Raw genomic sequence first — 70,479 nt, 5'->3', positions numbered from 1 at the left:
GGATTTGGAGTCAGGAGTCTTGGGTTTGAAACCTAATTCTGCTGCCTGCTGAGCTATGTGTTTCTAGGTGAGGGGCACCACTTATCTGGGCTTCCATTTCCTCGTGTGGGACCTTCTTCTAAGGTCCCATCCAGATCCTAGTCCAAGCTCCTCATTCATACAGGATGAAACTCAAGGCCAGAGGGAAGCAACTTGATTAAAGCTGTGTAGCGTAAAAGGCAATGCTGGCAGTAGACTCCAGCACTTCTGACTGAGAAACCGATACCAAGAATGGGAAATTAGACTGGGTCAAGGAGGTAAAGACAGGGCCCGAGGGCTGCCCTCAAAGGTAGCCAAGCTAAGGGAAGGGTAATCTAGCTGCAGTATAACCAGGCACTCTGGGGGAAAAATGTTTCTCCTTTGCACTCTTAGTCACTGTGGATTGTGGGTTTTAGAGCCTCAGTGGATGCTCAGAAGGATGAAAGTGGTGGTGGGAGCAGCTGATTCTCAGCTTTGCCAAACTTGCTCAGAGCAGGATGGGAGCCGGTGACTGCTACCAGCGGGCAACTTTTCTATTTGGGACAGGCTTCTCTCAGTCCTGTGGGAAGGGCTTCACCTAAGAGGTCATCAGTCCACTCTATATCTGAGCAGCAGTGGCCACTAACAGGCAATTCACCACCTCCTGAGGCAGGCCATTCTGCTTTGCACAGGTCTGCTCATTAGAAAGTTTTTCCTTATATTGGTCAGAATTCCCTGTGGCTTTCCTCTCACCGTTGCCCTTGGGGGCCAGGCTGGGCAAATCGAGTCCCTCTTCCACAAGGGAGCCCTTGTGATGTTTGAAGATGGTGATTGCACCTCCACTATCACCCTTGGGTTCTCTGATTAGTAGTCTTACAGAATATGGCTTTTAGTTGTCTCACCAGCCCTGTTGCCTTCTAATTTGTTTTTCCTAAGATGTGGTGCCCAGGACTGAACAGTACAGATGTAGGGTCTAATAATAATAGTAATAGCTAGCATTTACATAGCACCCACTTAACTATGTTCCAGGTACTGTGTTAAGTGCTTTATAGATATTCCATTTTATCCTCACAACCACCATAGGAAGCAGGTGCTATCCCCATTTTACAGGTAAGGAAACTGAGGTTAAGTGACTTGCTCAGCATTACAGTTAAATGTTTGAGGCTGGATCTGAATGCAGGACTAGCTCCCAATCTACTGCACTGCCAACTCAGACCCTATCAGCTTTTCTGGTTGTCCTGTCGCTTCTGACTTACTGAGCTTGTAGTCTCCAGACCCCTACTCTATACCTGTGCAATTTTTTGAAACCCAGTAAAGTGCAAAACTGCTCATTTTTGCAGTTAAATTTCACTTGGTTCCTCTCATTGTTAAACCCCAGCCACTCCAGAGGCCCTTCTCTCCCCATCCACCCAACATGCTTGATAATCTGCCAACCCTCCATACCTTTCGTATGAGATGTTCATAATGCTTTAGAATCCCCTCTTCCTTTCCCTTTTCACCTTTTTTTAAAAAGTCCAACTGAGACGTTCCCTCCAGGAATAAGCCCTACTTGACAGCCCTGCTTCTCCCCACAAAATCACAAAGACCCTTATTTTGTAACTAGTCTTCCATGTATTAGCTTGGTATCTGTGTTGGCAGCATGTCCCACGGTGGGCCATAAGCTCCCAGAGGCAGGTGGGGAGGGTCTTATTTAGATGGTCTCTCTCCCACTGTCCAGGAGAGTGCTCCACACACAGAAGACACTTAACAAACGTATAACGTTAGACCTTACTAGGCTCACTGCTCTAGTACAAGATGTTTTAGTCCGTAGACTTAAATGTCACCCATGCTAGCTTCCTGTCATTCAGATTCACAAATACTCCATCTACGAGAAAAAAAGAAATGCAGCCCAGAGCTGAGTACAGATGTCTGTCTGGGGACTGACCTTCCCTGCTTCTGGCTGGTATTGCTTCATTAAATCTGTCATTCACATTGTTGTGAGTCTACCTAGATTCACTTCGCTCACATCTCTTCCGCTGCCACCCCCCCACTTCCAGCACTTCGCTAGAAACTTGGCTTGAGGGGAAGCCATCATCTGACCCTACTCCTGCCCACCTCTTCCTCCAGGTTGGCCACAATTCCAGGTGTGCAGGGACCCCAAAAAAGAGGCAGGCTGGGGAGCTGAAATCAGTTTGTGCTCTTATCATATTCACGTTTGCATGAAGGAAACAACAGAGACACTGGGTATCGTACAATGAATAAAAGGCATAAAAATCAGTCTTTACATATTGGAACATCAGTGCAAGCAAATGCTACCACAGATATGGTGCCATATTGGGTAAGTCACAGTCCCGAGAAGCCTGGCTCAGTGGGATGACAGGGCCCAGGCTGAGGGCAGGCACGCCACACGCTCAGAAACATGAGGAAGGGGTAGATTATTGCTAGGAACTCACACAGGGACAAGTGGATACTGTGCAATGTGGCTGGAATGTTTTAAAAACTGTCCTCCCCTCCAAAACCACTGGAGGTGGGTGGTGCTGTACTGGGGATGGAGAAGAGCCCGGACCCCACTTCTCTAGCCCCTGGGAAGGCACATGAGCTGGAGGCCACCAGGGGAGAGAAGAGAGAGGCCTATCTGCTCAGACCTGGCAGGGGCTTTATGGAAGAGATGCCTTCTGGGAAGACTAAGGGTGGTATTCAGACAACCCTCCCCACCCCCCACCCCCACAATGCACTCCTTTCCAGAGGATGCGGTCCACGTGGCCCAAATCCCTGGGCAGTTGGCACTGTTCCTGTGGGGGTATACTGGGGTGGTAGCCACAGGCCAGGCCTTGGCTTCCTGTCTGTGCTACCTCTGTCCCCAAGTGGAGGCTTACTTTGGGGCCCCACACTTTCCTATCTGAAAGCAGGCAGGGAGGGAGATTCCAGCAGTCACAAGGCTATGCCAGGCCACTGGAAACAAGGCAGTGGGATATGTAGGCACAACTGTCACTAGTTCACGGTGGGTGACACAGTGTGATGGGGGAGGGCCTGGGACCCAAACTAGCTGCCCAGCAGCCCCTATGGGCCAGGTGGGGCCCTTTGGTTTGGCAATAAATCTTGCCCCTCTCTGCTCTGGCCCAGGGAAGGGCCACAGTGAGTATTGTGGGCAGTGGTGGGGAGGGAGATGGCTCCTCTGCCCAGTGATTTAAAAATCTACACTTGATATATACATACATACAGATATATAAATATATAAAATTCCAATGACTCCTAGGGGGCAGGTTTGGGAACCAGGATCTGCCACCTCTAGAAAGGTGCCCTAGGGCACCCCGTCCAGGCCGAGTAGGAAGGAAGAATGGAGCAGATTTCTCCTCCCTGCTCCATCCCTAAGGGTGCAGGAAAACTACCCTGGCAAGCCAAAGATTTAGAACAATCCTGGCATGTGCAGGGGTTGTCCAGCTCTGAGGCGCCTCCAAAGGCCCTTACGGACATCTTTAAGGACAACTGTGCAAAACTGTAAACAGGGCAGGTGGGCAGCTGCTACCGCCATCCAGGTGTGGGTGTCAGGCCCTCTGGGCTAGAGGCGGGTGGGGGACTCTTCCTCACTGTCGCTGCAGTTCCCACAACAGTCCTAGAAAAGGGAAGGGTGGAAGGAGAAGAGACAGGGAAGATAGAGAGGGGAGCAGAGCAGGCAGGGTTGAACAATGTTACTAGATTCAAGAAGTCTGGTGCTGCCCAAAGGTGCTGCAGGGGTGCCACTGGTCCTCTCCCTCCCCCAGGCAATGAGCAGAGTGGCTACCCCCAGGGGATTCTGGAAGGGGGAAAGTGCCAAGGCCAGCTGTGGAACATGGGGTTAGGGAGGCAATGGGGCCCGGAGTGGGGAAGACCTTATAAGATGTGGCGAGGAGCAGGGGGATCTAGCTGAGCCCACCCAGGCTTCCCATGTGGTCTGAGCACCAGAAGCTGGCCACGGACCTGAAGGAAAGAGGGCTACAGCCATGGGGGACTGAGTTACAGAGCAGCAACAATGGTTTTCAGGCTACTGGCCCTATTTGAGGAAGGAAGACTCTACCATATCTCCTAGAAGCTAGGAGATGCGGGCCTGAGGAGCCAGGGCTGCAATCCAGGATGTGTTCACATTTAGAAAGGGAGCCCCCTTCCCCCACCAAGCCACTGTCTTTGAGGATGAACTTGGTGGCTTCTAGGGAGGCATGGCAGACTAGGATGGGGAAGGGGCAACTGAACCCCTTCTCCAGAGCCTCTCCAACTAAGCCGGCGAAGGCAGGGCCCGGGCAGGCAGGGCAGCCAAGCAAGGATTAGTGGCTCTGGGGCATTTAGAACGAAGCAGTGGGCAGGAAGAAAGGGGGGAGGGAGGGCACCAGGCACCGGACTCCTCTTGCCCACATCGCTTGGCCACTGCTGCCGAAGGGATTAGGCCCCGCCGGGAGCCACACACTGCTCACCTCTGGAAAGAGAAAACACAGCATGAATGAGGCCCCGGCAGGGAAGGAGGGAGGCCTGAGGCAGAGAGAATCGAGTGCTTTCCCAGCCTCAACTTCTCCACAAGTGCATGTAGGGGAGCTTTGGGGGGAACTGTAATCAGGGCACAGTCCCAGAGCAGGACTGGGGGTACAGCCTGACTCAGGTTCAAGTTGCGGCTCAAGTGGTACCTGGCAAGCCCTGGGAGTGCCCAGAATGTCCAGCTCTATAGGGAAGGTTGCTTCCTGGGGTCCCAACACATGCTTGCTTTTTACCTGTCTGCTGAAAAGTCGCTGGAGCAAGCCCTTTTTGGGCTGTGGAGAGGGCAAGCCCTTCCAGTCGAGGTCGGGGGGTACTGTTCCATCCATGTTGAATATGTTCAACTCCTTAAAGCATTCTGTCTCAATCATCTGTGGCCACGAGGCAAGAAGGTGGTCAGGGTGCAGTGCAGTGCTGGGATACCCACCTCAGGGAGCCTCGCTAGGGAGGGAATGACTCATTCCCCATCTTCTTTCTGTCCTTCGCCACCCCACAATGCGTCAGGCAGGCCAACGTACCTCATTCTGCCAAGGGATGGGCACACTCCCCGTGGCAAACTTTTGGTAGAAGTCATTGTCTGTAGACTCCAGTTCGACGCCCTTGACTGTGGAGAACTGCTCGATATCCAGCACATCTTTGCAGTAAATAGCTTGGGGCTAGGAGGGGGAAGAGATAAGGGGCTCTCTGGGTGAGCCAGCAAGGCCAGGGGATGGAAATGCCAACAGGTCCAGGGCCGTGTGCACCCGGATCCCTCTGCCTGGTGGTGGTCATCTCCTTCCTGAGCCCTTCCCAAGGGCTCACTGGGCCCTCCTCATACCTGGGGAGGGCAGGAAGTAGGGACTCCGACTCTATGGTCAGCTGCTGACCTTTCAATCCCAGTGCTCCAGACCGTTTTCTCACCCGTCACCCACAGCCTCTGGGGATCTGTGGGGCTGGACTTCTGATTCCCTTCACTTGTACACCAGTAGCCAGGGATAGAAGGGGCCCCACTCTTCAGGCTCTTTGATGACCTCAGAGCAGGCTCCAGTCCTGCCCTGGGCAGTCCCCAAAGCTGACTGCCACTCTGGGCCACCCAAGTCAGGGGAGGGGGGAGGCACTCACATCGGGCTTGAAGGGAGGCTCAAGCATCCCAGCCTCCAACCGCTTAAAGTTGATCCGTTTGAAGATAGGATGCTCTTTGACTTCCTGTGCGCCGCCCCCTCGGCAGCCAAGCCTTTCCCGGGGGTCTTTGCACAGCAGCTGCAGAAAGGCAGGGAAGTCAGGACTCCCAGGCTGGGGAGGGGGGACGAGGAAGAACCTCCTCTGCCCCAGCCCTCGCGGCCCCACCACGTACCGAGGTGCACAGAGAGCGCGCTTTGGTCGAGAACTTGCCCGAGTATTCTTCCGCGACCTCCTTCACCAGCCGCTCCACCTCCTCTCGCTTTATCTTTTTCTTTCGCTGTTGGAAGGGGGACTGGCCCTCGATCATCTCATACAGGAGGCAGCCCAGGGCCCACCAGTCCGGACTGAATGTGTACCGCTCATTCTTCACCACCTCAGGGGCTGGGGGTGACAGACACAGTGCTACATCAGGGCCAGTGGGGTGGGGGGGCGTGGGAAGGGGAAGAGGAAGGATCACAGGACTGAGAGTTAGGCTCACATTCTGGAGAGGAGGAATGAGGCCCAGAGAAAGGGAGGGAGCCATGGAGCAGCAAGAGCCAGGGTTTAAGCTCAGGTCTTCTGGTTCCAAATTCAGGGCTCTTCCTACTTTTACTAAGCCGTGCTGTCTCTCCAGGGCAGGATAGCACAGGGCTTAGTCTGGGACCTCAAGTGGCTTCCAGTCCCTTTCCACAAATAGGCAGGTTGGGTGTTTTCAGCAGCCACAGGGCCAGGCTAGACCTCTTGGATCAAGGCAGTTGCCATAGGTAGACATGACTGGTGCTGGCCCACTGTTGGGCAGCACTGTGAGTGTGATGGGGGAGGGCCTGGGGCCCAAGCTAGCTGTCCACTAGCCCCTTTGGCACAGTGTCATAGAAAATGTTTCCCCTTAAAGTATAATAAAATGGCTGCTGGTGCCTGGACATTCTCAGTGCTAGAGGGTAAAGGCCCTGTGAGGGCCGACATCTTCATTCACCTAATAGCAATGAGTTTCTTTGACTAGTTTGTTACTACCTCTTGCCCTTCAGGGAGAGGAAGGCACAGCCTGGGCAGGTGTAGTGGTGGCGCACAGGCTGACAAAGAGGCCAAGGGCACAGGAGCCTGTCTAAACTAAGCAGTGATGGGTAGTAGCCCATGAAAAAAAACTAAACAGGAATATGGGGAATCAGAGTAGGAGGGCAAAAGGCAGTTTTGCTGAAGATGAACAGGCTGACCCAGCCACGGGTGTCTAGTAGAGGGGTAGGTGAAGCCCAGGCCAGGAAGGCAGCCTCGATCTGCAAGGGAGAAGACACTCACCCATGTAGCCCACAGTGCCTACTCGACCTTTCATGGTCTGACCTTCAGGCACGTACACAGCTAGTCCAAGATCAGAGATCCGAATGTGGCCTGAAAGGGAGGGATTGGTCACAGGGCATCTAGAAGAGCCAGCCCAACCCCCACAGGCACCTGCTCCCCCACTCACCATGGTCATCCAACAGGATATTTTCTGGTTTCAAGTCCCTGAAACAGAAGGGGCAAGATTAGTGCTACACCTGACACAGGCTGGAACGTTGGACATTCCCCAGTCAAGGCTAACCCTGCCCTTCTGTGGACCAGGCCTTGAACAGGTTTCCTGCTCAATTCTGGTCCCCAAAAACACACTGACTCTCAGGGCTGGAAAGGACCTCATGGAACTCACAGGCCACTAGAGCTAGAACCTGACATTTAGGCGAGCCCCCTCCTAGGGAGGAGGAAACAAGGGAGAGAGAGAGAGAGAGAGAGAGAGGGAGGGAGGGAGAGAGGGAGGGAGGGGGAGAGAGAGAGAGAGAGAGAGAGAGAGAGAGAGACAGAGACAGAGACAGAGAGAGACAGAGACAGAGACTTGTCTAAGTTCACTCAGCAAGTTTCTGACAGATACAGGACTCACACCCAGCTCTTCTCTGACTGCCCAGCCAGAATGTGAACCCTGCCTAGAACGTTCCTGCAAGGGGACATCCAGGCTCAGCTTCCAAGCTTTCAGTGACTGGGAACCCTGTCTCTAGAGGTTACTTGATCCATTTCTGGACAGCTTTAATTTTTAGGAAATTATTTATATCTTAAGTACAAATCTGCTACTTCCCTGCACAAGGTCTAATCTTGCCTCTCTTAACTTGAAGATAGAAGGCTCCGGAGGACAGGTAAGCGAGCCCTAGGGAGGGATGTGGTGGGTGGTTCTGATCAGCCAGTCTCCTCCTCTCTAGGCTAAGCATTCCTGCTTCCTTCAGCTGATTCTACTTGCATGGCTGTGAGACCCTTTCCTAGCCTGCCAATGCTATCCTTCGGTCCTACCTGTACACGATCCGCTCTCGGTGCAGATCTTCCAGGCCACAGCAGATCTCAGCTGCATAGAAGACAGCACGGGCTTCTTCAAAGCCTGCTTCACCCATGTGATAAATGTGGAATTTGAGGTCTCCTCCATTCATCAGGGTCAGCACAAGGCACAGGGCATCCTTCGTTTCATAGGCATATGCCAAGCTCACCTGCAATACCCAGCAGTGACATGGGTGTTGTAACAGTGGACTGCTAGCCCAGCGGCAGGTACTCTACTCAGTCACTACCAGGTCACCCACACCCTTCCCCTCATCCTGGGCTCTGCATCCAGAAGGCCACGTGAACAACACACTGGTGACTGACTGGTGGGATGAGAGGGTCATGTCATTCCGGGGTGGGGCCTGTCTATCCTTCAACCTCACTTCCCAGAGTAGAACCAGGGAGGGACCCATGTGGGCACCAAGTGGTCTGGAAGTTGTTGGCCCAAGGTGGTGGGCAGGGCCTAGGGGCCCCTCCTTGAAATCCCAGATTGGTGAGATAGCAGAGACTAGATTGACTCCAGCACTTTTCCCAGAAGAATGAGAGAGTGAGTGTGTGTGTGTGTGTGTGGGTGTGCGGGTGTGTGTGTGTGTATGTGAGCAAGCCTTCCTTGGAAAGCAGAGCCAGACACAGGCATGGCATGGCATGCACAGTGCTGGCCAGTTCCCTGTGGGCCAGATCATAATTGCCTCATTCACACACTTCCCAGGTGTGATTAAGAAACTACCTTGGGATGTGGGGAACTGCTGCAGCTTTCCCCAGGCATACAGCCATGCCTCCTGGGTAGCATTTGGAGATGCTGGCCCAGGGGGAGGCTGCTGTTTTCCTAGCAGTTGTCCCACATCAGCTCCCAGATAAAAAGGCAGCTGAGGTAGGGCAGAGAAGGGCCAGGGATATGGGGATGGGGGGTCATGCCAAGGGCAGGCTCAGAGGCCTCTCTGGGAGGTGACTGGGGTAAAGGAAAAGGCCTCCTCTGTACTTACTACAAACCTACTGTTCACTTTCTCCAGGATCTGCTTCTCATTCAGGGCCATGGCCTCTCCTTTCCTCTTCTTGATTCTCTTTTTCTCTAGCTTCTTGCAGGCATACATCTTGCCTGTTGCTCGCACCTGGCATGCACAGACCTAGGGGAGCGGGAAGGGGTGTCCAGTGAATACATGTGTTCCACTCACCCCCATCCCCGCCCAATGGTCTTTTTTTGATTCAAGGAGCAATCTTCTAGGCCCTGCTCTTAGCCCCCAATCCAAATCCCTATCCCCAAGCCCCAGAGGGAGGGGTAGTCTGCACCCTCTTACCCAGCCCCAGATCCACCTTCTATCAGTTTCCTAAGGCCCTTTGGTCTGTACTGTCTTTAGTGTCTGCTCAGTCCTGGGTTCCCCAGATTCTCCCAGCTCTCCTGGCCTGGGGAAGAGTAAGGCTCTTTTCCCTTTAAATCCCATTCTGGCACAATTGAGATAGAAGGAAACTACCAGGGAAGCAAAGTGAAACATTCCTCAGCAGATGTAATGACATGTCAATGGCCCTATGATCTCATCAGTGTGGATATTCTCTAGCACACTCCCTCTCTCCATCCCGTGTGATTTTTGTCCGTATTTGGCTCTGATCCTGCACGGAAGGGCTGTCCGACTCCCTGGAAGTCTTCTTACTCCTCCTGGATGCAGGCATTGTACTTGGCCTATTCAAATGTTCTCCATCATCTGGATGATGTTCCTTCTGCCATTTTCTGTGCAGAGGTCATTAAGGTAAGGATGCTTCATCTCTCCATGGACCTTGGTACACACACAACTTTGATTCTTTGGTGACTATAGTGTTTTAAAATCCACAACTGCAGAGCATAACCAGCAGAATCTTTGTCTTAAATAGCTGAGGCTACGTGTTAAGGAGAAGCTTGGGAATGATGAAAGACCTTAGTTATTAAGCAAATGCATTTTGGTCTTCTCTCATCTTCCTAATCTTCTGCAATTATGGACCCAGCCCCCTGTCCATCCCAGGACAGATGTATTAACTCTACTGTATGTTTAGACAATTGTCACTTGTCATCCATTTGGTTTTTCCTATATGAACAGGCAATGTGGTATAATGGATAGAACTGGCCACAGAGTCAGAAAGACAAGGCTCAAGTCTCTGATATATACTTGGCTGTGTGACCCTGGGCAAGTCATTTAACCTCCAGGTACTCCACAGATGACAAAGTTGCAGAGGTGCTGACTAGCAATAGTAGACAGAGTTTCCTCTTCTAAGAGTACATTATGCCAAGGACATCACAAGTTCAATCTCTTATCCCTATATGGATTGTGAGGGCTACTTTTTTTGAATAAGGAAGGAACTCATCAAGGAGTGCAGAAATGCATCAGGGCTGGATTAATTAGCATGCCATTTGCAAACATGAGCAACAAAGATGAGTATCTTTGGCAGGCACTCATCTCCCCATTTTCTGTGTTGCTTGATGTTAATATAACCATTTGTCAACCTTGAAGTAGCTCGGTTCTGTGAATAACAATGCAATTCACTAGTCACTGGACAAAGATAACAATTTGGGATACCTTTAGTTAATACTGATAGAAAATCTCAAAACTGTCTAGAGAGAATGCCTCCACCCTTTGAACCCTTTGTGAGACATCTCCACCACACTGGTGAAACCTTAGGCAGGCATCCACAGCCTTCCTATTTTATGGATGTTAATAATCTGTCATCTCTGCATATGCATGTAGATGCATGCCCTTTACATAGGGATGAGGCAACCCTTGTTAGAACCTTTAAGGCTGCATCTTACTCTACCGAATCGAATCAAATGAGTTTGGACTTTTCTTTTTGGTATCAACAAACAATAAATACAATGGGTATGACCTGGGGCAAGTGGCTTAACCTCCGTTTGCCCCAGTTTTCTCACCTGTAAAATGGGGATAATAATAGCACCTCCCTCCCAGGGTGGCCATGAGGATCAAATTAGATGACAATTATAAAGCCCTTAGCACAGTGCCTGGCATGTATTAAGTGCTATGTAAATGTTAGCTATCATTATTCATTATGTGACCTTGAGGATGGGATTTGCTGTGGGAAATGGCATCACCTTTTCTGAGAATACCACACATGATTTTTAAAGAACCGTTTTTGGCATCTTCTCCCCCTTGCCAGGTAGGTTGTAGTATGAACCCTTGAGGCTTCTCAGGATACCACTGCTTCCAGCACGGATACCCTGTGTGTGGATCTTGGTCTGGTCCACGCACTTTTTTCCAGCTTCATCCTCTTAATGCCATTTTTCACTTCGTCTTATAGAGACTGAGGTATTAGGATTTAAATGTGGTGGTTTTATTGTCATCGATGCAAATGGATGGTCCTAACACTCCCACTCTACTTATCTACTCTCTGTTGTCTCAGGCCAAATTTTCTACAGACTTCCTTTGGCCGGTACTGCTTTTCAATGATCTTTGAGGTGACGCTGCTGGTCATCTTCTACCATTCTCCTCTGCAGTGTCTTCGAAGGCAGTTGGTGCTTGTACTTTAAACCCGTTCTGTTCCTGGCTTCCGTGTCTCTCCCCTTGGCAAGGAGATCCAGTGTTTGCTCAGGAAGGTCATTTTGTCCTAGGCTCCTTTGGCCTCCCTATGGTGGTGACTGCTTAATATTGGTTAACACCTGCAGAAAATGGTGAAAAATCAAGGTCACTGGTTCCCCCTTCTTGACATCAGCAACTTGCTTGAAACAAGACAGGTTGAATCTGGTGGATATGTACCCAGTCCTTCCTGTCTCTGGCCTTTCTTCCACACTGATGCTGATTTTTGATCCTCCCTCCTAGGGGATGATCTGACAGCACAGAGATGGCTAACTTTGGTATGATTCCCATAGCTATAACCAGCTGTTCCCTGTCAGGGTGGTCAATTTCACTTTGTGTGATGTTGCTGGGTATCTGCTTCCTCCAACCCCTTCTAACTTACCGAATTTTCATAATATAGACATGAGGCTTCTGAGCAGTCTATAAGTCTTTGGCCTCTTTTGTTTCTTAAAACGGAATCATATTTTCCAACATACTTAGGATCATAGATTTACAGCAGGAAAGGACCTCAGTGACATCGAGATCAACTCCATTTTACAGAGGAGGAAACTGAGGACTGGAGAGATTAAGTGACTTGCCCAAAGCCAAAGAGGCAGTAAGTACCAGAGACAGGATATGAGCCCAGCTTCTCTGACTCCACAGCCAATGTTCGTGCACTTTTGGTTATCTTTCCATCTTGCTTGTAGTCACCAAATATAAAGGATTGGATTGACTTGGTCTGGAGGATCTTAACTAGTTTGTCATAGAATTTCTCTACTCATTATCTGCAACAAACGTAGGTATATAAGCTACAAGCATTCTCTTTGTGATGGTCTTTTTGCTTATTTCCATTAAGAGAGTTATTCCAATGAGAGATGACCAGGCGTGCCATTAAATGATGTTTCTTGTTGCCATTGAATGTGCAATTAAGCCAACTCTGCCAAGTCTTTATTTACTTCCCAAAGGAGAACCGGGGAGCCACCCTTCTAATTAGCTGTAATTTCCATTTGTATTCTACCTTCTTAAGAATGTCAATACTGATGTGGTTCAGTAATTTCAATAATATGTCAATTCACCGATGAGAGAGATCTCCTATTGAGAGTACCTACAAGTTAGTGCTTATTGATATTCTAACAATGGATCTTTACCTCCCCTTCCTCCTTTTCTGCCAGCAATGAAAGTGGACCTCACAGGTCCAAGAGCCATTTTACATTTTTATTTCTTTCATGAGTCACCCCGGCAAATAAATTCCAGACAACCTATTGGGTTAGTCCTCGGACAGCAGACTCACTGGGACTGTATTCAAAGCCTTTTTGGCTTGGTAGAAGAGCTTCTTCTTCTTCTTTTGGTGAGGCAATTGGGGTTAAGTGACTTGCCCAGAGTCACACAGCTAGGGTAGAAGAGCTTCTACTCAGTTGATATGGCCTTTGAGAACTCAAGGTCACCTTCATACCCTGCTGAGGCATCCTAATAGTAGTAATAGCAGCAGTCACCGCTGTTCACTTCTGCTGCTTTTACAAAACCTTTTTAGCAAAACCACCTTATAAGGGAGGTAGAGAAAGATCTATCATTCCATTCCCATTTTACAGAGGGGAAAAGTGAGGATCAGAGAGTGGCCTAAAGTCTTAATTAAGCTTTAGAGCTGGGATCTGGGCACAGGTCTTCCTGAGTCCATGGCCCACATCATAAATGGAACAAGGATCCTTCCACTTAGTTGCCATGGCCAAGTTTACAGTTACGCTTCCTTAAATGCTCTGAGCTCGTCTCAGTGGAAATAAGAGACTGGGGCAATGCAGACAAAGGAACAAGAATGGACCTTGTTTCAGGCCTATCAGAGAAGGAAACCAAAATAGGTGAGAATCTGGGGGCCTGCTGCCACCCTCTCTCACCTGGGTTATGTCTCTACAAGTGGTGGTGGCAGTGGGATATGACCCAAAGGACAATGCCATTCCAAAAGCTTTGTGGACTAGTGATTGAGAGAGTGCAGCAGCACGTACAAGAGGAAATGTCTCCCTGGCAGGGGCACTGAGCCCCCTTGCTTCCATCTAAAAGCTCAGTCTCCTCACAGATTCCATTGCATTCAAAGCCACTCACCTCCCCAAAGCCACCCTTGCCCAGCACCCGGTACTGGCGGAAGGTGTTTTTAGTCACTGGCTGCCTGCAGAGGGAAAGGTGAAAGGAGAAGAATTACCAGAGGCTCCCGAGGTGGGGATGGGGGGGTCTGCCTGGGCACAGTTGAAGTGGGAAGGTTATGTCTGGGTGGTGTTGGAGTATGAGGGAAGGGGAGAAGCAGGTCGTCAGGTAGAAATGAGAAGGAGGTGGATATTTAGTCTCTCCTCTTCTAGTTCAGGGCTGGTCTCATGAACCCCATGCAAGATCACAGGCTGCCCCAGCCAACTGCCCATCAAAATCCTTTCCCCCCAACTGCTCAGTATGTATACTCCTCCCCATGTACCCCAGCCCCCCATACTTTAAGGACAACAAAAGTAGTTACACTTACCTTTCCATCCATTTCCACTGTAGGAATCGATTGAAGTAGATGCTGTCGAGGTAATCTGCAAAGGGGGCCACGCTCAGGTATTCATGGGTCAACCTAAGGGTAGAGTGAAGGTTGAAGCCCCCCACCCCTCCCAGGACAGTAGATGATTGGGATGGCAGTTTTCCCAGCTCCTTGCCCCGCTGTGGTGAGCTCTCCCAGGCCAGAGCCCATCTCCGAGGGTGGCACTCTTGCCATCCCCTCCTTGCCAGGCTAGTAGGCTAGCCTCCTTCTGTTCCCACAGAATAGAAGGACAGGCTGATACTCACCTGGTAAGCTCTTTGAAGAGGTCTTTGCAGGGCCCCTGCTCAAGTCGCTCAGCACAGTCACTCACCAGCTGGGAAGGAACCTCAGGGATATGGTCTGTACACTGGGGATTCCGGCACAGGCAGAGAGGAGTCATTGTGAAGGGGAGCTCCTTATCCTACCCTAACCCCCAATGAACTCCCACAATGAGAAGGGGGAGCTGAGCTTTCTCCTAGGCCACGTTCACGCACCAAGGGATTGTAGGCCCTACAAACTCATAATAAGTTGAAGCTATCAGTCAGCGTCCAAACTCCCAGCCCCTTCTGGAATACTTCTTTTAGAGCCTCCCTGACAGGGGGGGGTCATCCACTCTTGGCTTCCTTTGGTGAGGAGCTCACTACTTCCAAAGGCAGCCTGTACCACTGCTGGGCAGCTCTATCTGTTAAGTCATGCTGGCTATTGAGCAGGGGCCCCCTGAATGAAGCTCTGGGGGACTCTGCTATGCTCCAGCAGGATTCTGAGGGACACACAGGGGACAGACCGAGACAGCAGACACTTGTGCTTGCCTTGGAATTTCTTGTCTCCACTTCTGACCCTGCACACAAGTACTCATCTGGAAAGCAGTGAGTTAGTCTGTCTACTGGCCCTCATGCATGGGTAAGGGGCGGGCAGGAACTGAGGGGACAGAATATAATGTCTGGTAAGCTAAGGATGGAAGACCCTCTTCAGGGAGGGCAGTGGGTCTTAACCTGAGGTCTTTGAACTTGCTTTTTACTTTTTTTTTTGTTTTGACTAGGAAATGGGGTTAAGTGACTTGCCCAAGGTCACAAGCTAATAAGTGTTATGTGTCTGAGGCCACATTTGAACTCAGGTCCTCCTGAATCAAGGACCAGTGCTCTATAAACTGCACCACCTACCTGCCCCTCTGAACTTGTTTTTTAAAAATATTTTTATAACTATTTCAAATTGGTTTCTTTTGTGGTCCTAGGCATTTTCTTTTTATACATTTAAAAACATGATTCTGAGACAGGATCCATAGGCTTCACGAAATGGCCAAAGGGTTCCATGACACAAAAAAGGTTAAGTACCTCTTCTGTGGAAAGAATATTCTAGAAGGTGCTACAAGGTCAGAGTAGATGACCACTACTGCTTAGCCCTCAAGGTCCAGAAGAGCTCCCAAACTTTAGGGTTCCTCCTGGTTCCTTCCATTTGTCTGCCTCTTTCTGTCAGAAAGGCTCCGGGCTGAATGGCTCCACACATCCCCTACCCATCCCCCCAGAACCCCTTTCTGCTCTAGGCTTGAGGCTCACATCCTGTCACTGTCCAGATCAAACCTTTTAGCAAGGACAGACCCCTTCATCTTGAAATAAAGCTCTCTTACTGGCCCTAGTAAGTCCAGGTTGCAACTCACTTACCTTGGGGTTCAGGTAGCTCTCTAACAGCCTCTGGGCAGCCTCTTTCCGCTTATCATCAGGGGTCACCTCATATTCAGCCTATAGGAAGAATGACCCTGAGACCTATAGGTCTTAGCTTAAGAAAGGAAGGGACTACAGAAGGGGCCAGGAGAGGAACACTCAAGGGTGGAAGGCATAGTTTTTTGGACTGGCATTGAGCACCAGAGTCCAACAGGGGGTTGGCCGAGAAGATATTGATGATGGCCCTGCCCTGGGACCATTGCTGGTAGGAACAGCCTGCTTGGATGTCCAGGCCCTTGGCCTTAGGACCGGAGACCCTGAGGAAGCTTACTTCCCTCACCTTGGTCATGGGAGCACTTGGAAGGCAGGGGAAGCCCTTACCGCCCCGTCCAGGAAGCCGATGCATCGGGATAGCTCCGGCCGTGTCTCGCAGAATTGCCGGAAGAGCAAGTGCCCGATGGGCTGCCTCTCACACAGGCTGTGGTAGTCCCGCTCTACAAACAGAGGGAGTATCTGTGGCCACCATCAGCCCAGGCAGCACCTCCACCTCCCTGCACCTCCCCACCTCCCAGCAGATGTTGGGCCAGGGCACTGTGGTAGCCAGATACTCTGGGTCTCCCAGCTCTGAGGAAGTGAGGCTGGGGTAGTCAGGGAAGGCTTCCTGGAGGAGGCATGACAGGAAGGAAACAGCAAGGAGTAGTGTCAAGGTCACTGGATGTAGAGTCAAAAGACCTGAATTTAAGGTCTGGTTGCACCTCTTCTCCCTAGGTAAGTCACTTTACTTTTATTTATCCATTGGACTAAGTGATTTCTAAATCCTATGTGCCTATCAGACAGATGGAGAGAAAACTGGTCCCATTCTCCCTTACTATGGGCCTCAGGGCTACTTTGACCAGAATAGGCCATGGGGAGTAGGAAAAGAGGAGGAGACCACCCCGGCACCCTGCTTTTAAGTGTGGTACCACTGGGGAGAGAGCAGGGGTTTCCTGTTTAGCTTTCAAGAATACAAGGCTCAGGGGTAGAAAGGTGTCTCTGTCTCAAATGTCAGGGGGAAGGTAGCGGGCAAACCCTGATGGTCTCCAGTGGAGGCCCCCTTCCCCCTTTTAAAACAGGCATTGGGACTGTGTCTTCTGATATCCCAGCCTCAGCCCCACCTTGGGGGGCCAGCAAAGAGGAACTAAAGCAGCAATCCAGCTTGGAGTCAGGGATGGAAGACACCTGGGAAACCGTTCCACAAGAGGGTGTTTCCCCCGCCCCCCCCCCCAGCATGGGAGGACGAAACACATCTACTCCAGGTCTCAAGGTCCAGTTAAGCTATTCTCCCAATGGGCAGTGGCCACAGCTAGGGACAGAGCCCAGTCAACTCTTTTTTTTGTTTGTTTGTTTGTTTTTGTTTGGTGAGGCTATTGGGGTTAAGTGACTTGCCCAGAGTCACACAGCTAGTGAGTGTTATATGTCTGAGGCCGGATTTGAACTCAGGTCCTCCTGACTCCAGGGCCGGTGCTCTATCCACTGTGCCACACGTAGTCCTAGCCCAACCCCTTCACTTTACAGAGGGGAAACTGAGCCCCAAGAGAGAAAGTGACATGCTTGTGGCCACAGAATTAGTTTAGCGGCAAAACCAGGATTTGATCCAGCCTCCTGGCTCCAAGTCAAGCACTTCTTCCACTAGAGTGCAGGAGTGTTAACAGTAACAGTGTTTATGTTTGTAACATTTTCAGGTTTACAAAGTACTTTCTTCATAACAGCCCAATGAGATAAGCAACAAGCTACTAGGTATGAAGGCTGGGGCTCAGATCAGACTTGGTGACAAATCTCTGGCTTCTAGTCAGACTCCAGCATTATAGAACATTTTATGGACTGTGACCCCAAGAAAGGCTGTGAGCTCCCTGAGGGCAGGGCTGGGCCTCCTCCTCAGCACACTGGGAGGGGGCTCAAGTTCAGTAAAGTGTGGAAGTAAAGTTGAGGAAAGATGCTGCCCAGAAAACATCCCCTGGCTGTGGACGCTCCCCACTCCCCACTGGACGCACATGAACCATCCCTTCTGGACTCGGAGAACAGGCCCTGTTCAGGTTGAGAGAGGAGCCTTGTGGTCAGTTCCCTCCCCTGCTCTTGGACAGCCTGCCTTCCTCCTAGGAGCCTTCTTTCTGTGCAGTAGGGTTGGGACAGCCTACAAAAAACACCAGGGCCCAGGAAGCTCTAACTTTGGGGTGGAGTAGGCCTTCCTCTCCCCCCCCAAGCTCAGGAACTGAAACCTTCTGGGGGGGACGGGGCGTGGGTGGTGCACACAGCCTGGCTTCCTGCCACGCCCCCTCCCTAAATGGGGGAACAATTTGTCCCAAACCACACCTGGTAAACTTAGCAGGCTGGGCTCAGATGAACCTCAACCTGGGCAGGCTCCGACCTCCCACCTGACAGCAGACCTTCAGTCATCATCTACAGTCCCTCTTTGAGGAATGAAGGCCCAGAGAAGTGGAATGATGGCCTTGGGGTCACACAGAGGATGACTGAGCTGGGGCTGGGGCCAGGACCTAGCAGTTTCAGGCAGCCTGCCCCAGTTCTCCTCAGGCAGGGGCCTCAAGGAGCAACTGCCCAGCACTAAAGGCCAGGCCCCTCCTTACCCACACTCTGACGAAGATCCTCGCACAGGCTGATGTGGGGGAACTGAAGCATCTGTCTCCATTTCTTGCTTTTTCCTTTCCTGTTGCCACCACCACCTGTGAGGGTCATGAGAGGATTGGGGAACAAGATGCCTGGGGTGGGTTTTGCTCCTTTACCCCTGGCCCCCGGGCTTCAAGGCCCAGTGAAAGTCTCAGCCTCCTCCTTGTCACTTCTCCTCCTCCCACCTCGTGCTAGCTATGGTCTACCTCTTCCTATGTCCCTGACCTTCCCCAGGTCCCTGGAAGTTTCTGGAGTGGAGGACTGAGATTCACATAACTTGGTTCCAGGCTGTCCCGACACCTTTCCTTGACACCTTTCCTTTATGCAGTCGAGGCAAGGCTTGGTCTAAGGTTCAGGGTGACTTCTGGGCCCCATGGGAAGGTGTCAGAGATACTTAGGCAAAGCACCTTGCATGCCCTTCTGAAAGAACAAGATATCTTATGGAAATTTGTTTTACTTGGCTATGCTGATTTGTAACAAAGGTTTGGTTTTTCTATTTGTGTTCCCCTCACCCCACTCCCCCAACCCCAACCTAGGTTAGGAGGTGAGAGGGGAAAAAAAAACTAAGTGTTTGACAATTGAAAAAAAAAAGAACAACAAAAGAACATTGCACAGTGAAAAGAGCATTGGATTTAGAAGCTAATTCTAGCTCTGTTACTTCCTACCTGTGTGACCTTGGGCAAATCACTTTCCCTCTCTGGGCCTCAGTTTCCTCACCTGTAAAATGAGGGAGGTAGAAGGGATAACCTCTAAGGTCCTTTCTAGTTCTAAAATCCTAAGACCCTGTGAAAGGCAAGAAACAGTGGTCTGAGTAGCCTAGGGAGCTAGGGCTATAGCTACCCCCAAAGACAGCTCCCCTCAGCTTCTTCCTTGGGGAACTCAGAGCTACTGACAGGGATACTCTGTGGATATCCTCTTGGCCCTGGACAGAGAGGCCAAGATGGGGAATACTCTGTACCCCAGGACTACCTAGAATGTGAGTGGGGCAAAATGACTCGAGGCCAGTGCAGACAACTTCAATGAGGAAGTGTCTGATAATGTCCGTTGGGAAATCCTTCCCTTCCACCCCTGCCTGTAGGGGCCTGCCCTCAGATGGTTGCTTCACTCAGCAACAAGGGTGCCTGCAGGCTAGGCCCCTACATCAGCCTCAGGCCCAGTTACAAAGCTTTTGGAACAGAAAAAGGTTTTCCCCCACCTCCTCTCTAATAATGTGGGCTCTGAGGCCTCAAGAGGAGACCAGAAGAAATGAGAGAGGCACAAGGGAAGCTTCTCCAACAAGCCCTCACCTTCTACAAGTCATTCATGTGTTTTAACCACCCCATCTTCCCTTTCCCCACAAGCTACTTCCTTCCCACCCCTCTTTAGGCCACATCAAGGTTGCTGCAGAAAGTCTCATGCAAATATCCTGTCCCCACCCTATACCCTGGTTCTTCCTCTTCCCCACCCAATATCTAGGCACCTGTCCCCTTTCTTCCTAGAGCATATTCTCAGGGGGAGGAAGAAGCTTTAGAAAGGGAAAGGGGAAGGGAAGGGTGAGGAGAAAGCTTTTCCTTCTTATAAGGAAATTTCTGGGCCTAAAAATCAGTCCTTGGGAACCAGATGAGTTTCAGTTTCAGACCCTGGGCCCCCCAAAATTGTCTATGTTAAGCTTCATTCCCCCCACCCAAGGTTTCTGAATGAAAGAAATCCCCCATCACAGCTGGAGTTATCACAGCATCACTAAGCTCTTATCAATTCTTTTCCCTTCTCTGGTCTTGCTAGGTTAGACAAGCCAGTGTTCTCCCTCACCCAGGCTTTTATGCCCAGGGCTGCTCTCCCCAGCACCAAACCCTAAAGGCATTGAGCTGTCTACAGGCCGTGGCAGAAGGACCAGCTTGGCCAGGGCCCTGCCCCCTCCAGGATAGGGGGATGATGAGGCAGAAAAAGAAACCAGAAGATGCCTCTCTCAGGGAATGGGAGGAAAGTCTGGTCTGGCTGACCTGATAAGGGAGCTGAGATAAGCCAAGCCAGGCTACTCAGTACTGTGTGTCAGCCAGATGCCTCTTGGGTGGTCAGTTAAGCATTAGTGGCCAGCAGTTCAACCCTCAGGGTACCAGCACATGCCAAGAAGGGTTCTGTCACCCAGTTCCAGCTGGGCCACTTGCTGAAGCTGCCAATATAGAGGCCACTACAATCCCTGCTACTTTTTTGGGTACATCCAAAATCTATGCCCAGCCCCTGGGTACCTCTGGCAAGAAGACAATCTGTCCACAGTGCCTGTCTGAGTGGTGCTGGGTTCTTGGAGCTAGAGGAAAAGCCAATACTAGCCTAAGAAATCCAGCAAGAAGAAGCATGGGGCTAAAGAGGCAGAGTAGGTAAGAGATACAGCAGGGACTGACTTGAGGATCTAATGGGGGCTAATTATTGCCATTCAACACAGGTTCAGCTGGCTTGTGTCAAAGAGAGCTTAGAAGGAACGGGAGAGCAAAGGCAAAGAAGTTCTGAGTTTGGAAGGTCACAGTGCTCTTGGTAGCCTGAGTTCAGGGACTCTTCAACCTAAGCTGATCCTTAGCAGAGCCTGTGCCTTACCCCTCCACCCCCTAGCATGAAGGGACACGTGTGTGTGTGTGTGTGTGTGTGTGTGTGTGTGTGTATGCAATTCAATTCACCATTTACTGCATCCACTACCTTCCAGGTAAATGATTTAAGAGACAGGCTGTAGAACAGGTGCCAACCTAGATTGGTGGGGAGAGTTTCCTCATTGGAAGCTCCCTACACTGATAAAAATCATGGGTCTGTGGCTCCCCAACCCCCCCCAAAAAGAAAAAGACAAAAAAGGCAGTGTACTACAATGCACTCAGGATATCAAGACAAAATTAAAAACAGTTGCTGCCCTTAAGGAGCAGAAACCATATGATTCTAGAGTCTAGACCATAGTTTAGAGGTAGAAAGAGGCTTAGAGATCATTTAGTCCAACCCACTCATTTTACAGAGGAAGAAATTTAAGTCCAGATATTATGTGACCTGTCCAAGGTCACACAGGTAACAAGCAGGAGAGCTGAGGGATGCAGCTGGTCTGGCAATAGCACAGGAACTGTAGAACAGCAATGGCCACTACCAACTGGGCATGTATCCTGGGATAAGTAAGGCCTTACCTACAGGGCCATGGAAGCTACCAGTTATGTCTGCCCTGAGGCTATGTGGGTCTTAAATTCCCCAACATCTTCAGTTGACATGTGACTTTACCTTGCAGGGAAGTGTGGTCTCCCAGGGGTCACTCAAATATATACACCTACCAGGGAGTCCTGCAGATGGCTTGTTGGGGTAGTAGATTTCCTGTCCATGGCATGGCTATAGACAGACTATGCTGGCAACTGAGCACTTAGGGTGGCCAGGTCCCTGCCTGTACATAGCACTATGATGGGTCTGAACTGTTGGAAGAATTTGAAAGAAGAAAAATTATAAGATCAGAGATTTAGGGCTGGAAGAGAATTCAGAGGTTAGATTACTTATTCTAACCCTCTTTTATAGATAAGAAAATTGAGGGCCCAGAGAATTTAAATGGCTTGCCCAAATTCACATAGGTAATAAGGGACAGAACCAAGATTCAAATACTACACCAAATATAACATTTATTTCACAACACTACTCTTACTACCTAATCCAGATCTCTCTCTCTCACACCCCCCAATACATTTCCTTTTCCAAGGCCATCACCTCAGGGGGCCCCAAAAAATGTCTATTCATCCTTGAAAAACTTTCAGGTTTCCACCATATGTTCCCACTGGGCCAGTGACACCCCCCCTCCCTGCCCCCCCATTAAGGCCCACCTTGGCTGGGGTTGACTTGTTAGGCCTACAGAATCAAAGTAGCATACCCAAGTCTTCAAGACGGCCCCAGCACAGGGCTCACCCATTGGAACTGGAAAGCTCCCCTAAGCAGCTAAAACAGCCCCAAAGACCAGCTTCCTGGAACAGTCCCCAGGGTCTCCCCCACACAGCGTATCACCCTGTCTTTGGCCATCCTCAAGAGGTCAAACTCTACCAGTGGGGTCTGGATGCTCAGCCAGCTCCCAACCTCTCTCCACTTGCCTCCAGACAAGAGGGCAAAGGGGTCCCCAGCCTAACCCGGCCCACTCCCCTTCCCAGGAAGCCTGGGCCCCAAGCTCATCCAAGCACCCCAAGCTCCCTGGCGCTCAGCCGGAAACAAGAACCCTGGGTACAAAAGGGGGTGCTGCGCCGGCCCAGCATCACGCAGAAGGGCCAGGCCCCGGGGGGCTGCTCGGAGAGGGCACAGGACGAGACAGGAAACCATGGGCGCCCGAGCCCAAGAACTGGATTCTCTCCTCTCCTTAGGGTCACCCCCGCGGAAAGTCAGAGCAAATGGGGTGTGGGGGAAAATAGGGAGCGGGGGAGGGGGCCAAGCGGCCCCAGGTCCGAAAGAGGGGTCCTTCCTGTGCGCGTGGCCGGCCCCGCACTAGCCCGGGGTGAGCATCCGCGTGCGCCCGCGGGCCCGGGAGCCGCCCGGCCAGGCGTGCAGGGCCCAGCACTGCGGTCCCTGGGCGGCGAGCAGCAACGGGCTCTGCTGGGCGCCGGAGGCCAGGAGCGGCGCCGGAGGCTGGGCTGCCTCTGCCTCTAGCGCAAGCCCGGCCCTAGCCCTGACCCGAGCTCAGCCCAGTCGGACCCGAGCCCCGGCCCCATCCTGGCTCACCTTCCCGGGCCTTGAGCAGCACCGTGTTCGCTACGATGTTCTCGAGCTCCATGGGGCCACGACGCTCTCCCGCCTGCTCGCCTGTTCGCCCGCTGGCTAGGTAGCCGGCAGGGATCGCAGTGACTCCGCCACGGCCTCGGCCTCGGCCTCCCGGGCCGCCGCAGCCGCCGCCTGCTGCTGCTTCTGCTGCTGTAACTGCTGCTGAACTGCTGCTGAGCTGCTGCTGCTGCTGCTGCTGCTCCTGCAGCTGCTGCGGCCGCCGCGGCTGCTCACTCCCCCGCCCCCCCTTCCCACGGGGGGGTGGGGACCGCGCCGGCGCCGGGACCGCCCACTCCCCGCCTACTGTTTACTTCCCACTGCCAATTGCAATTCACACGCTCCCCGCGCCGGCCTTCCATTGGGCTCCACTTGCCCGCCGCCCCACCCCTCCTACTAGGGACTACCTCCCGGCTAAAGAAGTTGCGGGAGGAGGTGGAGGTACTTGAGGACGTCATCTCACCTCGGTTGGTTAGAGCACAGGGCGCGGCGGCCTGGGTTCCGGATTCCAGGGTCCTGGTTGGCAGAGGGTCTGCCAATTACGGACGAGCCCTTCGCCTTCGGAATGTGGTTGGGAGCCAGAGAGGTCCAGCCCATTGCCGAAGCCCCACCCCTTGAGCTGGATTGGCATTCTGATTGGAGAGCGGAATTTCACTCAGTCTCAGGCCAGCATTTCAATAAGAGATTTTAATTAAGGGGTGGGACCACTGGAAGCCACGCCTCCGAGTGGTGGCTCCTTTGCCCCGGGGTTGGCTTTTCCGAGGGCTGGGACGGTGTCCACCTGGTACCTGGGGCAGTTCCTCCTGCAGCTCACCTCGGGAGGCTCGGAGTCCTTGCGGGAGGTGACTATACTGTTAGGAGCTGAACTTGACCAGTCCCGGGGGAATCTGGGGGCTCCTTTGCAGGGAGAGGCTCCGGGCTCTGCATTGGGCATGCCTCTGCTCCATCAGCTGCAGAGCGGCTCCCAGCAGCAGCTGAGGGATCCTCTTTGTTCCTGGCGCTCAGCACAAACCTTTCTTCCCTGTGGCAGGAGAGGCAGTTGCTTCAGCCTCCGTCGCCTGCCCACAATGCACTTCCCAGGACACACTCCTGCCTCTCCTGCTCTGCCCAGCCTGGAGCTCCAGCCCAGGGAGGTCCAGGGGCTGAAAGCCCGAAGCTGTTCCAATGTGGGTGTTAGCTGCAGGGATGGGGGTAGCCTTACTCGGGCGGTCTGGGCCCAGAGCCAGAATTTAGCAGGAAATAAAGCATTGCTGGGAGGGGGAAGGGAGGTCGTTCCCAGATTGCCCCCCATGACGTCATGAGGTAGCTTAGCTTTCCTGGTTTCAGCCTCTACTACTACCCTCAGGGGTGAACTTCAAATTCCTCTATCTGTGAAATGGGCATGATGAACTCATCAAAGTGGGTGGCCCCAAGTTGTATTCTAGATGGGTCAAAGAATGTTTGCAGCTGGAAGGGATCTTAGCGCCCACTCCCCACCCCCATTCATTTTACAAATGGGAAAATGGAGTCTCCGAGAGGCTAATTTGTCCGAAGGTCTAGGTTTCCCTCTCCAGTTAGATTTTTGAGCACCTTAAGAGCGTGGCTATGTTCATCAGGGGACTCTGTAGTGGAAAGACCATTGAACTTGGAGTCAGGAGAGCTGATTTCCACTGAGCAAATCCCTTAAGATTTCTGAACCTCAGTCAACCTCATTTGCAAGATAAGGATGAAACTTAAACTACCAACTTCATAGAAGTATTATGAGGAAAGTCCTTAAACCCTATATAAATGTGATTTATTATTACCGTTTGTACCCAAAGCGCAATTAGTTCACATAGGTGAACAATAATATGCTGTTGTTGATTAGAGACTTGGGTTTCATAATAATACCAGTTTTAGAGTTGGAAGGGGCCTTGGAGGCATAGTCCAACCCCCTACAATTGGAGGAATTGAGTCCTGAAGAGGTTACATGGCTTTGCCAAAGGTCATTCATGTAGTAAGTAGCAAAGCCAGGCTTCTAATCAAGGTTCTGTGTCATTCTATTAACAAGCATTCAATAAGTGCCTTTGTTGTTCAGTCTTGTCCTACTCTTTTTTTTTTTTGTCGAGGCAATGGGGTGAAGTGACTTGCCCACGGTCACACAGTTCGTAACTATGAAGTGTCTGAGGTCAGATTTGAACTCAGGTCTTCCTGAATCCAGAGCTAGTGCTCTATCCACTGTGCCATCTAGCTGCCCCCAGTCTTGTTTTACTCTTCATGATCCCATTTGAGGTTTTCTTGGCAGATACTGGAGTGGTTTGCTGTTTCCTTCTCCAGTTCATCTTTATAGATGAGCAAACATAGACGGGCAGGGTTAAATGACTTGCCCAGGGTTACATGGCTAGTAAGTGGCTACTAAATTGCCGAGGTTGGATTTGAACTTTGGTCTTCCTGACTCCAGGCCTGGTGGTTCAGCCACTGTGTCACCTAGCTGCCGGTCCTGCGATTACAAGGAAAGGTAAAAGTCCTTGCTGTTAAGTTTTCCAGCAAGTGACTATAAACAAACAAGCTATTTACAAGATAAATAGGAGATGGTCAGCTGAAGGAAGGTGCTAGAATTAAGGGGATTGGTTAAGGTTTCTTATAGAAAGTGGGACTTTAGCTTAGCCTTGAGGGAAGCCAAGTAAACTAGAATACGGAGATGAGAAAGGAGAGAGTCCCTGACATGAGAGACTGTTAGTGAAAATGCCTGGATAGAGTGTTCAAACTCCCAAATCCAGTGTTCTGGGCTGCCTCTAGAAATAGGTTTGCAGTCTACTTCTTTCTCAATATCTGGGTCTGCTGGATCCCTTTGCTCAAAGAGGGAAAGAGGAGGGAGGGCCACTGGGTGCTAGAATCATAGAGTACTTAAGGGCCAGTGTGAGTGAAGGGCTTCTGGTTGCTCCCTCGAAAGCTCACGTCTCCCTGTCCTAGAGAAAGAACTCAGTGTATCCTTCTTTATGCCAAGAGTGCAATCTTTTTTTTACATTAAATTTAATTCTAAATATATCCTTCCCCATACCATATCCAGATAAACCATCCCTTATAACAAAGATTTAAAAAGAAAAATGTCATGTTCCCACCAATCCCAAATAACCCACCAACAAAGTCTGACAGGAGACACGATATTCCATACCTTCAATTTCCTACTGCTGTTAAAAAAAAAAAAAGATGGAGAGGGGGGAGAAGTATTTTGATTTTTTCATATCTTTTGTAGGGCCAAGCTTGGTAATTATAATTGTGCGTCATTTGGTTTTGTTTTTATGTTCTTTCCATTTGCATTGTGTATATTGCTTTCCAGGTTCTTCTTGCTTTACTCATCATCAGTTCATATAAACCTTCCTAGGCTATTCTGAATTCTTACCTGTTGCTTCTTACTGCTACCCTACCTTACCTGTTGCTTCTTACTGCTACCTTTAACCCTTCACTCCCTAGAGGCAGAGTCAGCTTCCTTCCCTATCTGGATGGACTGGTTAAACCATAGAAGGTGAGAGCCAGGTTGTAACTCAGAGCTTGATGAAACAGAATATAAGGGATGGAAAGGGCCCTAAACGTTAGAATTTCAGAGGGAACTTGAGTAGGAGCTCCTGGATCTTAGAAATCTTCTAAGCCAATTGATAGACAAGAAAATGGATCCAAAAAGGGAAATAACTTGCCCAAGACACAGAGCTAGTATGTTGTACAGCCAAACCAAGACCTTCTACTCCAAATCTAGTGCTCTCTGATTACACCAGGCTGCCTTTCTATTCTTCCTAATGCACCATACTTTTTTGCCTTTGAGACAGCAGCTAAGATCTCATGGATAGAGGAATGTAGAGCAGAGGCCTGTGTAAGGTAGAGTGTTTGAAATGGAATGTTATAATAGAAAAAGCATTAGATTTGGAGTCAGAAGATGAGTTAAAATCTTGGTTTTACTACTTATAACCTGTGTGACCTTAGACAAGTCACCTAATCTCTCTGAGACTCAGTTTTCTCCTCTGTAAAATGGGGTTGGGACTAGAGTTCTCTCAGATTCTACTGTTCAACAATTCTGTGACCAAATGGTAGAGTTCAAAAGAATGCCAGGGCTGGGTCGAATGTGTCTTGTTTGTCAGTGCTAAGGCCTGGCTTCAGGTATCAAACACTGGCCTTCCCACACTCCTTTCTTCAAAGCTCAGAATATGTCTGGCATGACTTGTGGTTCATGACCACCTCCTACAAGCTCTGGGCTCATATGGACCAGGGGCTAATTTTAGAATTTGTCTTTGGCTCATGTGCCCCTGCTAAAATTTACTCTTGGCAATCTCCAAATATAGCTGGTGTATAGTTCTTGTCTAGGTTTCCACGTGTGGCAGCATCTACCATCTAAGTGGGAGCTTGGGGAAAGGATGGAGCTACTGAAGAGGTGGGGAGATAGGGTGCACAATCAAGGCTCCTCTCCCATTTGGGGCTTTGTCCTTGGAAAGAACTTCCTATTCAGATGTTTCAGTCCAACCTTTCAGGCTTTTCCTTACAGATAGACAAGAGAGATGATATCTCAGAGACTGGGAGCTCTTGGCTGGGCTAGGTGGTCTTCTAGGTACAGACACAGCCAAGGAGGAATTGGAATAGATTTGGAGAGCTGTCATAGCCATGTGGGAACCTAGAGCAGTATGGGAAGAGCAAGGTGGCACCAGGAATTTCAGTACAAACCAGAGGATACAGATGATACTAACAGCAGCTGTAAAACTGTGTTCAGAAACCAGCAAGAGGAGTACCAACCTCCACTTTTCTCTCCCCAGATTTTTCCAAGTGCTTGCTGGGTCAACTCCTTCTCTTATCCTAATCCCTATGCCCCAGGGGTTTGAAGGTGGGGAGTATGAGTATCAGAAGGGAGTCTGTTGCTCATTTACACTCACCTTCCCATTTTTCAGTATCATGGCCATTAAAAATTAAATTGAGGTTGGTTGGTCACAGAATATTTTCCTACTGTGGCGTAGGAATTAAGAGTAGAATTGAGAGATTTTCCTATTTTTGTAATTCTTTATTATATTCTGGGTATTATTCTGGATCATAAAAATGGGAAAAGGACCCACATGTACAAAAATATTTATAGCAGCTCTTTCTGTGGTGGCCAGGAATTGGAAATTGAGGGGATGCCCATCATTTGGGAAATGGCTGAACAAGTTGTGGTATATGAATGTAATGGAATACTATTGTGCTATAAGAAATGATGAACAGGCAGAACCTGGAAAGACTTACATGAAGTGTTGCTGAGTGCAATGAGTGAAATGAAAGGAGAACATTGTACACAATAACAGTAACACTGTGCAATGACCCAACTCTGATAGACTTAGCTCTTTTCAGCAATACAATGATCTAAGATAATTCCAAAAGACTCAAATGGAATATGCTATCCATATCCAGAAAAAGAACTATGGAGTCTGAATGAAGATCGAAGCTTGCTATTTTCTCACTCTCTTTTTTTTTCTTTCTCATGGTTTTTCCCTTTTGTTCTAATTCTTTTTTTACAACGTGACTAATGTGGAAATATGTTTAATATTATTGTACATATTGAATTTCATGCTGTCCTGTCAAGGGGGGAGGGGAGAGAGGGAGAAAAAAATTGGGAACTCAAAATCTTATAAAAGTGAATGTTGAAAATTAAAAATTAAATTAAAAAGAAAAGAGAAAAAGCCACATATATACACAATATCATTTAACAGAGCTACTGGACTGGTCACTGGAAGGGGGATTACCTGGTGCTATATATGATACTCCCTAGCTGGTTAACTAATTGATTAATTAATTAATAATGTGCTAATATGCTTCTACAAAGGGGCAGCTAGGTGGTGAAGTAGATAGAGTGCTGGGCTTGGAGACTGGAGGACCTGAGTTCATATCCGGCTTCAGACACTTACTAGTTATATGACCCCCGGGCAGGTTACTTAACCCTGTTTGTCTCCCTTTCTGTAGCTGGAGTAGGAAATGGCAAACCACTCCAGTATCTTTGCCAAGAAAACCCCAAATGTGTTCATGCAGAGTCAACCACAACTGAACAACAACAAATGCTCCTACATAGGATGCAGAAGGCAGAACAAATCAAGTGTGGATGGATAAAAATTTGGCAACACCACTAAATGTACTCCAGGTCCATAGAATCTGTTACACACAAATGTGGGTAATATGATCCCCAGCTCCTATATAAGCTGTTAGGGAAACAAATGTATATTGGGAAGAGAGCAGTCTACAGAAATGGCAGAATTTGTAAAGGGCTCAAAAGAACCCATAAAAAAGGTGAGGAAAACACATAAATCACTCATAATTCAAAATTCCCATTAATAGGAGATTGAATTTGGGGTTCCCAGAAGGATAGCACCTTGATATTCCAGTGTATTTCTAGGTCTCTTTTCATGCATTGCATGATCCCTTGTAGATTCATAGTGCTGCTTTATGAGGAAACATACTTTGAGGCTATTTCTTTCCTATCATGCCTGCATTGTCCAAATAACTAGTGATAGGAAATTAATCAAGAGTTATCATTTGCCCTCTTAACATGGTGCCAATGTGGATGTCAACACTCTCCATAGGGAGGTACCTTCCTGACCATAGACTGATCCAATTAGTTGGAGGGAAATCCCTTAACACTTTCCCTATAAATATTAAATATTTAAATATTTACTGTCTTAACGCATCAAACTGGTGAATGTTTGGGCACATTTGTTCAACATTTCCTATTTTGGAGAATTCCCAGGGGAGTTGAGAGAAGACTCTAGCTGTTGTCCTCTTCCTGACTGCCTCCGTTAGTGCTTTGCTCTGAGTCCTAGTAATGTCCAGAAGTACTCCAGCAGTGGTCATTGACCCACTCCAAATTAACGATCTTTTGTGTGATTCCAGGCCTCCCAGGCTGAGTAGGCCTGGAGCTTACACTGACCCCCAAACACATAATTGTACAAACTCAACAAAGTTTTTTGTGAAGTTCCTACAGTTTCACACCTTCAAGAGTGCTTGTCAGAGTCTGTCACAACTCACCACAATAAAGAACAGGAAAATTTTTTTAAAAAAACCCCTAAATTCTAAAAGTAGAAAAAAAAAAGCAAAAACCCCAAAGCTAAGGATCTATATGCAGAGGTAAAACCCTCAGGTAGACTCCACAGATGTACTTGTGTAATGAGTCTTTGGGGTTTTTGCCTGAGCTATCTGAACTCATGCCATAGGGATGGGAAAGCAGCCCAGGCCTAAAAACCCCAAATTAACCCATTTGTCCTACATGTCAGGGCAAGCAGTCTAGCTCCAAAAAGAATCTGCTCAAAAAATTAAAACACGGTTGAATCCTTAAGATGTATAGAACCTCCCCAAAGAAATCTTAACCTTGGCACCAAAGAAGAGATGTGAGAAGACAATTTCCCTTCTTTTCTAGAAGTGGGGGCCCACAGGTGTTGAACACTAAAATAATGTCAGGGTTTTTAGATATATGGATTGGTTTTACTGAATTTTAAAATCTTTTTCCTCTTAAAATTTTTTTTTTTTTGCTATAAGGAATGACTTTCTGGGAGGAATAGTTTGGAGGCAGAATGTGAGATTTTACATATGTGTGTGTGTACATATATACACACATATGTATATAATCTCACCAAAAAAACTCTTCCTTATCTAAAGGGGACATTTTAAAAATAGGTTTTAATTGAGATCTTTTACTTTTACATTACCTTAGTTTTCCTACTGTGTCCTCGCCCTTCCCAGAAAGCTATTCTATAACAAATAAAAAAAAGAGGCAGAGAAGAAAATCAGCAAAATCAATCAATACATCACAAATATCTGACATTATGTGCAGTGTTCCACATCCATGGACTTCCTTCCTCCTCACCTCTGCAAAGGAACAGGAGGGGGTGGTGTTAAGGAAGACTTTCTAACCCTAAGTCGGACAGAGATCTGGAATAGAAAAGTTGCTTCTGGAGAGAAGGAAGTAGGTACAAAAACAGATTACAGGCATGTGGACTTTACTTAGCTCGAAAGTCTGCTTTGTAGTCTAAGAGAGTTCAGTCCCTGGAGACAGGACTCTTCTGGAGAGAAAAACCACACATAGCTAGGACTGACAATTGGCAGAAGTAACTTCTTACAGAGAGACAACAGCTAAAGGTTTTTAATTAGTTCCATAAACTGCCTGTGGAGGGGCCTACCTCCCTCACTAAAAAGCTAAAGCTTAAATTTTTAGTTTCTGAGCTGAAGAAATTTGGTGAAGCCCATTCATCCTCTTATGTGGAAGAGCCGAGAACTTCAGCTGAAGCTGGAATTCATCCATCGATCGATAATCACTTATAAAGGGATAGGCTGGTTATGTGTCAGACACCATGCTCAATGCTGAGGAAACAAAGGTGGGGACTGGAAAACAATCTCTGGCCTTGAGGAACTTAGAATATGGTCAGGGGAGACAATATAGTATTGCAGATTTAGGGATGGAAGCGACCTCTAGTTACCTAGTCCAACCACCTCATTTTGGAGATGAGGAGGAACTGTGGCCCATAGAGGTTAAGTGACTTGCTTAAGGTCATGTAGGCAGGGACTAGAAGAGCCAGCATTGAAACCCAGGGCTTCTGTCTTCATATCCAGCATTCTTCTCACTACCCCCCCCATACACACATGTAATATATATACATATATGTATGTATAACAACATATTTAATTACATGTGTGTACACCCACACTCATACATATATACAAATATGATGACATAGACTTTGCATATGCACACATACCTACATAATGACATATATTTCATATACATGTGTATATACCCACATTTACACACGTGCATATATAATGACACATTTTATTATATATGTATATATATTCATACTATACATATATAATGGCACATATTTCATTACATATGCATGTGTACATGCACACTCATACATATGCATATATAATGACATTTTCCTCGTATATGTATACATTGACAATATTTTATATATAATGACATATACATTATTATACGTGTATATATCTACGCATATGTATTTGTATAATGACATAGTTCCTATGTTCATAGTTCACAGTTCACGTACATATATAATGACACATAGTTAAATGTTGTTCAGTCGTTTCAGGTGTGTCTGACTCTTCCTGACCCCATTTGGGGTTTTCTTGACAGAGATACTAGAGTGATTTGCCGTTTCCTTCTCCAGTTCATTTCACAGATGAGGAAAATGAGGCAAACAGGGTTAAGTGACTTGCCTATGGTCACACAGTTGGTGTCTAAGGCTGGATTTGAGCTCAAGAAAATGAGTCTTCCTGACCCAAGACCTGGCACTGTATCCACTGCATCACCTAACTGCCCTATGTTTTATGTGCGCATATATTCATACATATATAATGAAAAGCTTCAAGTGTAAAGATTGCTTGAGGTGAGTCTTAAGGAAAACTAAGGAGAAAAGCTCTACAATGCAGACTTCTGCACTGAGCAGAGAACGCACACCATGCGAGATCGGCTTGGATAGGACGGAGGAGGAGCAATTCTGCGCTGCCCCAGCCAATGGTAATTTGGCGGCGTCAGAGATGGGAGCTGTTCCTCCTCCTCACGTTTGTCTCTCTGTTAATGTTCCCTAGGCAAGTACCGTCTTCCCACCGGCGGGAGGTTTTGGGGTGTGTGTGTGTGTATGTGTGTGTGTGTGTGTGTGTGTGTGTGTGTGTGGTACAGGTTTACAGGGAAAATAATGCCACTTTGCTCACTATCCTTACAATCAAAAGCTTTTGCTTTGCACTGTGTCTTCTGACTCACCAGCCAAAGTAAAAAAACACCTATGGGGGGTCATGAATGAGGGTTTTTGGTTTTGTTTTTTTGTATTTTGGTTTTTTTTTTCAGTTAGTATACACTACAGAATATCTTGCATGAGAGCTAGATTTCCTTGGGGTTTCATGTACCAAGGATTACCCACAGGCCTCTATTCTTTGAATTCCCCAAACCTAGCTGTGTCCCTATATATATAAAGAACTTAATAAATGTTTGTAGAATTAAATGGAATGAAATTTTTAAAATAATACATTTTTGTTTTGACACAGTAGACATGACATGAAGTATAATTCCCCCCAAAATTAAACAAAAATGTCCAATGGAGTGATTGGGTGACATTTTTCACTTTTGAAGTTTACCATGGTTTTTTTTTTTAAATGCATTTTTATTGATGCCTTTTAAAAAAAAAAAAAAAACAAACCAAAATTTTCCCCAGGATCTTTCCCCCCCACCTCCTTCCCAGAGAGTGATCCCTTATAAAAAAATAATGTTTTTTTAAAGGTAAAAAAACTCAGCAAAACTCACGGATACATTAAAAAAAATCTGAAAATATGTGCAATGTATCATACTTGGTGCCTTCCACTTCTGTAAAGGGTAGTTTGATGGTGTCTTCTCATAGCTCTTTTATTTTTTTGAGCAATGTTTGCTCTTTATAATTTTGCAACATTCACTTTGGATTTTTTTGGTGGTTCTTTCCATTTACATTGTTGTAATCATTGTATATATTGTTTTCTTAGATGTTTACTTCACTTTATGTTGCTTCATGTAGATCTTCATATAGAAGAATCACATCATATAGATCTTTCCATGCTGTCCTTTGTTTATTATATTATATTCATCATCTTTATAGCACAGTAATATCACAGTAATGCCAGATTTCAATATCGATATGCCAGAATTTGTTTAACCATTTCCCAACAGATGTTCCTAAATTCTTTGCTATCATAAAAAGTACTACTATAAATACTTTGCTATACATGAGGACTTCTTATCAGCAACCTCCTTAGGGTATATGCCTGGTAGTAGACTCTCTGGATGAAAGGGCAGGGACTTTCAGTCACTTTATTTGCATAATTCCAAATTACTTTCCAAAATAGTTGTAATGATTTACAATTCCACCAACAATGTGCCTGTCTTCCCAACCAACCCCTCTACTAATGATTTTTTCCTTCTGCAGATTTAGCATGTGATAACAGAGAACAATGTAACAACTACTTACCAAAGAAAGGTTATGTACTCTAATAATTTGGTACCAACTTTGTCCATTGTATTTAACTGGAGATTAGTTGCCTTTTGGTGTTGTCCTCATGTACATAGCTGCAGGCATTAAAACCTTTTTTTTTTTTTGTATCTGCTGTCTTCACTATGCATCAATTCAGAAAATTCTTCCAATGATTCTTTGAATATTTCATATTTGTTGTTCCTTATGGCACAATAATGCAGAAGAGAATTGATATCAAAGACTTCAAGGCATAGATAGCATACTTATAAAATTCTCAAATAACAGATATTTGGAAGGGATAGTTAACGAGATGAACAATAAAGTCAAAATTCACCCTGTATATCCCTCCCAAAAAAACCTCAACAGGCAAAAATGCTCTCAGAGTTACCAATGACCACTTAATTGCTTGATATGATGATCTTTTCTCAGTTCTCTTCTAGATCTCTCTGAGATAAGTGTGGTCACTGTTGACCATACCCTGCTGGTGAGGAGCCAGCTCCACAGCTGAGTGGCCTGCTTGACCTAGCCTGTCTGTGAAGTGACCCATTCAACTATGATGCTATCCTCTTTAAAGAGCCAGCCAGAGTGACTAATCTGTCACTGATGGTACACCCCATTTAATTTAATTAACTTAATGAGGTTCCTCCAGAGAAAGAAAGCACATCAAGGTCTCATAGTTCATGAGCTGTGACTTTCCTTAGCCATGTCTCTTACCTAAATACATGTATAATTATTACTGTACTTTTAAAAAATATATTTTTATTGATGTCTTTACTCTTTTTTTACATTACCATAATTTCCCTCAGTATACTTCCCCCTCCTTCTTCCAGAGAATCCTCTAATATAACAAATAACATTTTAAAACACAAATTAAAAAGAGAAGAGAAAATCAGTATAACTGTTTAATACATTGAAAAGGTCTGAAAATACATACTATGTACAACACTTGTGAACCTCCAAACCTCTGCAAAGGGATGAGGTGGGGATGTCTTCTCATATCTTTTCTTTCAAGCCATGCTTATTTTTTTAAAAATAATTTTGCAACATTTACTTTTGATTTTTTGTTGTGGTTGTTCTTTACACCATTGAAGTCATTGTGTATATTGTTTTCTTGGCTCTTCTTACATCACTCTGTATCAGTTCATGTATATCTTTCCATGCTTCTCTGTATTTATTGCATTCATCATTTCTTATAGAATAATAATATTCCATTATGTTTATGTATCACAATTTGTTTAACCATTCCCTAGTCAATAAATATTTACTTTGTTTCCAATTCTTTGTTATCACAAAAAGTACTATTATAAATATTTTGGAGTGTATGGAACCTTTCTTCTTATCAATGGCCTTGTTGGAATATAAACCTAATAAGGGAATCTATGAGGCATAGGATATGGGCTTTTAGCCATTTTATTGCATAATTCTAAATTGTTTTCCAAAATGATTATACTGATTCCCAACTCTGCCAACACCAGCATGCCTATCTTCCTACAACCCCCCCAACATTGACTGTTCCTATTTTGGGGGTTATTTTTCCCCCTAAAGGTGAAACCTCAAGGTTGTTTTAATTTGTGTTTTTCTTATTATTAGTGATTTGGAGTATTTTCTCATGTGGCTGTTAATGATTTGCAATTTTTCTTTTGAGAACTGTTTATTTTTCTGACCACTTACCTATTGGGGAGTGGCTTTTGGCATCACGCATACATAGAAATACACACACATATGTGCACACATTTATATTTTATATACAAAACCTTTGTCAGAGAAATTTGATGCAAAGATTCTCTTTTTTAATTCATTTCACTCTTCCCTTTTTATTTTAGGTGCATTAATTTTATCTGTGCAGAAGCTTTTCAATTTTCTATAATACAAGTTATCTACTTAATCTTTTGTGATTGCTTTTATCTCCCATTTAGTTAAGAATACATCTCCTAGAAATACTAATTGTCAGGGGTAGGCTAAGCCAATATAAGAAAAATGACAATTCTACGTAAGTTAATTTACTTAGCCTGTGCCTTGCCAATCAAACTACCAAAGAAGTATTTTATAGAACTAGAAAAAATAACAAAATACAGCTGGAAGAACAATAGGTTAACAACATCAAGGGAATCAATGAAAGAAAAAAACATGAAAGAAGGCAGCCTAGCAGTATCTGATTTCAAGCTATATTACAAAGTGGTATTCATGAAAACAATCTGAACTCTGAGTGTAGATTGAAGCATATTTTTTTCCTTTATTTTTTTTTTTGTGTGAGTATATTTTCTTTTGCAACATGGCTAATAGGGAAATATGCTTTGCATGATTTCACATGTATAGTCAATATCATTTTGCTTGTTATCTAAGAAATAGAGTGATGGATCAGTGGGATAGATTAATACACAATAATAATATCTAATACACAATAGTAAATACATAATACACAGTAGTAAATGACCATAGTAATCTAGTGTTTGATAAACCTAGAAATCCAAGCTTTTGTGTAGGAACTTACCACTTAACAAAAAAATTACTGGGGAAACTAGAAAGCAGTTTGGAAGAAACCAGGCATAGACCAATATCTCACACCATATACCAAGATAAGTTCAAAATGGATAAATGAATTAGACGTAAAGGGTGATATCATAAGTAAGTTAGGGGAACATGGAAAAATGTACCTGTTAGATCTATGGGTAAGGGAAGAGTTTATGACCAAACAAGAAATAGAGAGGATCACAGGAAGTAAAATGGATAATTTTGATTACATGAAATTAAAAATGTTTTTGCACAAACAAAAATAATGCAGATGTAATTAGAAGGAAAGCAAGGAACTGGGAAAAAATTTACAGCAAGTTTCTCTGATAAAGGCCTCATTTCTCAAATGTGTAGGGAACTGAGACAAATTTATGACAACATGAGCCATTTTCCAGTTGATAAATGGTCAAAGGATATGAACAGGCAATTTTCAGAAGAAGAAATCAAACTTATAAATAGTCATATGAAAAAATTCTCTAAGTCACCTTTGATTAGAGAAATATGAATTAAACAACTCTGAGATTCCACCTCACACCTATCAGATTGGCTAACATGAGAGAAAAGGAAAATGATAAATGCTGGAGGAGATGTGGAAAAATTGGGACACTAATGCACTGTTGGAGGAGTTGTGAACTAGTCTAATCATTGTGGAGAACAATTTGAAACTACTCCCCAAGGGCTATAAAACTGTGCATACCCTTTGGCCCAGCAATAACCATTACTAGGTCTGTATCCCAAAGAGGTCAAAGATAAGGGGAAAAGACCTATTTATATAAAAATATTTATAGCAACTATTTTTGTGATGGCAAAGAATTGGAAATTGAGGCGATGCCCATTAACTGGGGAATGGTTGAATAAATTATGGTATATAATTGTGATGGAATATTATTGTGCTATCAGGATGAGCAGGATGGTTTCAGAGAAGCCTGGGATGAATTATATGAACTAATACAAAATGAAGTGAGCAAAACCAGAACATTGTACATACCAACAGCAATATTGTCATGATCAACTGTGAAAGACTTAGCTACTCTGATCAAGACAATGATCCAAGACAATTCCATAGGACCCATGATGAAAAATGCAATCCACCTCCACACAGAGAACTGATGAACTCTGAGTGTAGATTGAAGCATATTTTTTTCCTTTATTTTTTTTTTGTGTGAGTATATTTTCTTTTGCAACATGGCTAATAGGGAAATATGCTTTGCATGATTTCACATGTATAGTCAATATCATTTTGCTTGTTATCTCAAATGATGGCAGAGGGGAAGGAGGTAGAGAATTTGGAGCTCAAAATTAAAAAAAAAGAATGTTAATTTTTTTTTACATGTGATTGGGAAATATTTAATGAAATAAATAAAAATATATAATACATCTCTTACCCATAGCTATGAGATGTATATAACATGCTTCTCTTTTAATTTTTTTATTGCATGATCTTTAATATTAAGTTCTTGTATCTATTTAGAATGTATTATGGAATACTGTATAAGGTGTTGGGTTAAGTCTAATTTCTTTCATATTGCTTTCTAGCTTTCCTAGCAGTTTTTATCAAATAAGGAATTCTTTCCTAATTAATTTATGTTTCCTGGTTAATTGTGCACTGGTTTACTGAGTTCCATTGTTTCTGATTCTCCCTTGATCTTCCTCTCTATTTTTTAATCAATAACAGACAATCTTTCTGGTTGTTGCTTTATTATATAATTGAGTTCTGGAAGGGCTAGTCCCCTTCTTATTCCTACATTTTTTCATTACTTCCCTTGATATTTTATTTTTATTCCCTTTATCTTTTAGTTTTCCAAATGAATTTATTAAGTATCCTCTTTGGCAATTTTGGTAGCCTTAAAACTGCAAATAAGCTTTGGAGAGATTGTTATTTTTATTTTATTGGCAAGGCACAGCTATGACCACTGAATATTCCTTAAGCTGTTTAAGTTATTTCTTTATAGAATACTTTTAAAAAATTCAATTTCATTTTATTTTCAGTTCCAAATTCTCTCTCTAACTCCAATCATTGAGAAAGCAAGAAAAAAAAACTTATTACAAATTTGTATAGTCATACAAAGCAAATGTCCATATTAGCCATGTTCCAAAAAGAAAGGAAGAAAAAAATAGATGAAAATATGCTTCAGTCTGCACTCTGAGCCTATTGGTTCACTATTTGGAGGTAGATAGCATGTTCCATCATGAATCCTTGAAATTGTGGTTGGTCATTGTACTGTTCAGTGTTACTAAGTCTTTCAAAGTTAAGATTATCTTTACAATATTGCTGTTACTATGTAAATTGTTCTCCTGGTTCTGCTTACTTCACTCTGTGTCGGTTCATTTAAGACTTCTCAGGTTTTTCTGAAACCATTCCCTTTATCATTTCTTAAATCACAATAGTGGTCCATCATATTCATATACCATAATTTGTTCAGACATTCCCCAGTTGCTAGGCACCCCTTCAATTTCCAATTTTTTGCTAACACAAAAAAAGCTATTATAAATATTTTTGTACGTATGAGTCTTTTTCTTCTTTCTTTGATTTTTTTGGGGCAATAGATCTAGTAGAGGTACTGCTGGATCAAAGGACATGTACAGTTTAATAGCTTTTTGGGTCTAGTTCCAAATTGTTTTCCAGAATGGTTGGACTAGTTCACAACTCTATCACGGTGCATTAGTGTACCTATTTACTCACACCCCCTCCAGCATTTGTTATTTTCCCTTTTTTGATGTTTTAGCCAATCTGATTAGTGTGAGGTGGTACCTCGGAGTTGTTTTAATTTGTATTTGAGTAATTATAAGTGAGTTAGAGTATTTAAAAAAATAGCTATTGATAGTTTTGATTTTTTTCTCCAAAAACTATCTTCATATTCTTTGACCATCTATCAATTAGGGAATGGCTTTATTCTTATAAAATTGACTTAGTTCTCCATAGAAGTGAGACCTTTATTAGGGAAACTTGCTACAATTTTTTTCTCTAGTTTCCTACTTTTCTCCTAATTTTAGCTTCATTGGTTTTCTTTGTGCAAAACCTGTAAAATTTTATGTAATCAAAATAGTCCATTTTAGCATAAGAAGCACTTTTAAATTGAATTTCTGCAAGTATTTTGTATGCTTTGGTAGGTTGATCCTCAGATATTTTATGTGTCTTTTTTTTTAGTCATTTGGAATGGTATTTCCCTTTCTATTATTGCCTCCTGGATCTTGTTATTATTATATAGAAACACTTTTGATTTTTAAAGATTTATTTTTGTAGCCTGCAACTTTGTTGAAGCTACTATTTTAATTAGTATCTTTGCTGATTCCCTAGGCTTTTCTAAGTAAACCATCATGTTAGTAAATACAAATAATTTTATTTCCTCTTTATCTATTTTTATACCTTTAATTTCTTTCTCTTGTACTGCTCTTGCTAGCACTTCAAGAACTATATCAAATAATAGTGCAGAGAGCACAAATTGTCAGCATTTCTGTATATTACTAACAAAATCTAGAAGGAAGAGATAAAAGAGAAATTCCAATTAAAATAACCATAGATAGTGTACAATACTTCTAAGTCTACTTGCCAAGAAACACACAGGAATTATATGAACACAATTATAAACCACTCCACACAAATAAAGACAGCTCTAAATAATTGCAGAAATACTAATTGGTCATGAGTAGGTCAAGCCAATATAATAAAAATGACAATACCACCTAAATTTACTTATTTAGTGCCACACCAATCAAGCTGCCAAAAAATTACTTTACTGAACTAGAAAAATAATAACAACACTCATCTGGAGGAACAAAAAAAAAATTAGTATCAGGAATAAATGAAGAAAAAATGCAAAGGGAGGGGGGGCCTAACAGTACCAGATCTCAAACTATTCTACAAAGCTATAAGCATCAAAACAATTTGGTACTGGGTAAGAAATAGAGAGATTGATTAGTGCAACATATTAGGTAAACAATATACAATAATAACATGAAGAGTAGTCATCCTTATTTTACTCCTGTATTTATTTATTAGGAAAGATTCTAGTATATCTCTATTGCATATGATGCTTGATTTTGGTTTTAGGTAGATAATTTTTATGATATTTTTAAAAAGTCTCTTTACTCCTATATTTTGTGTGTATGTTTTTGTTTTAGCATAAATGAGTGCTATATTTTATCAAAGCCTTCCCCCCCATATTGAGAAAATCATGTGGTTTGGGTTTTTTTTTGTTTTATCATATAGCTAGGTCTCAATTAGTTCAAATAATGAATCCATTGAAATGGTCCCATGTACTCAAACTCATCCTACTTGAAGTTATAATTCTGTAAAATATAGTGATTAGTTCTAGCTCAATGGAAATATGCAGTGTGAATTCAGGTGATATGATCATTTAAGGGGATTCATTATTGGTACTAATCAGGACCTAGATGTATGATTAACTGTGTTTTCTCAATGTTGAATTATCCTTACATCCTTGGTTTAAATCCAACTTGGTCACAATGAATGATTTCTTGGATAAATCATTGTAGTCTATTTGACAGGATTTTGTTTAACTTTTTTTTATTCATTAATGATATAAGTCTACGGTTCTCCTTCTGTACTTCATCCTTCCCTGCTTTAGGTATTAGGACTATATTTGTTTCATAAACAGAATCTGGTAGAGTAATTCTCAGTTTTTGAGAACAATTTATGTACCATTATGTTGCCAACTATTTCTGCTGTGTAAGTCATAAATTCTGCTTTCACAATTCTTATTTCTCTTTAATCTATTCAGGAACACTTGCTATAGTTCTGTGCTGTCTTGGGAATCCACATGGTCCTCTGCTCTCATCTGTTCTCAGGTATTTTCCGTTGTCTTGCAATATTTATTCAAAGATGTCTGTACTCTTTTAGTTGATCTGGGCGGCTATATTTCTGTCTGTTATTAATATCTTCCCTATTGATTTATCTATTAATGCTCAAGGTCATTAATGGATTTTCCTTCCCCCTTAGATCTTTGATAATTCTGGTCTTTTATATTTCTATTGCTCACTTTTTGACTCCTTCTCCTTTAATGATAGTTTACCTGGTGTCTAGACCTCAAAACTCTATCAGGCTCTTCCCATATAGGGCAATTCACCTTTCATTGACTTCAGTCTCTGCCTCAAGTGACTTATGGGGAGACAGGTCTGGTCCCAGCTGCATACCAAGCTCTTTCCCTCAGGCTTAGTGGAGTGCCACACAGCCACACACATGTGCCTTTTGCCAGTTCCATCTGTTCCTTAGTTCTGTGGCTCAGCTCTGTTGCAGCACAGAGCACTGCCATGCTCCTGTCCAAAAATACCTTTTGGTTTTCTGTGGCACAGGGAGATGGGAGAGAGAGATGGTGAGTAAAATTGAGTTGTGTTGCAAGCCCTTTGCTAGGCTCATGTAGCACTGCCCAAGCATAGTGAGTGATGAGGGAGGGGTGTTGAGTGAGGGCATTAGGAATTAGGAATTAGCCTTCTTTATTCATTGGATTGTTGTTTCATTAGGGTTCTTGACCATAGAAGCAGCTGAAATTGCCTTATCTCTTGTGCACAAGTCCTATTTTGGAGAGATTTGAGAGATCATGAGCAATGGGTAGAGTGTCAAGTCTATCTTGCTGGTCAAGTGACCCAGAAGTCTACCATTGTATTCTAAGTTTGTGCCCACTTTTCTCCTCATGGACTCTGTATTTGTGGGAGATTGTGCCCCAAATTTGGGGGTAATGCTTTGTAACTACTGTTTTTGTTATACAATTTAAGCAAGAGTCATTGTTAAAGAACTGAGTCTACTGACTGATTTTTAAAGGGAAACAAACCATTGGGGTCTCATGAGATTCAGTGTTAGGATAACTACCTGCAGGGTTACCCTTGGAACCCTAACTAGTAGCCACCTCTAAAGGAACCCAACTTGCCAGAACCAGAGGTGATCCCTGAAGGGATTCTACTTTACATAATGGATCCAGAACAAATGAGGTGATAGTCCTGCTATTCTCCATCATTGTCAGACGATGTCTGGAGCACCATGGTCAGTTCTAGATGCTATATTTTAGAAAGAACATTGGCAAGCTGTAGAATGTCTAGAAGAGGGTAGCCAAAATGGAAAGGGGACTTAAAAATCACATTATATGAACATAGGATAAAGAAATTATGAATGTTTAGCCTGTTAACTTCAATCATCCTAGGAGACAACTTAGGAGGGATATGAACATAGTCTAAAAACATTTGAAGTGCCTGGCACCAGAGGTCAGAAGTAGGATCGATGGATAGAAAAGCAGCAAGGTAGATTTCCATTTTTTATAAGGAAAAACTTTCTAACAACTAGAACTCTGCTATAATGGAATGGACTGAGAGAATGAGTTCATAGTATGTCAAACTAGAAGTGCTTTTTAAAAATCTTCTCTTCATAAGTTCATAGATCTGGAACTGGAAGGAACTTTATAGTCTGACCCCCTCGATTTAGAGATAAAGAAAATGAAGCTGAGGGAAGTTAAATGACTTGCTCAGAGTCACATTAGAAGGTAAACATTAGACAAAGTATTAGAAGCCAAATCCTTGGTGGGATTCCTGTTAGTGTTTCTTCTCCTCTAGCATGCTACCTCCTTACCAACTCTTTACTTTTATAGATGAGTGAAAGAGGCAAAGTAACTTTCCCAAGGTCCAAGAAGTAGTGAGTGGCAGAACTAGACCTTGGTGTGTTAACCAGAAAGGATTAGAGACAAAGACAGCAGATCCAGAAAGCCTGTCCTCCTCACTTGAACCCATCCATGATTCACACTCACAAGGTAAGGAGTCCCAGAGACCCTTTATCATGGCCTCTTCCTTATTCACTCTCTCTAGACAAATCTAGCCTAGTCCTGCCTCTCCCAGGAAGGCTGGTCTTTCCCTCTGTCAAGAATACACTGGCTCTGGGCCCTGAACTTGGGTCAGGGTCAGGGGGAGGGGGCTCAGCGTGGTTGGAGTTTATCTTACTTTCACTCCAACTCTTCCCTTGGACCTTAACCCATCATATTGATCCAGACACACAGACACCATGCAGTTCCTACTGCTACTGGAATCCCTAATGTTGGGCCTGGGGCTGGCGCTTCTGGTGAGAGAGCCCTGGTGGTGAACAGGGTCCAGGAGACCTTGTGAAAGGGAAAGAGGTTGGGGGTGGTGTCATTTTCAGGTTCTTGGAGAAAGGGATTCCAGGAGGGAAGGGATAAGACGGTTCCAAGAGAGATGAGCATTGGGTTAAGAGCTCCTTTGGGGAGGGAAGAGGAAGTATGAAGAAAGGATTTAGGGTGGTCTCAGGGGCAATCAAATAGGGGCAGAATTATGCTTTCAGAGGGAGCAGTTTGGGGGCTGGGTGAAGGAAGAGGGGCTATATTATAGGGTCCCCAGTGGATGGGAATCATGGTTTTAGGAAATCCCTAGGGGAAAACATTCCTTTTTGACCTTGGGTCCCTTGCTCTGCCCTTGGATCTGGCTGATTAGTTGTTGGTTGGGGAGGGAAGAGAACTAGAGTTCCCAACATACCTTTCCCCTCTCCTACTTTCTCCAAATGTCTGGTACCCCAGGGTTAGGAAGTTTTCTGCTTCCCTCCGTTCCAACCCGAGTACCCCCAGGCACTTAGCTTTTCTAGGAATCCAAGGTGTCTCCCAGTGGGAAACATAAGAAATAAGAAGACACAAAATGGCAGGATGGTAGAAACATGGCTTAACAACAATCTGAAAAAGCTCTGGGGTTTTTAGTTCCTGGAAACTCAATATGAGTCAACAAAGTGATGTAGCAGTCTAGGAAGTTAATGTGATCTCAGGTTCCTGTAAGATATGCAGAGTATCCTGAGATAAGGAGGTAGTTCTGATCAAATGAGATAATATTTGTAATGCACTTTGCAAACCTTAAAGAGATAAATACTAGTTGTTTATTATTGTTTTTGATTATTGGTGTACTCTGCCCTGATTAGACTGCTTCTGGAGTATTGTAAATATGGGACTATTTAGCCTGGCGAGGAAGGGAAAAAAAAAGGCTGGGGGTGGAGACTGGGACAGCTATCTTCAGTTACTTGAGGGGCTACCACCTGAAAGGATTAGACTTCTATTTTACTCCCAGGGGGAGAACTTGGAGAAATGGGTAGAAATTGCAGAGGCAAATTCAGGTTTGACATAAGATACAGCTTCCTATCAGTCTGAGCTGTCCCCAAGTGGAATGGGTAGCCTCTGAAGGTAGCAAGTTCCTTATCACTGAAGATCTAGCATAATCTGGGGGACCTTTTGTCAGACATGTTATAGAGGGGATTTTGTTCAGGTAGGAGTGGTACTGATTCTGTGATTCTGAAACCGGCCTGAGGGTGAGGTTGAGCTCAGGTTCCCCACACTGGGCCTCCTGAACACGAGGTGAAGAGGTCAAGAATGGGAACTGAGAAGGATGAATCAGAGCTTATGGGAGAAAAAGAAATGGGGAAGCTCAGGGTCCTGACCTGGGTGGTACCTCTGTGTGTGAAGTGGATGGAGTGGGAAGGTGGTCTGTGGACCTCTGAGCTGGGGGAGAGAAAGGACACGAGGAAAATATGTAGGGGAAACACAATGAAGAGAGAGTTTAGGGAGCAGTAAGGGACCTAGTGGGGCAAGACTTAGGTGGCACTACCTCCTCCCATCCTAACTTCTTATAGGTCCCACCCTGGAAAACTGCAAAAGAACCCATGACCACAGCAGGTAAGTCTTCTCAGTGGGACTTCTGGCCAAGTGGCCAAGGGTGAGGTAATGGTGGTGGTGGTGGTGGTGGGGGTGGTTCTCGGAAGGACCTTCACTGGGAAAAAGCAAAAGGGCAGATTGAGATAGAGACCCAGGGGTGAGTCTGGCTGTCTAGGGACACTCTAGCCCCAGTCTTTGAGTGAAGGCCCAGGTCTGGAGGTGGCATGTAAATGAGTTGTTGCTATTATTGTAATTATGAGTGGGGAGGGAGGATGACTTTCTACTTCCTCAGCCAAAACACCCACACCCCTCAGTCCCTTCTTAATGCCTCTTGCATTCCTAATGCCTCCCTCCCTTCCTTCCTTCTGGGTGTCCCACTCCCCTCTCCCAACCTGGGCTACCAGTTTGTGAAATGGCAAACACCAAGCACCTGCTTTGTGTAGGCAACTGTGCCAGGCACTGTGGGAAATACACAATACATGGAGAAGCATTTTCAGGCCCATTACTCACTGGTTATGTGAACATAACCAAATCACTTAACCTTTCTGAGATGTACTCAGTTTCCTTGTTTGTAATCAGTCCATCAATCAATAAGCATTTACTTAGTGCCTATTATACATCTGGCAATAAATCAGTCAACAAACATTTAGTAGGCTCTGGCTATGTACCAGGCACTGTTGTTAGGCACTAGGTAACACTCGTGCTCCCTTGAAGTTGTGAGAGAAATATGTAAACTGCGAAACACTGTAATAACTGGGGTTTTTATTATTGTGCGTAATCTGCCTTTCAAATGTTTGAAGGATGAATGAATAAAAAGGCAGTGAAGTATAGTGAAATCTTCTACCTTTCCAAAGTCATCAGCCATCACTCAGCTTTACTGTCCATACAACAGAACCAAATAGAACCAAGTAGAACCAATATAGGCTCTGATCGCCTATATTCTGTGTTATTAAGATCCTTTCCAGTTCTGACATCCAATGTTATAAATGTTCTCCCAGCTCGGACATTCTATATGGGGTCACAAAGAGTCGGGCACAACTGAAGCTCATCCCTCCTGACTATTTGACAAACTTCAGTGGCTCCCTATTACTTCTAGAATGGAATATAAAAACCTGTTTGGCTTTTAAAGCCCTTCGTAATCTAGTCCCTTCCTAGCCTTCCAGTCTTCATACACCTAACCCTCCTCCACATACTCTGTGACCCAGACATACTGGCCTGTTGCTGTTACTTGCACATGACATTCCATCTCCTGACTGGATATTTTCTTTCTTTCTTTCTTTTTTGATGGATTTTGTGAAACTAGAATTTTATTTTTAATTATTATTTTTTAAATAAGTGAGTTTTGGCTGGGTTTAGAAATCTTTGTTTTTCAGAGTTTGGGGGCAAACGAATGTACTCTCAGAGCAAGCCCTTTGGTGATGGGTCACATATAGCCAGATAATCCCCGAAAGCTCCTGCGGAATTTATGAGAATTAGTAAAAGTATTTACTCTAGGATACTCTGAAGGAGAGAGGGGGCAGAATGGCCCCCACTACATTATTACTCATAGCTAACATTCGTATGGTGCTTTACCATTTTCCCACAACAGCCACACGAGATAGGTGGCTGAAGTATTATTATATCCTCACCTTTTTTTTTTCTAGATAAGGAAAATGAGGTTCAGGGAATTGAAATATCTTACCTATAGTCATAGTAATCGACAAAGCAGGACTCAGATGCAGGTCTTGGGGCTGCAACATCTCTGGGAAGAGATGAAACAAAAGGACAAACCAGCTTCCTCTTCAGTCATTTATTTTTTTAAAGTTTTCAACATTCACTTTAATAAGATTTTGAGTTCTAAATTTCTTCCCCCTCCCCCACTGGACATTTTCATTGTCAGTCTCCCTCCTCACCACCTCCTGGCCTTCTTTAAGTCTCAGCTAAAGTCCTACCTTCTACTAGAGACCTGACCAGGTCTTCCTTTTTTTTTTTTAAGAGGCAATAAAGTTAAGAGTCACCTAACTAGGAAGTGTCTGAGGCTGAAGTTGAACGCATGAAGGGTCCTCATGAGTCCAGGGCCAGCGCTCTATCCACTGAGACACCTAGCTGCCCTGACCCAGTCTTCCTTAATCTTAGTGCCTTCCCCGAGATTATTTCTAATTTATACAGTATGTGTATTGTTTATGCATATTTGTTTGCATGCTGTCACCTCCATTAGACTGTGAGCTCCTTGAGAACAGGGACTGGTTTTGTTGTTGTTGTTGTTGTTGTTTTTGCATTTCTTTGTATCCCCAACAACTTAGCACAATGCCTAGCATGGGCACATTTTGGTAGTGCTTAACCTTGCTTCTTGACTTGACATATGTCATATCCCATTAACTAGACTGCTAGCCCCTGGAGGGTAGACCTGAGGTTGGCTGCATGCTGTAGGGGCTCATTAGGCATTTGTGGGTTAATTACAGTCCTGACCAGTGGAGATCCCTGTTACTTCCCCTTCCAATATCGAGGCCAGCTGTACCACCAATGTACCAGGAAGCACCGTCCAGGACCCCGCCCCTGGTAAGCTCCTGACCTCCCTCCCCCTGCTAGGCTGTATTGTCTTGGTCACAATATTCTGCAAGGCTCTCAAATGAGGATATTACTCCATTCAAATAAACTACCTTTTTTTCTCCTTGGGAAGATGGGGGAAGGTGATGTATATTACTTTGACATTGTACTAGTGGTATGGCCTGGGGCCAGTCTGACCCAGTTTCCTGGTCTGTAATGACTTTGGCACTCCCTTCTAGCAGGGTTATTGACAGTGTAAAGATTTGTAAATCTTAAAATTCTAGAGAAGTGAGAAGGTCCTATTGTTACCTCCCAGTCTCAGGCCAACAGCCTCAGGAGACCTCCCTTCTTGCAGATTTATAGATTTGTAAATCTTTAAATTTTGGAGAAGTGAAAAGGTCCTGTTATTATCTTCCTGTCCCAGGCCAAAAGCCTCAGGAGACCAGGCCTTCCTGGTCTCCTCTCTCCCTGAAGTACAGTGGTGGTGGTGGTGGTGGTATCCTCTGGCAGGATTTTTGGGGAGGTGGGCCTTTTGGGGGGTATACCACCTGGGTCTGCAGAGCAGGGATGACCCCCTCTTTCTGCAGGTGTGCAACCACAGATAACTATGATCGGGATCAGCAGTGGGCCTATTGCCTGGAGACCAAGAAAGTGAAAGGTGCCTTGGGTGGAGCTGCACTCCCTTCCTCCTCCCTGGTCTCTCCTCTCTTTCCATTGCAGAAAGTCCTTGGACCCCTCCCCCACCCTACTCCCAAGCTAGGAATTTGGATGCAGCTCAGGGTTTACTGCTTCACTTCTCCAAGAAGAAGGGTCTCTGGGGTGACTATCTCCAATCTCAATCCTTAGGCAGATAGAAACCTCCTAGGGCTACTGTGACCAGGATTTCATTCTTCCTGTCATCACGCTCCCCTAGCCCCATTCCTATTCCATTCAGGGACTCTGAATCCTCAGTGCTCAAATGCAAGAGCCTTCTGTCCATAGATCACTGCAAGCACAATCCGTGCCACCAGGGCGGGACCTGCATCAACACTTTTCATGGAGCTCGCTGCCTCTGTGCCCCCCACCTCACTGGGCATCACTGCCAAAAAGGTGCCAATTCACTTGAGGTCCACTGTGCCTGACTCTGGACCCTGGGTTTCTGGGTACTCAATACAGTCACTCCCATAGGGAGGGTGGCCCCAAATCCTATGTATGGGGAGGAGGTTCTACCCTTGGGGGCCTCATCCTGTCAGAATCTAGATGATAATAGTATAATTATATATATATATTTATACATACATACATATATAGATAACATAATTATAAATTATAAAGAATTGTAAGATTTGCAAAGTGCTTTACAAATATTATCTCATCGTATTCTCACAACATCCCTGAGAGAGAGGTCATATTGTTATCATGATTTTATAGATGAGAAAACTGAGATCAAGTGACTTGCCAGCGTCACACAGCTAGTTTAGTGTCTGAGGTAAGATTTGAACTCAGATCTTCCTGACTTCAGGTCCAGTGTGCTACCAAGAACAATCTCAGAGATGCGAGAAGGGGACATATAAACACCTAAGTCAGGGACCTTGCCTCTTGGGACCCATTAGTGGCACATCTTGGCACACCCTCACTCTTTGTACTGCCCTTAAGCATAGGCCCTTGCAGCTAGGTGGTATGGTGGATAGAGGCCTGGAGTCAGGAAGACATCTTTCCAAGTTCAAATTCAGCCTCAAAGACTTAACTAGCTGTGTGACCCTGGGCAAGTTACTGTTTGCCTCAGTTTCTTCATCTATAAAATGAGCTGGAGAAGGAAATGGCAAACCCCTCCAGGATCTTTGCCAGGAAAACCCCAAATGCGGTCATGAAGAGTTGGACAAGAGTGAACACCAACACCCTATTCTTAAGCAGCATGCTTTCTGCCCCCAGAGAAGTGCTATCAGCCTCAGCTGAGGCAGTTCTTTGATGAGGATGAGACATGGCTTCGTGCAGAGCCACCAGGAGTGGCCAAGTGCCGGTGTAAGGGCCCCAGTGCTGACTGCAAGTGGCTGCCACACAGCCAGGGTAAGGATTAGCCTGGCACAACCTCAGGGAAGCCGGAGCCGGGAGGGTGGAGGAGGGACAAAGCCCCAAGTCCAAAGACTTGGGTTGGAGTTCTAGATAGGCTACTGATTACTTACTTGGTGTGACTTCCTATTTACTGTATCTGAAGCTTCTGAACTCTCCTTCATTTTCCCAGCTGGAAAATGAGATATGATTATAGGGTTTCTAAGGGATCTTCCAGCTTTGACACTAACCTTTTATTTTCCAAGATTTCTTTGGAAAGGTCCTTCTAGCTCTGACATTCCACGTTCTATGCCCTATTCTCTTGGCTCCCTTCTACTTCTGAGTCTATGTTCTCAGGTTTCTTCTAGCTCTAATGTTGTGTTCTATGCTCTATTCTGTGTTCTACTATCTAATCTCCCTTTCAGTTCTGAGTCTATGTTCTAAGGTTCCTTCTACTTCTGAGGTTAAGTGTTCTATGCTCTATTCTGTGTTCTATCTATTCTCCCTTTCATTTCTGAGTCTATGTTCTAAGATCTCATCTAGCTCTGACACTTCCTGGGGCTTGTGATCTTTTTAAGTTCTAACATTATTTGTACATCCTCTCTAATTTTCTAAAGTTCTTGCCCTCTCTAATGGACTTTGTTCTAAAGTTCCAAAAGTTCCTTTGTTCTAAGACTCCAACATTCTATACCCTCAGGCACCTTTCAGCTCTAATAGCCTGTGTTCTTTTTCTTGATCCTTTCTAGCTCTAAACATCCCATGTTCTTTGATTTCATTTATGTTCCAGATTTCTTCTGGGTTCTGTGTTTTAAGGTCTCTTCCAGCTCTAAGGTTCAAAGTTCTACAAAACCTTCTATATCAGACACTATGTTCTTCTGGCTCTAACATAAGGTCCATTCTAGTTCTAACTTTTGTATCCTAAGTTCTAAGGTCTTTTCCAACTTTTAACTTTGACATTTTATATTCTAAAATACAATCTACCTCTGAGGTTCTATGTTCTTGGATTGTTTCTAAATCTAACACTATTTTCTAAGTGTCTTTCCAATTCTAGACATTCTATGATCAGTGGTTCCATCCAGGTCTGACATTGTGCTCTGGTCTGGTCATTGTGAAAATGAGACCCATTTCAGGACTCTGGGGGAGTTGTTGGTAGGGGGAGGTTGGTCAGCACTGGTGTGGGACACCACTCACCCTTTCTTCCAAAAGATTATACTGAGAACTCTGTCCTCTCCCCAGCCTGCCTGGATAACCCCTGTCTCCATGGAGGGAAGTGCTTGGAGGCAGAGGGCCAGCCTGTCTGCCATTGTCCTCCAAGTTATGCAGGGTACTATTGTGAAATAGGTAGGTTCAGGCCCCTTTCAGGCCAGGGCACTCAAGGTGGGTTCGAGGGGAGATGTGATCACTAGGGCCTACAGAAAGGGAGAAGCACAGGGAGATGTCCTCATTCTCCTTCCCTCTTTTAGAAGCTGACATGTCCCCTTCCCCCTTTTAGAAGCTGACAAAGGGAGAGGGGAGACGGAATGTGGTCTAGTGGAACCAATACTGGATTGGTTTCCACATCAAAAAAGGGGATTTAAACTAGATGATTTTTAAGGTTCTTTCCAGCTTGGAATCCTATCATCTTAACCTATGAGATCCCCAGGTTCTAGTCCCAGTTCTTGCCGTATGCAAGTCACTTCTTTCCCAAAGGAAAGAAAAAAATTGAGGGGATGGGGAGAAATGACAAAAGTGGGGTGGGCCAACTGGAGGAAGAGAGCCCAGTTTTGGGGAGCTCCCCCTGCCCTTCCATTTCTGGATGGCCTCTCTTTATTCTAGACACTAGTGTGAAATGTTATAATGGTCGGGGACTCACCTACCGCGGCACAGCCCAGACCACATTGTCAGGAAAGCAATGCCAACATTGGTCCTCAGAGGCCACATTCCGGGATCTGTCCAGGAAACAGGTGCTGGCCAGGGGGTTGGGCCATCACCCCTATTGCAGGTGAGGAGGGCTTGGGGTTGAGTAGGGCTTTCATGAGAAGAGGGGAGCAGTCTAGGGAATGGGGAGATGGGGAAGGAGAGGCAGGTTCAGGCAAAGCCAGGGAAGAAGAGGGGAGTAAGGCTTTGGGGAGGAGTATGTGTGGAGCCCAGACCAGGAAAAAGATGAGAAAAGGTACCAAGGAGATTGTTGAGTGTTTTAAGTTGAGTGGAGGACCCTCAACTGTACTGCGTACCATTTACATATGGTTTCAGGAACCCAGACAATGACACTAGCCCATGGTGCTTTGTTCACACTGGGACCCGGATGAGCTGGGAGTACTGTAGTCTGTCCATATGCCAACAACCAACTCAGAGTCCAGCCATTGCATCACAGCACTTAACTACATCTGCTCCATCATCTTTTACAGGTAGGATAGGGACCAGGAGGGAGGAGAGGGGGAAAACCTCATCTCAATGGTAAAGGGGATGGGGAATTCACATAGAAAGCAGGTCACAGAGGGTGTAGAATGGCAGAGGGCACTGGATGGGCACAGATGGGATGTCCAGGGCTGTCACAAAGGACAGGGTAGGCAGAGAGACATAGGTCTGAACAAATTCGGGTGGAGGCAGCGGGCACAGCAAACAGGGATGTAGTGGGCACAGCAAGGCACAGGTGGGCAAGACTCCAGAAGTCATGACTCTAAGAACAGCTAGGTTATGATGGAGGGCACTAGAGTAAATACAGGGCAAGTGTATGGCTGGCAGTGAAAGTGAGCACAGGTTGGGTGTAGAGGGCATGAAATGAACACAGAAAGAACTTTTTAGAGGTGCTCCATGGTGGACAAGAAATAATAAAGACTGCAGAGAAAGAAGGCAGGCAACTATTATGTCATGAAATGGGCACAGAAAAGGTACAACACTGACTCCATTCAAGGGCACAAAGTGTGCATAGGCTTTGGAACAAAAAATAAAAGCATTGTGCTTATTCATAGTGTACAGACAGAGAGCATCAGTGGGCACAAAGTGAGCAGAGAGGGGCTGGATACAACTAAGAAGGCAGGTATGATATAAAGATAGTACTGACAGAAGATACTGATTGGGCCAGACAGGAGAAACACATGGGCTGGCAAGACAGTGGGCAGGGCAGGCAGAGGTTACTGGATGGGTACAGGCAGTTGGAATGGGACACTGAGTGGGCATTGAAAACACATGAAATAGGAACAGAGCAATATAAAGGGGTCAGCACAGGCAGAAGGCACAGGTTGATAACAGAAACCACAGGATAGGAACAAGAGGATTTTGGTGGGCACAGAGAGAAATAATGAGGTTAGCATGGGGACAAACATGGACAGAGAGCATGAGATAGGCATTGGCATGAGGCTGTCATTCATAGAAGGCATGGGGATGACATAAATGGATACAATGTGGACATAACTAGGGTAGGCAAAACACAAGTTGGCACAGTGTGAGCACTAAGAGAACAAGGCTGGCAAAGAGAAGGAGGTTGAGTGTAAACATAAACACCAAGATTGGATATGGGCAGGCACTGGTAGAGGGCACAAGGAATAGAATGTAATTTCTATTACAAAACAAGGGCTTTTCCATTTTATCTTTATAATGTCCTAGCACCTAGTAGGTGCTTAATAAATGCTTGTTGAATTGAATTAAACTGAAGCTACAGATAGTTGTCAGAAGAAATGGTACCATCACAGAATGGTTGTAGAAAGAATAGGGCAGGTAACAGCACAGGATGAACAGGAAAAAGGGCACTGAGTGTGCACAAGCAAAGGATAGGCACAATGAGGGAAACTGGATAGGCAGAAGTTAGGGCCCTCAAATCACTAGATGACTTCAAAGACCCCTTTTAGTCTTAGTTTTGTAACAGCTATTCTCAGTTAAGGGAGGGTATACACCAGAGGGACTTCAAAAGGATGGGAAAAGACTATGAAAGACAGAACTATGGGAAGGGAAAACTATAGCTCAATGGAGTAGGACACGGTGGGGGGAGAGGAAGGCAGGGATCTCAGTTTTGGGGCTTCCCCTCCCCAACCAAAAGCATGGGGCAGGGACAGGCAGTACAAAGTTAGGGGTTATTACTATAAGATCACAGGCAGGTCAAGGGGTACACACAGAGGGCATAGGGTGAGCACAGATATCAGTGTCTCTGGTGGGCATCAGTCATGAGTCTGGTGCTCGGGTCCCTTCCAGCATCACTCAGGGAGCCTCTCCAGTCCCAGCCTTCTCGGAGGAAGATTGGCTCTGTGGCTTGTGGCCAGCGACAAAAGAAGAGGCTCTCTGGGATGACTCGCGTTGTGGGAGGGCTGGTGGCATTACCAGGGGCACACCCCTACATAGCAGCGCTCTACCTGGACCAGACCTTTTGTGCTGGCAGCCTCATTAGCGCCTGCTGGATTCTCACAGCAGCACACTGTCTGGAGAGCAGGTGAGTGACCCAGGGCTCTTCGGCTGGAACCACCCCAAGATTTAGTTGTTCCTTTGGGAGGATTACTCTGGGCAGCAAGAGAGTTTAAGCTTGGGATGGGAAAAGCTAGATCCCTTTATGGACACGGCAAGAGAAGGCTTGGGGATTCCTCTCTCTCACCTTTGTCCCTTCCAAGCAGGGAGGTTCAGGGATTTGGATATGAAGATCAGACTTGGGGGTCCGACTGGAGGTGACGAGCAGGGGGTTGTGTAGGAGGTGGGACCTGGGTTGTCTAACGGCGCGCTGCGAAGCTGCCAGCCAGTGTTCCCATAGGCCTGACCCAGGACTGCTGACTGTGGTTCTGGGCCAAGAGCGATACAAAGAGAGCTGTCCGCAGTGCCAGGAATTCTCGGTGCGTGAGTACCGTCTGCACGAGGGCTTCCGGACTGACACGTTCCAGAACGATATTGGTAGGTGCGGGCGAGTCGCCCAGGGCCAAGAGGATGGCCTCAGCCCAACTCGGTACCCCAGTGCTCCCCTTAGATAGGGAAAAGGGGTTGGAGACGAGGAGGCCCGGGCCCGAACCCCAGTAGCACTCAAGCTCTGTCTTGGTTGATTTCTGGGGCGTTAGCGCTGGTGCGGCTGCAGGAGACAAAGAACGGCAGTTGCGCGCAGTTCACGCCCTTCGTTCAGCCAGTGTGCCTCCCCGATACTTCGGAGCCTCCGAGTGACGCCCTGAGCTGCCAGGTCGCTGGCTGGGGTCACCAGTATGAAGGTAGTAAGCAGAGGGCAGTGAAGATGGCTTTTTCCCTTACCTGGGTCTGCACGGGAGATGACCCGGATCGAGGCAAGGAAGGGGCCTTAAAGGGTGGCTAATGAAAGGGTCAAATTAGTGTGAGAGGATAGATGGCATAAGATGGCATGGACAGCTGCAGAGTGGATAGAGTTGGCCTTGAAAGCCCATATTACTCTCCTGCCTCTTTGCTTGGTACCAGTAGGCTGTGTGACCTTGGGCACACAGTCATCACAGAGCAGCAACTTCATTTCTAAGACTGTAAGGTGGAAAGCAGGTGCTAATCTGTGTTGGTGGAAGGAGTGTACTCACTTGGATTTCCCTGCACTGACTAAATCTAAGGTTTGGTTAAAAAAAAAAAAGATGGGAAAGAGCTTTGGTAATGTAAATATGGGCCGTAGTAGCCTAATGTAGTGAAAGTATTTCAGATTTGAAGTGAGAGAACTCTGAGGCCTCTCTGGCCCTGACCTCTACTTAACTGGGTGTTCTTGGGCAAGTCACTTCTACTCTCTGGTCCTCAGTTTCCCCAACTGTAAAATAGAGGATTATTCCCTCTAAGGTACCTTGCTAGCTCAGAATCCTTATGATCCTATGGGGGAGGGGTTAAAAGGGTCATAGATCTTCAAGAGCCATACAACTTTCCCACATGATTTGCGGGGCCTTGCTCTGGTGCAGGGAAATTCCAGCATTTGTTTGAGTCTTAAAGAGTCCTTGGCTCCCTATAGATTTAAGCGGTTCTGCTGCTCACACCCTAACTCAGCTTATAGACATTTTGGGAATGACTTCCTTGGGCACAGGACTCAGGACTGGGGTCGGGGGAGAGATGAAAAGAAGGGTAGGAAGAAAATGTGAGTCCCAAACACAACCGGGGGACAGGGGTGGCAGCGAGTAGACCCTAACCTTGGAGGGCTCCGATTGGGCCCTCCACCCCATCACCCTATCAAAGAACACAATCTGGTCACCTTTCCTGCCGTACTACACTGCAGGGGCGGAGGACTACTCTAGTTACCTGCAGGAGGCTCAGCTTCCGATCATTCCCTACGAGCTCTGCTCAGCCCCAGAAGTGCATGGGACAACTGTCACCCAAGACATGCTGTGCGCCGGTTTCCTGGAAGGGGGCACAGATGCCTGCCAGGTGAGCGGAGAAACAGGTCACAGGAAAAGGGGAGCGGGGAGGCAAGAGGCAGGGACAAAGCACTAACACGTCAATGGCCCAGGGCGACTCCGGAGGACCGCTTGTGTGCGAAGAAGCAGCGGATCGGCTCACTCTGCGCGGAGTGGTGAGCTGGGGCACAGGCTGTGGGAACCGAAACAAGCCTGGAGTCTACGCCAACGTAGCCAATTATCTAGGATGGATCCGGGAAAACACTGCCTCCTAACAGACTCTGGGTTTAACTTCCCCTGGGGTGGGCACTCAGGGCCAGTGGGGGTCCTGGTAATGGGGCGGGTCTAGAATGAAGAGTGTGAGATAGCATTACCTTGGCTTCTGGATCTTCTCTCAGCGCCGTGGGGCACTAAAGGGGTTTGTCTATTCTCTGGCCCCAAACAAGTCCTGGAAGGTGGAGGAGACGTGAGTTCGGATCAAATTTTGGTATCACAGTGGGTGTTGGTGTCATAGAGGATGCTGATATCACAGCGGTAACCGAGAGAGCAGCAATGGGGGCTAGGACACGCCCGTGGGGCTCAGAGCGCAAGGCAGGGAGTCCTCTATCTCCCTGTAATGGGCGACTGGAAGACATACATCAGCGCGGTACTGCGGGACCAGCGCATAGATGACGTGGCGGTGGTGGGGCATTCGGACAACCGCTGCGTGTGGGCCTCGAAGCCTGGAGGTCTGCTGGCTGCTATCTCCCCACAGGAGGTGGGCATACTGACAGGCCCTGACCGCCGCAGCTTTCTGCAGTCTGGGATCACCTTGGCAGGTCGACGCTGCTGTGTCATCCGCGACCACCTCCTAGAAGACGGCGATGGTGTTCTGGACGCCCGGACCAAAGGGCTGGATGGTCGCTCTGTGTGCGTGGGACTCACGCCAAAGGCCCTGATCGTGCTCATGGGCCGACGGGGCGTGCACGGGGGCACACTCAACAAAACTACTCACCATCTTATCAGGGGCCTGCGGTTCCAGGGTATCTAGGATGCCAGGAGCCAGCGACGAGAGGCAGGGAATAAATACACATGTAATGTAGCCTGAGTCCTGTTCTGGAAAGTGGGACAAGAGGATGGATTTTGGGCTACCCAGGGCCTCACTCTCTGGCTGCCCAGAGAGGGTGACCTTCCCCTTTTAGAGGATTGCTTGGAGCAAGTACTTATTTAGAATTGTGGAGCTGGAAGTCAGGGTTGCTCATCCTTCTGACTCAGTGATTAGAGCCATGGAGATTCAGGGCAATCTCACAGCCAAGGCAGGACTCAAAGTTCTCACGCACAACTAGACTCACAGCTGCCTCCAGAACAAATAAATGCCAGCGAGTCCAGCATCAACCCTAGTGCCATCTTCCCAGAAGGCAGTGGGGTTCTGTAGTGGAAGATCAGGCCAGTACAAAAAACAAGGGTTGGGATTAGGGATTGGAAAAGGCTTTTGATAGAAGCCTTATTATTAAGCACTATATGCCACACATATCCAATTAACCTCTGGGGATTTAAAAAAAAAAGGTAAAAAAAGTTTGTCCTTGTTCTCAAGGAGTTCACATTCTTATGGGAAGGGGGAGGGAAAACAACATTAAAATAACCTTGTACATACAAGACATATACAGTGTAAATAGAGGATAATCTGAAAGGGACGATAATACTAGTAAGGGGGTCATGGTGGACCCTGAAAAGCCTACTGGAGAAGGTGGAATTGAAGCTGTTGGGAAGGAGGCTAGGAAAACCAGGAGATCCAGGTGAGGAGGGAGAGCATTCCAGGTATAGGGGATAGGGAGGTGGAGCTGGGAGTTCTGGCTAGGCCAGGCCCTGTTTGCTTCCACTGACTCTTCAGAGCTGTCTAGGGTAGGACATGGAGCCCAACTAAAACTAGGACTGGGAGGCCCCTGGCCACCTAGAAGGTGGGCTTCTCTCTCCTTGTCTTTGAAGTCATCTTCCTCCCTCAACAAAAACTCCCATTGGTAAGGATCCTATATCCATCCTCACAACAATCTATTGAGGAAGGAAGGACTGGGATTTTTATTGCCCACATTTCTCAGGGAAGGGAAACTGCTCAGAAAACTTCAAAATATTTTAAGCTTAAGATCACACAACCATAAGAATATGGGTCTCTCAACTGCAGAAGTCCAGAACTCTCTTCACTCCATGCACTGACTCTTTTTGGAGGCAACAAGCTGAGATTGCCAAGCTTATCCCAGCCTTTTCCTTGTATAGCCACTTCATTCTTTTCCCTCTCATGTTCTCCTTTCTCTTTTCTACTTCCTTTCCTTTCCCCTTCATTCCCTAGACATTTTATTATATTCCCTTCTACTCTTTCTTTTCTCTCTCTCCCTCCTCTTCCTTCCCTCTTCTCCTTTCTCTCACCCAGCCCTCACTTTTCTCTACCTTTCCTGTACTCTTTCTCCTCTACTTTCCCTTCTTTTTTTCTCTGGGGGAGGGGCATGGGCCTTACAGGGATAGGATTTCTTGAAAAGGGGTCTCAACTTATAAGTTTGGTGAACTAGTTCCAGTGTCTCTTCTAACTGAACCCTAGAGAGGATTGAGTGAGGGGTGGCCTCAGGCAAAGGGTGCAGGGTTGAAGGTCCTGGGAGGGATGAGACTGGGAAAAACCACCCCTTCTAGGCATCAGTTGGCCTCTGGAGCCACGCATAAGGCTGTGAACAAGGTGCCCAGGGACCTCCTTCCCTCTGAGAAGAATCTGCTCAACAAGTATTAAGCTCCTACTGTCTGCCAGGGACTGTGCTGAGCCCTAGAGGTACCAAGACAAAGCATAGTTCCTGCTCTTAAGGAGCTCACAGTCTAATGTGGGAGACAACATGCAAGTAACTATGTACAAACAAGATATATACAGGTATATACAGAAATACACAGATAAATTGGAGATAATCGACAGAGGCAAGACACTAGCATTAAGAAGAATAGAGAAGAGCTTCTTGCAGAAAATGGGATTTTAGCTATGGAAGCAGTTTCCTTCACCCCCAGGCTCCAGGACTCTGAAGTTCCCTTTCTCTCATCTCTTTGCCCCCAGCTCCCTTCTGGGGGTGGGGAGGAGCCTGGCTGTTTCATTCTGGGGAAAAAATTCATAATTAATTAAGCCTTTGCTTCTTTTCTCTTGAAGCTATGGGCTGCAAATGAGAAGGATATCGGACCTCCTGGTTCCCCATTTCTATTAAATGAAGCTATTTCATTTACCATATCTACTAAATGAAGCTGCTTTATTTACTATTTACTAGTGCTGCCTTACTATCCTTAACCTCCTGCTCCCCTTCCCTTGCTTCTTTTAAAAAAAAAATTTATTTATTTTTAGTTTTCAACATTCACTTCTGTAAGATTTTGAATTCTAAATTTTCTCCCCCTCCTACTCCTTTCCCCCCTCCTCAAGACAGCATGCAATCTGATATAGGCTCTACATATACATTCCTATTAAACCTATTTTCACATTAGTCATGTTGTAAAGAAGAATTAGAACCAATGAGAGGAACCACGTGAAAGAATAAGCAACAACAAAAAAGAGTAAATAATATGCTTCAATCTACATTCAGACTGCATAGTTCTTTTTCTGGGTGTGGATAGCATTTTCCATCATGAGTCTTTTGGAGTTGTCTTAGATCCTTGCATTGCTAAGAAGAGGTAAATCTATCAAAATTAGTCATCACACAATGTTGCTGTTAATGTGTGTAATGTTCTCTTGGTTCTGCTCACTTCACTCAGCCTTCCCTTGCTTCTTGAAACCACCTGGTGGCAGCTCCTCCTTCACTGCCTTGCTCCATAGCCTTATTGGGAATCTCTGTGATCTGAGCAGCAGAGAACATGAAGGATGGTACTGCCACTTGGACTCTCAAACCCAGTTTTCCTTTGGGGAAACTTCTATGGCATCTTAGAGTTAGAATGGCACTTAGATGTCATCTAGTTCAACTCTCACCTGAACAGGAACCCATTTTCCAGTGTCCCTACCAAGTGGTCATCCAGCTGTACTTCCATGAACAGGAAACCCGCTGCCTTCTGAGGCCACCCATGCTAATGTCTTTGGTGGGGCAGCCCCAATGGTAGGAAGTTCTAATGCTGAGCTGCTGATTTCCCCCTTGTACCTTTACCCAACTGGTCCAAGTTCTGCTCCAGGGCTAGCTAGTGTTGGCAACAGGATGGCTCCAGACTTAGTTTTTATCCTGTTTCTTGATCTGGTCACTGAAAATCTTAGAATCAAAGAATTTAGAGCTGGAAAGAACTCTCTCTTTCATAAAGGAGGAAACTAAATTCTAGAAAAGGGAAATGACTTTTCCACGGTCACATAAAATTAGTTCCTCAATTGTTCCTCAGTTTAAAACTCTACCTTTTATTGACACATTGTGCCTAGATCATTCAATTCTGAAGGGACAATCCTCCTCTTCAGATTGAATCCTCATTTGTCACAAAGAGTAACAATTAAGCAATATACTGTGACTATATCTAAAAATATATACATTCTGTCCCCAGTAGTTCCCATCTCTCTGCTAAAAGTTACTCATAATTTATTACTTTTAAAAATAATTAAATTTTTTGTTATTCTGAATTTCACAATCATCAGTTTGCATTTCCATATATAAAGAACAGAAAAAGAGAATTATACTAAGAACAAATCTCCATTATGTACAGCTTAGTTTTTTAAAGTATATAAGGACATTTAACATGTTCCAAAGCTTCCCATCTGTCTGTTTTCTTCTGAACCAACTTCCATTTAGCTTTGGGCACTTTAAAAAATGCTTCACTGATGCTCTTATTTTTTTCCTGTCTTATTATGCTTACACGTCTTGTTCCCAATATTCCCCTAGATTTAAAAACAAACAAACTTTGTAACTAACAAGCATAGTATTTTTAAAAATATTTTATTTTATTTTATTAAATATTTCCCAATTACATGTAAAAATTTTTTAACATTCATTTAAAAAGTTTTTGAGTTCCCAATTCTTTCTCTTACTCCTGCCTTCCCCTACCCATTGAGAATGGAAGCAATATGGTATCAATTATACATGTGAAGTCATGCAAAACATTTCCATATTAGCCATGTTGCAAAGGAAAACACACACACATACACACACACACACACACACACACAAATGAGCAAAATAAAGTAAGAAAAGTATGCTTCATTCTGCCCTCAGAGTTCATCAGTTCTTTCTCTGGAGGTGCATAACATTTTTCATCCTGGGTCCTTCGGAATTGTCTTGGATCATTGTCTTGATCAGAGTAGCTGTTTTTCACAGTTGATCATTTGCTGTTAATTGTGTACAATAGTCTCCTGTTTCTGCTCACTTTACTTTGCATCAATTCATATGTCTTCCCAAGTTTTCTGAAACCATTGTCATTTCTTTCTTTCTTTCTTTCTTTTTTTTTTTTGGTGAGGCAATTGGGGTTAAGTGACTTGCCCAGGGTCACACAGCTAGTAAGTGTCAAGTGCCTGAGGCCAGATTTGAACTCAGGTCCTCCTGACTTCAAGGCCAGAGCTTCATCCACTGCACCTCCTAGCTGCCCCCATTGTTGTTTCTTATAGTACAATAGTATTCCATCACAATCATATACCACAACTCCAACAAGCATAGTATCTTTGAAAATATGCTGAACTTAAGAGCAAACAAAATGAACATTTCCATATACATAGTAGAACAGAAAAGAAAGCATTGCACACGAAACTGTGAATCTCTATTCTGATAGCTTGCCTTTTCTTTTATCACAAATTCAACATGTGACTTTCAAAGCTAGCTTGGAGATTGAGATATCCAAATCTACACAGTCTCCCATGCCTTCTGACTTGACTCTGCCCCAAGAAAATTTCAGGTAACATTTATAGGAATCTTAAGCCATCTCAAACACATCTTTATTTCCTACCTGCTGTACTCATTTTAGACTTCTTTGATTTCTCCACCAAATCCCCAGTAAATTTATCATTGGGAAATCTCATGATCTTGCAAGATCCAATCAGCTTTGCTATTCATGTCTCATCAGTCCCCTCTGCCCTTCTGATTGGAGGGTGAAGCCATAAACTTCATTTAAGAAGAAAGAACAGGACAGATATCTTCTCAGACTTCTCTGCATTTCCTACCCAACCACACTCATTTTGGATTTCTTTCAATTTTCCATCACTCCCCTATACCAAATACCTCTCCCACCCCACACTTTTCAGCTTTCTTTTGGATATTGTTTTCCCCCATTCGATTGTAAGCTTGAGGGTGGAGAACAAGCATTTCTTTCTTTCTTTCCTTCTTTCCTTCTTTCTTTCTTTCTTTTTGTATTTATGTCACTTACACTTAGCATAAAGTGGCACATTGTGTTGTTGTTGTTCAGTCGTTTCAGTGGTGTGTAACTCTTCATGACCCCTTGTGGGGTTTTCTTGGCAAAGATACTGAAGTGGTTTGCCATTTCCTTCTCCAGTTCATTTTACAGATGAGGAAACTGAGGCAAACAGGGGTAAGTGACTTGCCCAGGGTCACATGGCTAGTAAATGTCTGAGGCTGGATTTGAACTCATAAAGATGAATCTTCCTGACTGCAGATCTGGTGCTCTATCCACTGCACCACCTAGTTGCCATTGGCACAGAGTAAATGTTTATTGACTATTGACTATCTTGAATGAGAAAAAATGTTTTAAGATACTGGGTGGATTAACATTTCAGAGTTGGGTAACCAAATTACTATCCCATATCTCTTGGACTATTCATTTACAGGAATTAATGGAATCCCTCACAGAAAGCAGAGTCAAGAATCTAAATTAAATAAGAGTCCATAAGAGTGCACTTATCATGGAGTAGACCTAGTCTAATCACTTTCAGGGGGTAAAAGGAGGAGACTAGCATCCAAGATTAGAGGGAAGCAGAAAACTGGGGAAGAATTTTTACAACCATTGTCTCTGATATAGGCCTCATTTCTAAAATATATAGAGAACTGAGTCAAATTTATAAGAATACAAGTCATTCTCCAGTTGATAAATGGTCAAAAGATATGAACAGGCGATTTTCAGAGGAAGAAATTAAAGTTATGTATAGTCATATGAAAAAATGTCCTAAATCACTTTTGATTAGAGAAATACAAATCAAAACAACTCTGAGGTACCACATCACACCCATCAGATTGGCTAAGGTGACAAAACAGGACAATGATAAATGTTGGAGAAGATGTGGGAAAATTGGAACACCAATGCATTGTTGGTGGAGTTGTGAACAGATCCAACCATTCTGGGGAGCAATTTGGAACCATGCCCAAAGGGCTATAAAACTGTGCATGCCCTTTGACCCAGCAATACCACTTCTAGATCTGTATCCCAAACAAATCATAAAAATGGGAAAAGAACCCGCACGTACAAAAATATTTATAGCAGTTGTTTTTGTTGTGGCAAAGAATTGGAAATTGAGGGAACTCCTATTAACTGGGGAAATGCTGCATATAAATGTAATGGAATACTATTGTGCTATAAGAAATGATGAGCAGGTGGACTTCAGAAAAACCTGGAAAGATTTCTATGAACTGATGCTGAGTGACATGAGCAGAACCAGGAGAACATTGTACTCAGTAACAGCCACACTGTGAGATGACTGACTTTGATAGACTTGGTTCTTCTTAGCAATGCAAGTATCTAAGACAACTCCAAAAGACTCATGATGGAAAATGCTGTCCACATCCAGAAAAAGAACCATGGAGTCCGAATGTAGATGGAAGCATACTATTTGTTCTCCTTTTCCTTTGTCTTTTTGTTTTATTGTTTCATTCTTGTGGTTCCTCCTATTAGTTCTAATTGTTTTCTACATCATGACTAATGGAAAAATATATTTAATATGAACGTATCTCCAGCTCTTAGCACAATGCCTGGCAAATAGTAGGTGCTTAATAAATGTTTATTGATGAAGACACTTGACTTTTCCTCTTACCTCTATTCCCCCAGCTGAAAAAAAAATCAAAACCCTTGTAAAAATATGCAATAAGACAAATCATATTATTACCACATTGACAGTATCTAAAAATATATATTTTGTTCAGCACCTTGAGTCCATCACTTCTCATCAGTAAGTACAGTCAAGCAAAACAAATCCACAGTTGGCCATGTGTGAAATAATGTATGCCAAGAGTTGGGAAGTATATTTTATTTTCCTTTTTTTTTTTGTAATTTTTAAATTTTAAACTTAAATACAAAATAAGAAAAGAAAAAAAAAAGTTGCCATGTACACAGCAAACCATGATAGGATTCAATATAAAACAATAAATTTCCATTTCAAGAAACCTATATGGGGGCAGCTAGGTGGCGCAATGGATAGAGCTCCAGGCTTGGAGTCAGGAGGACCTGAGTTCAAATCTGACCTCAGACACTTGACACTTACTAGCTGTGTGACCCTGGGCAAGTCACTTAACCCTGATTGCCTCACCAAAAAAAGAGAAAACCTATATAATAAATAGTCCACATTGTTTTCAAAGCTGCCCAGTTTTTCTTTGCTTCTTTGTTGATTTTCTCTCCTTCTCTACTGTGCACTTTTTAGTTTATTTTTCCCCTCCCTCCCCCTACCACCCTAAAGAAGGTTACAATTAATCATGGATACATATACATAGATATCCATAAACATATACATATAAACATGCATACACCCATACACATATATGTAAGACTGTACTAAGATTATTTCCTTCTATCATCTGTTTTTCTGAAAGTGGCTAGCATCTTCCTTCATAAAGTCCAAATCTTTCCATGTTTTTCTAAATCAACCAACTCATCATTTCCTACACCACAGCAATATTTCAATCCAATCACATCCTATCTAAGGGATTGTCTATGAAAGTTCCCCCCCCCAATTTTCGGCATTCCTTCTATTCTTGGTTACATAGGTTTTATTTATGCAAGAAAATTTTAATTTAAGGTAATCAAAATTTTCCTTTTTAAACTTCAACAATGCTCTCACCTTATAATATAATTTAAGGTCTGATACTGTGGAATCTACTTCCTTTACATATTTTTCCCCTGGTTTCTTTGAAGTCCCTGACCTTTTGTTCTTTCAAATGAACTTTGTTATTATTTTTTCTAACTCAGTAAAATAATTTTTTTAGTAATTTAATTGAGATGACATTAAATAAATAGATTAGGTAAAATTGTCATTTAAAAATATATTCACTTTACTACCCATGAACAATAAATATTACTTCAATTATTTAGATATGAGTTTATTTGTATAAAAAGTGTTTTATGTTTATGTTCATATAGTTCTGTGTCTGTTTTGGCAGGTATACATTTCAGTATTTTATACCATCTAGGTATTTTAAATGGTCTAAAACAATACTGAATAATATTGCTGACACATAGTGTAGTTTCTCTATTTTTCACTTTTGATTAAATCTATTTAACTCTAACTTTGTTTGAGATCATGATTACTATCCCTGCTTTTTTTATGTACCAAATTCTACTCCTATCCTTTATTTTCTATTTGTGTATATCTCTCATTTTTATAATGTTTCCTGAAAGCAACATTGTTGAATTTAAATTTTTAATTTGCTGTTTCCCTTTGATGGATAAATTTGTCCCATTCATATTCTAAGCTACAATCACTTATGTATTTTTCTCCATCCTATTTTTTCTCAGTATCCTCACCCTATTTACCCTATCCCTCTTCATCCCTCTACTTTACTTCTACCTCTTACCTTGCCCTCCTATTCCTTAACCTACGCACATCTCTAAGAGTCCCTCCTTTATCCTCTCCCCCTCCATCCCCTTGCCTTCTTATTTCTTTCTGAATTTAGAAGATTTTTATACCCTACTAGATATATGTTGTTTCCTTTTTATTTTTATTTTTATTTTTTTGAGTGAAGGAAAGTCTTTATTACGCTTCTCTAGAGAGAAGTGGGCACAATACACTTTAGTAGCATGTGGGCATTGGTTCAGTGGTAGAATCAACTTTTAAACCATTAGTAAGATCCATACCGCACCCATCAGGGCTACAATTAGTCCGGTTCATCTGAGTTACACCCTTCCTGGACAGCCCATTGAGAGTTCGTCCGTGTTCTGTTAACTCCTCCCACTTCGTGGGTCCCATGTTCAAAAATGGCAGCTATCTCTGCCCTTGGGGTGTGTCAGTTCATATTCAATAAGCTTATTAAGCAAGTGCAGTGGAGAAAAGCCTTTGCCGGGTAGAAGACCCATCCTTGATGTTGTTCCCTCTTTAATCCATTCCCGATGAGAGTAAAGTTCTGGCACTACCTGCCCTCCCCACTACTAGCTTCTTCTATATCAGTTTTTCCTTTTATGCCTCATTTGTATGAGATAAAAACTCCCTACACAGTTTTATTTATTTATTTGTTCATACTTAGCTCGGTGCATGCCTTCCTTTCAAACTACCCAAATAATGATGACAATCATAAGAATACTGCTAATATTTTCACCAAGTAAACAATTTGATCTTATTGAGTCCCTTATAATTGGTCTTTAATGTTTACCTTATATTTCTCCTGGATGTTATATGTTGAATCTTCCCTTAAGTTCTGGGGTTTTTGTCACAAAAACCTGAAAATCTTTGAGTTTATTAAATGTCTTTTTTTTTTTTTCATTTAGGATTATACTTAACTTTGGTGGGTAAGTTACCCTTGGTTATAACCCCAGCTCTTCAGCTCTATGAAATACAGTATTTCAAAATCTATAATCCTTCAACATGGTAGTTTCTAGGTCTTGTGTAATTCTTATTGTAGCTCCATACTATTTAAATTGCTATTTTTTTTTTGTTGTTGTTGCCTGCAATATTTTCTCTTTAACCTGGGAGCTTTGAAACTTGGCTATGATATTCCTGCAAGTTTTCCTCCCAGGAAACTTCTTGTTCTAGAACTTCAGGGCAATTTTCCTTGATAATTTCTTGTAATATTGTATGGAGATTCTTTTTTTATCATAATTTTCAGGTAGTCTGACTATTCTTAGATTATCTCTCCTCAATCTGTTCACCATATCGGTTGTTTTTCTGATGAGATGTTTCATTTTCTCTTTTATTTTTTCATTCTTTTGATTTTGTTTTATGATTTCTTGGTGTCTTAGAATATCATTAGCTCTTCCCTTTATTCAATTCTAGTTTTTTTCAAGGAATTATTTTCTTTCTTAAGTTTTTGATTCTCTATTCCAAGTTGGTTGAATTTCTTTTCATAATTTTCTTGATTTTCTTGGATTGCTTTTATTTTTTCTTCTAATTTTTCCTTGATCTCTTGTATTTGGATTTTAAAGTTCTTTTTAAGTTCTTCCAAGAACTATTTTTATACTTGAGACCATTTGGCTTTTCTTATTGAAAAAGGAGTGGCTTTTTTAGCTCCATTATCTTCTTCTGAATATGAACCCAGATCTTCTCTATCCCCATAGTAACTATCTTTGGTTGGGTTCTTTCCCCTTTGCTTACTCGTTTTTATTTATTTGGTTTTTGTTTTATTTTGTTTTTAGCAGCTATTAGTGTAATCAAGTTGTGGTCCTGAGGTATGGGGACTGATGTCCCAAGTCTCAGGTCCTTCTTACTGTTATTTTCTGAGGTCTGTCTCAGGGCTCAACCTTGGGCTCTCCTCTCCATTCCTAAGCCACAGTTAGGACCCCCAGCCACACTCTTCCACAAATGGTCTTGCTCCCTGCAGTCCCTTGAATGGCTGCAAATTACAGCTGTCTTCTCTTCCCCAGAACTGAAATCAGAGACTCTGTTTTTCTGCAACAGCCCACAGCCAACAGGATTCCTTCCGTTCGTTACTGCATTCACCAGGTGTACGAAAGCTCCTTCTCTTACAGCCACAGCCTGGGATGCAACTGGTCAGCACAGCTATGCTTGGAGTACCTCCACAATCCTTCAATCTCCTCAGCTGTTAGACTCCTACACTGTCTGTGACATGAAAGTTTCTAAGGCTGCCTCTCAGCCCAGCTATCCCCAGGGCTTGTTTGTTGATTCTGCAGAGTCAGCCTAGAGGTGTTTGCACTTCACTCAGGCCAAACCTCCTCCCCTGGAGGTCGGGTCTTTCCTGGGATCTTCTCAAATTGTCTTAGGAGGACAACTGTCTTACCTCATGTTTATTTCTGCTACTCTGAGGTCATATTCTGTGTGGAGGAAATTTGGAGAGTCAAAAGTCTTCTTTGGTGGACCTGCTCCACCATCTTCCCAGAATCCTATCTTCATCTTCCTTCCTTGGAATTGTGGTTGGTCATTGAATTGAACAGAGTTCTCAAGTCTTTCCAAGTCATTTTTCTTTATAGTGCTGTAGTTATAGTATACCCTATTCTCCTGGTTCTGGGCATGTCACTCTGTATCAATGTTCATATCTGGAAAGGTGTTTTTTTTAATTGTCAATTTAATAATTTCTTATAGTACAAAAATATTTTATTAAAATTTATATAACATAATTGGTTAAGCCATTGTTTAATTGGTGGGTACACCCTAGTTTCCATATCTTTGTTATGACAAAAAAATGCTGCTATGAATTTTTTTTATATATTGGTCCTTTCCCCCTTTCTTTTAACTCTTTGGGAGATAAGCCTAGCAGTGGCATCATTTCCCAACTGGCTACTCTCCTGGACTTCATCATGGTGTCCAGAAAGTCATCTTACTGAAAGATCACTTTAGCTCGAAAACTCTTACCTCCTTAGTCCTTCCTACCCTTCCCTTCTTCTAGTTAGTTGGCTGTTGTCCTTTGTGCTTGAAGAAGACCAAAATTATATCACTATATTGGGGTCAAAGTACAGTGTGTCTGACTGTCTGATTAGACCAATACTAGCTCAGAAGGCTCTAATACAGGTTGGGCAAAAATAGTCCATAAGAACATTTGGAGTGGAGATGTCTCTAAATTTGTTCATCTCACATTTCTTTTGATCTATTGCAATTCTGCTTTGCTCATAGAGCATAGCCCCTTTGATGCAGTCATGCCACGCTGGGTGGTCCTGTGCCAGTGTCTCCCATGTCTCACAATCAATTCCAAAGTCCTTCAGGGAGACATTGAGAATGTCCTTGTACTGCTTCTTCTGACCTATGTGTGAGCACTTGCCTTTGTATGAGTTCTCCATAAAATAGTTTTTTAGGCAAACCTACATCTGACATTCAAACAATGTGGACAACTCTTCTCAGTAGAGTTTGAATGCTTGGCAGTTTGGCTTGCGAAAGAACCTTAGTGTCAGGTACCTTTTCTTGCCAGGTGATCTTTAGAATCATCCTAAACAATTCAAATGGAAGCAATTTAGTTTCCTGGCATGGCACTGGTATACTGTCCAGGTTTCACAGGCATACAGCAATGAGGTCAGCAGAACAGCTCTGTAGACCTCCAGTTTGGTAGGCAGCCTAATACCTCTTCTCTCCCACACTTTCCTTCAGAACCTCCCCAAAACTGAGCTATCTCTGGCAATGCATGAGTCAACCTCATCATCCTTGTGGACATCCCTGGAAAATATACTTCCAAGGTAATTGAACTTATTACAGCATTCAAAATTTCTCCATTTGCTGTACCACATATGGATGGTGTGGTGCTGGCTGCCAGAGAACTTCTTTTTTCTTGGTGTTAATTGTCAGGCCAAAATTAGCACAAGTGTAGAGACTCGATCCATACTCTATTGCATTTTAGCCTCAGAGCCTGCAGTGAGTGAACAATCATCTGTGAATAAAAAGCTGTACACCAACTCTCCCTCCACTTTAGTCTTGGTCTGTAGCCTTTTCAAGATAAATAGTTTATGGTCAGTGTGGTAGGTGACCTTGATGCCATTTTTGTCCTTGTTGAAGACATCTGATAACATCACTGAAAACATCATGTGAAAAGCATGGGAGCAAGCACACAGCTTTGGTTTATTCCACTGGCGACTGGAAAAGCACGAGAGCATTGTCTATTATCTAGAACCTGTGCAAGCATGACATCATGAAAATGAGGTATAATACCAATGAACTTCTCTGGGCAACCAAATTTTCCCTCTACTTGCAGAAGGTAGAAGGTAGATGTAGGAGAGCTTCTCCTAGATCCTCCATTTAAAGAGAGGACATAGGGCAGCCACCTTACCATTTCCCATCTGCCTACAGGTCTTCATCATTCCCTGCCACCTACTTTCCCCCATTCTGTTCTCCCTCCACTTCCTTCCCCCCTACCCCCACCACCCCACTTCTCAGCTTCTTTTTCTAAACTCTTCTCTATTAAATTATGAGCTCCTTGAGGGCAGGTCTTTTGCTTTTTTGTATTCTGAATACTTAGCAGTACCTAGCATATAGTAATCGCTTAATAAATGTTTATTAACTGACTGATTATGGTATTGTTGAGCCAAAGGGAATGCATAGTTCAATGATTTAGAGGATATAGTTCCAAATCACTTTCTAGAATGGCTAGACCATTTCATAGTTCCAACAGCAATGCATTAGTGTGTCTGTTCTCCCATATCCCCTCTAACAATGTTCATTTTCCTTATTTGTCATCTTTGCCAATCTGATAGGTATAAAGGGAAATAT

At 44.6% G+C, this 70,479-nt stretch overlaps 3 protein-coding genes across 8 annotated transcripts; 2 read left to right on the top strand and 1 right to left on the bottom strand.

Moving 5' to 3' along the window:
• Positions 1-2,158: 2,158 nt before the first annotated feature.
• Positions 2,159-23,145, bottom strand: GRK6 (G protein-coupled receptor kinase 6). 4 transcript variants are annotated; one of them, XM_027867099.1, is made up of 16 exons: positions 23,019-23,145; positions 18,290-18,385; positions 16,050-16,162; positions 15,669-15,746; positions 14,277-14,377; positions 13,972-14,064; positions 13,566-13,629; positions 8,925-9,065; positions 7,921-8,111; positions 7,076-7,113; positions 6,910-6,999; positions 5,810-6,018; positions 5,578-5,715; positions 4,995-5,132; positions 4,713-4,847; positions 2,159-3,589 (listed from the first exon to the last, which is right to left on the bottom strand). In XM_027867099.1, exons 1-16 carry the CDS (start codon positions 23,068-23,070, stop codon positions 3,536-3,538), a joined length of 1,731 nt encoding a protein of 576 aa, XP_027722900.1. In that variant the 5' UTR covers positions 23,071-23,145; the 3' UTR covers positions 2,159-3,535. The 4 variants fall into 4 exon arrangements, with proteins under 4 accessions (XP_027722900.1, XP_027722902.1, XP_027722903.1 ...); XM_027867101.1 differs by lacking the exon at positions 23,019-23,145 and adding an exon at positions 18,555-18,573 and having other exon boundaries at positions 2,159-3,591; XM_027867100.1 differs by having other exon boundaries at positions 3,498-4,423.
• A 20,363-nt stretch (positions 23,146-43,508) lies between these two features.
• Positions 43,509-56,385, top strand: F12 (coagulation factor XII). Of its 3 annotated transcripts, none has more exons than XM_027867036.1 (14): positions 43,509-43,595; positions 45,159-45,201; positions 47,622-47,718; positions 48,294-48,364; positions 48,688-48,795; positions 49,618-49,752; positions 50,971-51,075; positions 51,550-51,715; positions 51,967-52,121; positions 53,902-54,136; positions 54,449-54,585; positions 54,747-54,890; positions 55,895-56,043; positions 56,126-56,385. In XM_027867036.1, exons 1-14 carry the CDS (start codon positions 43,539-43,541, stop codon positions 56,285-56,287), a joined length of 1,764 nt encoding a protein of 587 aa, XP_027722837.1. In that variant the 5' UTR covers positions 43,509-43,538; the 3' UTR covers positions 56,288-56,385. The 3 variants fall into 3 exon arrangements, with proteins under 3 accessions (XP_027722837.1, XP_027722836.1, XP_027722838.1); XM_027867035.1 differs by having other exon boundaries at positions 54,747-54,962; XM_027867037.1 differs by lacking the exon at positions 54,747-54,890.
• Positions 56,386-56,480: 95 nt separating this feature from the next.
• On the top strand, positions 56,481-57,074 carry PFN3 (profilin 3). The gene has a single exon (XM_027867038.1). The coding sequence runs from the start codon at positions 56,629-56,631 to the stop codon at positions 57,040-57,042; it is 414 nt and encodes a 137-aa protein (XP_027722839.1). The 5' UTR covers positions 56,481-56,628; the 3' UTR covers positions 57,043-57,074.
• Positions 57,075-70,479: the final 13,405 nt, after the last annotated feature.

This window comes from Vombatus ursinus, unplaced genomic scaffold, assembly GCF_900497805.2.
Source record: "Vombatus ursinus unplaced genomic scaffold, bare-nosed wombat genome assembly UNPS02014785.1, whole genome shotgun sequence".
NCBI classification, from domain to species: Eukaryota; Metazoa; Chordata; class Mammalia; order Diprotodontia; family Vombatidae; genus Vombatus; species Vombatus ursinus.
This window is presented reverse-complemented; position numbering and strand designations above follow the sequence as displayed.

Excerpts from the sequence above, each read along its gene's own strand:
- GRK6 (XM_027867099.1), bottom strand. The coding sequence starts at position 23,070 with ATGGAGCTCGAGAACATCGTAGCGAACACGGTGCTGCTCAAGGCCCGG. Across the intron at positions 14,378-15,668 it reads AGAGCTACCTGAACCCCAAG|TGTACAGACCATATCCCTGA; the intron begins GTAAGTGAGTTG and ends CGGAATCCCCAG. Across the intron at positions 6,019-6,909 it reads AGGCACTGTGGGCTACATGG|CCCCTGAGGTGGTGAAGAAT; the intron begins GTGAGTGTCTTC and ends TGTCACCCCCAG.
- F12 (XM_027867035.1), top strand. The coding sequence starts at position 43,539 with ATGCAGTTCCTACTGCTACTGGAATCCCTAATGTTGGGCCTGGGGCTG. Across the intron at positions 47,719-48,293 it reads CGTCCAGGACCCCGCCCCTG|GTGTGCAACCACAGATAACT; the intron begins GTAAGCTCCTGA and ends CTCTTTCTGCAG. Across the intron at positions 52,122-53,901 it reads TGCTCCATCATCTTTTACAG|CATCACTCAGGGAGCCTCTC; the intron begins GTAGGATAGGGA and ends GGTCCCTTCCAG.
- PFN3 (XM_027867038.1), top strand. The coding sequence starts at position 56,629 with ATGGGCGACTGGAAGACATACATCAGCGCGGTACTGCGGGACCAGCGC.